Raw genomic sequence first — 59,607 nt, forward strand, 5'->3', positions numbered from 1 at the left:
CCATGCGCCACCCAACAACTCCTCCTCTCGTTGGAGCTGCAGTCTATCTGCTGTGATGAACCTCCCTCCTCCCAACACCCTTAATAAAAGAATAAAACAGCTACAACAGACCTGTATAAAAACGTAATCACACAGTTTGTACATTTACTCCATTTTACAATGATTAAAAAGTGAAACATTTTCATTTAAATTAAAAAATATAACAAAAGACAGTAAAGAGCTCATCAAGCTTTATTAGTAGAACATGCACAAATGAATGGTGTGCAATGTATTTGAATTTAAACAACATAATTTAGGAATGTGCATATTGAGTGAATAAAATATTCTGAGACATCAATCACAGAGCCAATAGGCAATCCTGCTCATTTCGAACACCAAACGAATTCACAACTAAATGAAAATAACCTTGACCAAAGATATCTAGCTTAGAAAAACCTCTGAGATATGAGGCACACACTCTTTTCATCTTTGGAGTCTTATATAACATTTTACAGATTTTTTTTTTTCAGTCCCTCAAAAAAAATCTGTCTTTTTGCATGTGCATGTTTTTCTACGATTGAAGTTGGGACCAGATTTCCAAAAAAGACCAAAAAGAAAAGATATAAGCAGTCAGAACAAACAGCAATGATCACATTTTAATCCTAACTTGCTCCTCCACCCTTCTCCAGCACATCTGTCAGGCCATTTTTCTCTCCCTTTAGGCCTGTAAAATCTGACTTGTTTGCTGGGTTCAGACTATGCCTGTGCCCTGTGTGCAGGTTGAGGTGTTCTTGCAGCCAACCCTTTTGGATGAACGTTTCATGGCACAGTGGACACCTGAAGGGCTTGACATCAGGATGAACATGTATGTGCCGGGTCAGTTTGCTCTTCTGGGAAAAGCCCTCCCCACAGACCAAACAGGAATACTGTCTGTGTTCCTTCAGGTGGCCCATGTAGTTCTCAAGGTGCTGGAAGATTTTGTCACACTTTCTGCACAGGTAGGGTCTCTCAACTAGGACGCTGTGTGAAGCCCCTATTAGTACATCTTCACCAGTCTTTGTCGACTGTGCCTCGGAGAGGTTAGATATTTTGGAATCTATCAGGTCTCCACCATGTTCCAGTTGGCCTTTGTGTGCATACATTTTTTTATCTTGGTTTTCTTCATGTCCTACTTGCTCGTGTTGTTTTTGGGAGATGTCCACCAGGTTTACGTGATCTGCAGCACTTCTAATCTCTAAACCTGGGAACGAAATGTGGTCTTGAAAAACTTCATCCTTGAGAGCTGCTGTGGGGTTTTTCACACCTTGCTCTGACTTCAAAGTGTCAAGCTCAAATTTTTGATCCTCTGATGACTCCAATTTAGGTTTCACAAACTTCATGTCTTCTATAGTCACATATGTATTTTCATTATCCACCTTAGATTCTTGGCTGACCCCATCCATTGCCGGACCAAGAACCACTCCTTCCTCCTTTGTCTTATCTTCCTGGATGCTGGTGCTGGGCTGGGCCACATCCTTTTCCCTCCGATTTTCAAAACTGGAACATAGCCAGCTTCTCTCTGGCTGCTGGTTTTCAGTTTCCTTGGAGCAACTTGGAGGTTTATTGGAAAACATAATGGGTTTAAGGAACTGCAACACAGCTTGACTGCATTTCTCTACCACCTCGCTCATCTGGAGGATGCTGGCTGTGCTCAGGTAACTGACCAGTTCTGCCAAAGGTACCTAAATAGGAAAAAAAAGAAGGAAAAACAAACATTAATTGCATACCATTATCAATTCTGGTGAGATTACCTGCCTCTGATAAAGAAAAGCCTTTAACAGCAAAAGGAAGCCTCTATGTTTCACCAAGCAGAGGATAAGGTCAATAAACAATAATAGGAGCTCATCAAGTATGACTGCTTTCCTTGTTCCTGTTGAAAGAAAGCCTTGGGGACTGTGTGTTGAAGACACTTAAAACACTGTTATAAGGTGTGGAGGGAGTATTGTTTGGGCTGGAGGACTTTTTTGCTGTGCAACTTGCAGAAACTGAATCAAACACACTGTTCAATGAAATCCAAATGGACAAACAAGCAGTGACACGATGTTATTTGAAAGGGAGTTTGCCAAAGTTCTTCTACCTCAAAACCGCAGACTGATAAAGTCATGCCTATAGAAGCTATTACTTCTAAAGGCGCTTCTACAAATGAGACAAACTTTTTTTCCATGACTGCATCTCTGCTTACTGAGTACTGCACCTCAAGAAGTCCAGTGTAGCAGGACAGCAGCAGCGTCTTCGCCACTCTCACACTGGAAACTGCAGCCACACTCATCTCTGCCTGGTCTTCATAGAGCAGGAACTGATCACGGAAGAAATCAGAGGATGCTGCAAGCACCACCCTGTGTCCGTGGAAGTGGACACACTGTTCCGCAGAGGAGTTTTGGCTTCTGAAGATGAGCGTGATGTCACAGAACCGACGGTCTTCTCTTAGAGCATTCATCTTGTGCAGGACAGAGCTCCCATGGGCAGGCAGACTGAAGTACAGAGTGTCACAGGAGCTTGACATGATGATCTTCCTTTATCTAGAGCGAATAGTTAGATCACAATTTTATTTTCCAATGATGGCATCACCATTATTTTACAATAGTGATGGTGTATTCAGAGGTATTTGCAGGGTAGATTTTAGTCATATAGTGTTTTGGATGTAATCCTAAAAAAATTAATGTTAGTTTCATCTGACCAGAGACATATTTGCGACTTTCTCGTGCCTTGGAACTTTCCCTTCATGTTCCAAAGTGTGAGGATTACTGCAGTTCCCCCAGAGTTACTAAAAGGCCTCTGGGTTGCTTTTTTGATTAAAGTTCTGCTTTACCGGACTTTCAGTTTAGGTCTATTGCCATTAAGATGTTGGTTGAATCAATATTGATTCATAACATTGATTCAAAATAAAATAAACAAATATGTGCATGTAGATCCAAATTTAGATGATGGTTGAGTCAAAATTGATAAAGTATCAGTTACGGTTGAAAAGCTAACATTGATTCAACATGTAAGTCACCAATCACTTTTTGTATTATATCAAAGCTTTAAAATGGATTTAATATTTCAGCCATACCATATTTTAATGTAGATTCACTCATATTTTACTGTCTGGGTGGTTATGTCTTGGTAGGTTTGCAATCGCTTGCTTAGTGTAATACAAGTTCATAAAGCAATTATAAGAATTGCATTTTTAAAAAGAATTAAAAACCATGTATTATGCTCTTTCTTCCCCACAACTATGCAACACATTGTTTTGGATTATTGCACAAAAGATATTTTTTACAAAAGTAGTAGTTAAAAGCTATTTTAAGTGTGTGTAATTGAATTTCAGTTATACAGTAGTTATGGTTCATATGATTAAAGAAAAAGGCAAATACAATTATCAGGCACAAGGATTTAAAGAAGCAGCCCCACCTTGTTCTGCAGGGTAATCCAGATATAGTAAACAAAATGACTCTTCTTCAACTTTATTGGTAGAAAAAGGAACTAAATTACTTTTTTCAGATTTTATGCACTTAAGAAAATAATAACTGGAAATTGTTGCTAATAGTCGCTGCATGCATGAGGAAAAGAATAATCTCCCATCTCTGAGAAGTCTGCCTGACTCTGCGATCCTTCTGCTCTGTACTGCAGACTCAGAGATTCTGAGCGACTCTGAAATCCTTAACTCTTTCAGTGCTTTGAGTAGGCCACAGCCGACCAGCAAGAGAAGGCGTGCAATACCCAAAATTAACCGTATGGTGGTGGTATTGCTCAGCAATATACTTATCACATCCACTCATTCCCTTCAGACTGCTACTCAAAACGTTGAGTTGAAACTTTAGCCACACTCCTCTCTATTATGGTCTTCATGGAGCAGAAACTGGTCCCAGAGGATTTTAGTTTTACCCTGTGGTTGTGGACAGACAGAGCTGCTTGGGTTCCAAAGGATGAGTGAGATGTCATGGAACCAATGTTCTCCACTCGGTGAGTTCATTTTGTGCAGGACAGACTCCCTACAACCAGGCAGAGTGAAGTCAGAGGCCAAATTTTTGAAGTCACTGATAAAAACAGTTGGCTTTAAAGAAAAGTTTCAGATCTGCATATGCTTTGGTTTTGGATGTTCTCATCAGAAACAGGTAACAAAACTTTTTTTTCCCCTTTTGATAACTGCTACTCCTCCCTGGTCATCTTTACTTTCTGTCTTATCTGGTTGGAGATGTCCACTTGTTTATTTGCGGTGGCTTTAGTATTAGTTATACCTTAGTCACACAACAGGTCTAAGTTTCCGTTTCTCTCAATTAGTTTTCAGCAAGGCTTCCTTTTTATGTTTTTGCAAGTTCACTGAATCTTTGTAATGGTCCCAGCTTGTCAGTTGTCGGTTAATTTGACCTTTGGTGAATTCTGAAAAAATCTCCTTTACAAAATTTTAGGTTTTGCCCCATCAACTTAGTTAATAAATTAATTCTCTGTTCCTTCTTCTTGCAGTCAAGTCCCTTTTTGGCCTGTTAGAAACGAGATCAGCACAGCATTCTTTTATGAACACCTGAACAAACCTGATCTTTTGTCAATTTTTTTTAATTCATGTGAATTCTTTAGCAAAGTCGATGCAAAGTATCTGTGGTAAATGTCAAAATGTACTTCAGCTTCCTGTCAAGATATGGTTGAAATTAGTTAGAGGATGTGGGTCTACATGTGTCATATAAACAGAAGCAGAGGATTCAGCCACCAAATGTTGTACATCTGGACCATTTGTGACCTTCATTTTTGGGTCAAGGTCACAAATACAAACTTGACTGAGTAGACTTGGGATAATTTTTGGACACACCTGAACTGCATTAACGTTTTGATTTATTATCTAAATGTTTTTGTAAGTTGCCACTGATGAATCCTTTCAGACACAGTAAGAAGCAGAGTTAACCCTCAGACATGAAAATGTCTTGATCATTTAAAAGATTGAGAATATTCTTACAAAAGGTCCTGTTATGGACTCATTAGATATTCAAACATCAAGCATAAGGTATGAGTGCTTTATTTCAGAAAAAAAAACGCAAACAAGTAAAAGAAGCAAAACTGATGGTGGACAATGTTCAAACATTGAATCTGAGAGAAAATGTTCTCCCAAAACGTAGAAATCATTAGTGAACTGCTCTCTGCTCAAGATAAGAGAACTTTATATTCACCCTGAAATTTTGACTCAGCTTGTGAGTTTCAAATACATAAAGATATATGTGATAACAGCAATAGGATGGAGCTGCAGAGGCAATGTGGGAGTAACCTGTAGAGATTATTGTGGAAACGAGATCAGCACAGCATTCTTTTACGAACACCTGAACATGTCTGTATTCATTCAGACATACAGAAATTACTTTTAATTATTCATCACAAATGCATGATTGTCAAGCATATGGTGATGATCATGTCTAAAGTTACCACCTTTACAGGTACTGAAATTTTATTTGGTTCATTTTGTGGAAATTGAGGAACATGTTGAAGCTTTCAAATGAATTTGAGAGAACTATGAATGATTTTTTATTCTGAAAGTTTCTCAAGCGTCACATAACCGAAAAGAATGGTTATCAAAATGTATTAATATGCGTCAGAATTTTATGACTTTTATGAGATCTACACTCAGTGGCCACTTTATTTGGTATGCCTTGTCAGTACTGGTTGGACACCCTGCTGCCTGCAGAGCTGCCTTGATTCTTAGTGGCATAAATAATAAAATATATCAAAAACACAAAGATTTTGGTCTATATTAGCTTCTTGGCATTATATAGCTGCTGTAGATTTGCCAGCTCACACATCCATTGTCTTAAGGTCACTCATGTCCCAATTTTCAACATTGCGGATTTAAGTATTGCAGATGGTCGCTAAGACTGGGTTGTGCTTCCTGTCTGCTGTTATCACATGCTTTCTGAAAATGAGAAATCTTTTTTTGATGCAAAAAAGGTCAAAGGTAATTTTATTTATATAGCACAATTTCATCAACAAGGCAATACAAAGGGCTTTAAAGGAATTAATAGGAAATACAAACAAAATAACAAACCAAAGGAAAGAGCAAAAGAGGAAAAAGCTAATAATGTTGATCCAAGGTAAATAAACTAGATACTCCTATTCAGGGTTAGAAGATAAGTATAAGTAAGTATCCGCTGGTCTAATTCCTTTTCTGGTTTGGAAGAATAGGAGTCTAAAAAGTAGTTGCTAAGATAGTTTTTCTGGGTTCCAAGTTCTAATCCCTGTTCTGGGTTGCTAAATAAGTGTAAGTAAGTATCCTCTGGACGTCTGGGGTACTAGACAAGTATAAGTATTCTCTGGGCTTTCTAAGTGTGCTCTACATTAGTAAAAGTAATGAGTACTCCACAGTTTCTAAGTAATAATAAAAAACTAAATGTTCCTGTTCTGGAAGATTTTTTTTCTGGATTCTAAGTTCGTTCTAATTCCTTTTCTGGGTTAAAAGTGAGTACTCCACAGTTTCTAACAAAATAAAATAAAAAAGAGGAAAGGACACATAAGGCAACATTCAGACAAAACAAAGACGAGAGAAGGCGGTGACATCACAGAGCCAGGAAACCACGTTGCTCAGCCTCCCGGCAGAAGTCCGATAAAGATGTTGTTATCAAGGCATGATGTCCTTGGGAGCGCTCAGCTCCACAGCTGTATGGATAACAGGAGGGGGTGAAGTGGGAAGGAGCGTTATGTTTACATATCTTCAAGGAGATTGGAAATATGCAGCCCTTCCAAAGCAACACTGGGAAAGCCAATTCAGATACAGAATGTCTTAGGTCGGGTAGATTATAAATTTCAATCTTCCCTAAAGTCTCTCCAATACATCCCAATTATCCAGATTAGTTTGGTCATTCCACTGAGTCGAAACTAGCAACTTCTCCAAGATCGATTCCATCCCATAAGTGAGTTTTGGAGTCCTCAGCTGGACTGAGAGTCTCAGCAAGACTCACATCCAACTTGCGTCTCTGTCCACACCAACAGTCTGAGTGTTCGCTCGTTCGGCCAAGTCTGGCCAAGTCCGTCACAAATTTCTCGATAAGCCAGGAATTCGCAAGCTCCAAACAGCAGAAATCCTGTTATCATGAATAAATCCAGGGTGTACCCGTCGGGGTGTGTCCCCGTAGGACAAGAGGGCTCTCCTGTGCCCAGTCTTCTCGTTGAGAAAATGTGATCAATTGCATTGAGAGACTGGCTGACCAGATCCATAATTTGTAGATTGGGAGGATGAGCAAAGAAAGGCTCCAAAAATATAGAAAAAGACAGGACAGGAAGTGTTGTGCAGGGAAAACTCACACAGTATATCACCCTAAGAACATCTTCCCTATAACAGAATCTTGTTGTCAACATCACACAGTGATCAAGGTGATCAAAGTTGATGGGAAGATGGATGGAAATAAATGATGCAGGGCAACTGTGGAAGAAAACCTGCTGGAAGCTGCAAAGCACCTGAGACTGGGGTGGAGGTTCACAACTAGAGATCTGCACAACATATGGTATCATAATCAACAATGATCATCAAAAATATATTAACTGATATGAGACTGATGTGCTTTGAGGTGTCCTACACTCCTACCCTGGAAACTAAATGGTTACCAACATTTTAAATGGCTATGGGACAGCAGAGGTTGCATCCAAGAATGTCATCATAAATTCATATCTTCCTAAAATTGTGCGTTCCTCATCTTGGACACATTTGAATTCCAGACCAAAATAAAACACTTCTCTTAAAAATGTTAAATCTGACAGAGCTTCAGGGATTCTGCAATAAAAAAAATATAAAAAATCAGTCTCAAGATGGGAGGAAAAGGGATTCTAAAAAGTGCTGACTCAAGAGCTGGAGAAAACACACACCACACTTTTCAGATTTGTGTTGGTGCAAGCTTGTGAAAACTATGTGTCATTTTCCTTTCATTTTGTGATAATTTTGTTTGTGTAATACTTTCTTAAGTAACGCTACATAATAGCTACTCCACCCATATCCAGTTACTTAACTGAACATTTTAATTTAGCATAAACCACACACCCACAGAGTACCATGGAGATTTCCTGTAAACCCACAAAGTTGTTAATGTTATTTCTTATCTGCCTGAGTGGCATTTGGAGCACTAGAAGAACACATAAAATTTATCTTGACATCGGTGTTTGTTCAAACACAGTTATATCATCAAACTGAATTCAAAGGTTTTAATGCTGGAAAAAAGTGAGCTTTGAACATGCATGCTTGTGTTATTATTTTCGGAGGTGGTAAGAAATTATTTACATTTCCTTGAGTAATATTTTTGACTGCATTGTAATGTTAGAAGTAGCCTTAATACTTTCCATTTTTACTATATTGTCATGAATATAACCAAAAATGCACCACAAGCAGACATGTTTACAAGCAAGAGGGACTTCTTGCTGTGAATGTTATTGAATGTTATTTTCTATCTGCTGCGCCATTTGGAGGTCAGGTGAACATAAAGTAAACAGTATGTATTATACTTATAAAAGAAAGTTACTCAAGTACATGTAACCGAGTAAATGTATTCCACCTCTTTTTTTTTTTTTTTCTTACACGAGTACAGTTATCGGCAACCCCGTCCATCTGAGGATTAAAAAAAAGCGCTTTTTGTGATCAAATAAAAAGTTGGTTTGTTGTCCGAGGATAAATTTGAATGTGAGGGATTTAGTTGACTGTGGATTAAACGTACCCAGAAGCAACTTACTTGACCTGTCGTCCTGCTCCGCCCAAACCATCCTCGTCACAGCGCAGTCTGCTTCCCCGCTGACGGACGGAGTCAAAGCAGTAGACGGGAGTAACTATCAGAGGTTGTACGCTTGGGTTCATGTTATTTTGTTGTTGTTTCTTACTTCGAAGAACGCAGCAAGTCGTAATAAAAAAAAAAAAACCACCTTCCGCCGAGTGAACAAGGTGGAGGAAGAGATACGGGGAGCGACAGAATGGCAGCCGGGGACAAATTAACGGAGCGGCTGTCGACGACTGGGGATTGTAGCATAGCTAGCTAATGGGGAGTCGAGAGCTGGACTTTACGCCGACCAGAGTTCATTTGAGGAAACTCAGAGCAGCAACACAGTGCAGCAAGCTGGGTAAGAGTTTGGTCGTTATAATGCATGTGTTACGCTATAACCATCCTTCTTCACTGTTTGCTTATTGGCTTCTCAGTTGAGGTGTAAAAACGCTGTTTTGTTGTTGTTTCTGTAACTTGATTGTCCGTTTTGCGGGTGAAAATGTTGGCAAACCAATTAGATAAGCCTCATCAACTGAAGAGAGAATTGCAAAACACTTAATTTTCTGTATTGTTCAAGGGCTGTGTTGTTCAAGGTCATACGGTCGTCGTATGATCATCCGTCAGGGTAAAAACTGATCCAAAAATACTTACTCAGATATAACTGAATTCATGAGGTTGTGTTATAATTTGCACAAGTAGTCGGTACAAATGCAAAATGTCTAAACTAGCATGTCAAAACAAACGATTGACTCTGATCGATCTAGACAGCGGCAGCGTTTTAAAAACCGAACCTCGCTAATAATTAATTATGTCCCTGAATTTACATTGAAAGCTGAGAAATGTTTTAACCCCCTAAATTACCAAAAAAAAAAAAATGCTGATGCATTTATTTGAGATATTGTCATAAAACGTCTAGCAAATTTGTTAAATGTTTATCTTTTTTTAGTGGTTGGAACAGTCAAGTAATACAAAGTTCATGCTTTTTACTGTTAAATATTGTACTTTTAAGTTGAAAAACTGTGACAGAGCAATATGCACGCATTGACATCAGTTGTGTAGACATGTACTACACACTAACACTTTTGCTTTACTACTAAACAACATTTAGTATAATGTTTAATGCATACAACTGCTTGGTCAAAAACTGTTGTGGTAATATGCTCTGACATCATAAGTCTGAAAGTAAGGAAATTAGTCTTTCTTTAGCAGCTTAAAAACTCTGCAGCGAACAGCTCAGTTGTTTTGTATTGCTATATTTGTTCATTTCCAAATTTAAATGAAGTTTAATGTGCATTCATCACTTATACATCTCATTTTATGCCCTTTATACGTTGTTGGAAATTCCCAAATGAGATGTGCTAAATTGGTAGAAGAATACTAAATCAGAAAAATGCACTTATTTTAAGTTTTGAGGCGGAATTAGATCATACGTATTTTCATATGAGATCGTCTCCACAATGCATTGGTCATACACATTTTATAACCTTTAGAATCACCTGTCCATGTCATTTCACTTACTTTTTGAATTTCAGTGGTTGACTTCATAACCTCTTCCTCCTGTGTAATGTCTCATTGGTTCTTATCTTGGTTTTGTTATATGTATTATAAATTGTTAGGTTTATATATCTGGACACTGACAGGCTTGCCAGATTTCTGTTTACCTTAACATTTCACTCATACTTATATAATGGGCCTGGGTTTAATGCTCAGACTCTCCTGGTATCCACATTCAAAATTGGATGAAAGTTTTAGGAGTTTCAGCTCCTTAACATGTGCCATCTTCTTTTTAAAGCTCAAAATGTAATTAAACAATTGACTCAAAGGCTTTTTCATGAGTAGGTGTGGGCAGTTCCTTTGTCGTGCCATTATCAATTAAGCTGATTAAAGGCCTGGAGTTGATTTGAGGTGTAGTGTTCGCATTTGGAAGATTTTGCTGACAACATGCTGATAAAGGAGCTCTACATGCAGGTGAAACAAACTATGTTTGCTAAGCTGCAAAAACAACAACAAAAACATATTTGAGAGATTGCTGCAACATTAGAAGTGGAAAAATTCAACGCCTGGTACATCCTGATAAAGTAAGAAAGCACTGAATGACTTGGATGTCCATGGAGGACAACATGGATGATTGCAGAATAATTTCCAGAAACCTCCGTCACAACAGTCAACCAGATGAGCAACACTCTTTAGGAGGTAGGCATACCAACATACCAAGTCTACTATAAAAAGAAGACTGCATGAAAGCAAACAGAGGGTTCAGATCACGGTGCAAGCCACTCATCAGCCTCAAGAATAAAATAAGCTAGATTGGATTTTGCCAAAAACATCTAAAGAAGTTAGCACAGCTCTGGAAGAACATTCTTTGGACAGACAAAACCAAGATCAACCTCTACCAAAATGATGGCAAGAAAAAAAGTATGAAGAAGGCAGAGAGCATCTCCTGATAAAAAGCATACCACATTATTTGTAAAATATGGCTTGGGGTTTTATTGCTGTCAGTGGCGCTGAGACACTAATGTTTAGTGGTAATGATTATAGTACAGAAACAGTCGATTGAGTTCTGAGGTGTTCAAATGCAGTTAAATGTAGTCAAACAGATTGATATGTTTATGGCGTTTCATAATGCAAATGGACAATTACCTAAAACATTCAGCCAAAGCAACCAAAAAGTAATCCAAATTGTTAAAAAAAAAAAAGTGAAATGGCCCCTTGGCAGGTGTGAGTTGATTCATAGTCAGTACAAAACATCCTGAGGAAATCAGTTGTCTGTACCAACGATGCAATGGGATGAAATTCCACAAAATGATCAAAACTGCAAAATGAAAAAAAATTATGAATGAATTAAAGTGGCTGATTTAGTAATAATAGAGTTGTTTGGGTGCCAATGAAAGATTATTGTGCTAAATGATTAACAAAGTCAGTAAATTGGGGGAATGTGATGATGTTCAGGTGGTGTATTAGGAAGGAGATGATCTCTGGAGTTTTGTTATTGTCTGTTTATTTTCTTTTTAGCTATTAAAAGCCTTATAAAATTAGTTGCAACCTATTTAATCTCCATTTAACAGAAAACGTCTCCATTTCATCATCTTTCCTATTCGCGTCTTCCGTCGGCTGACTCTTTAATAATTTGCCTTGTGGTACATACTTTGAGTTTGTCCTAAATGTCCTACTTGTAGTCATGCTGAAAGTCATTGAAATATTAATCATTATAATACATCAGCTTCTTCAGTTCTCTGTGGACAAAAAAATATCCTACATAACAGCTTTTTTTCATCTTTGATCATCTCAGCATGTTATTTGTCAGTTTTATGCTGCTCTGTTTGCATTCTCAGCATTTCTGTGGTCATTCTAGTTGAGCCTTTGCTACTACTTACCCCAGATCTGGAGATATTCTCATTCAATCTCTATAATGGCTTGGGAGACCTTCAAGAGAACATTGCAAGCATATCAAAATGAGGGAAATGTGTCCCAGAAGGATCACAGAGAGTTCACATGTTTTCATCTGGGTAGGAATTATCCATTTGCAGATGAAGACCTTATAGAAATGCTCTCTTCCTTTTCTATGTGAACTAAAACTGTGCAAAAGACATGCATTTTATGATTTAATATTTTATTTTCAAAGAATCTTGCTTTTTTGTAAAGTCTTTAAGCGGTTTTGACAAACGTTTTTGCTTTTCTTATAAAATAATTGGCAGTTTCAGACATTTGAAGCGAAAACCTGAGTCATATTGCTAAACAATGCTCTTATTTGATTGGAGTGATGTTCTATATAGATGATTAATTTCAGAAGTTGGCTCGTCTATTTCTCTTCAGAACAAACTGTTTCCAGTTCAGATGTCCTGAGAATGTCTCTTTATTCTGGTTATGTGTGTTAAAGCTTTAAAGTTTGCAACATTTGAATCAGTTTTGACAAATAACACTAATATGAACTCTTATTCTGACTCTATAATCTGTTAGAGGGACCTCTTGGAGGATACAGTAAGTATACATTCATCACATCAATCTGTGCTGGAGTTATTGTTTCTCCAGCACATATGTGCTTTTCTTCTTCTGATGTAGTGTTTCACTTGTATGTAGGCAGGGTTGATTCATTTGACAAAGAGACTTCAGTTTTCATTTTGGGTTTTACTGGAAGAAAACAATTGGTGACAGTCATGATTGAGGGGAAAGTACATTCTTGGTGCATCTAAAATCATGTCTTACAGTTTTATTCAGGTCAGAACAGCGAACTGCTCTGTCAGCTGGTGCAATTACAAAAAAGGGGGTTGACAGGTTTAAAATGGAACAAGAAGACACGGCAAAGTTTTGCCTGGAAGATGTTCAGTTATTGTCATGTAAGCCTGGGTGATTAAAACTCCTGTTTGGTAATGTTGAACAGTTTGTCCGACACTGCCAGGAGTGAGTTAAAAATCTATATCAAATAATTTCAGAATGAACTTAATTGGTTTTTGATCAAGGTATTTCAAAAAGCTGATTTTCCATAATGTTTTGTTTTAACTATTAACAGAGCAATGCTTTCACTTTGATTTAAAACCATAGTAAGCAATGTGTGAAAACAAGTATGAACACGTGCAGGAAAAGGAAACTCCTGCACACCCGTCTTACTTTCATGGCTTTATTCTGTGGTTTGTTCTGTATGTTTTTCATTGATGATGTAATGTGAAAAGTTTTGCCAAAGTTATTCAGGTATGACGATTTTTTTGTTTGCCAAATGGCAAATATCCCCAGCACCTTTGTTGAAGATGTGTATGTGCTGAAAAAAAATTTATACACTACGGAAAAAGGCAAGAAATTAAAACAAATAAGAAAAGAAATAATTATTTTATTTTAAAATTTGTTTATAATAAAATCAGCATCTCTACAATTCTTGTCATTCTTAACACTTCTCGTAGAACAAGCTTTTAGTTGTTTATAAGGACTCCCAATAGCTGCAGTACAATTTTTATCCTCACACCTGAATACTTTTTGTGCAGTTCTGTTTTGATTGTATTGTAATAAAGTGTAACTAAAGCATTTTAAAGTTATATTGCACTTTTTGGCCAATCAGAGTGTTTAATGTGGACATAGTTAATAAATAAGACTGTTGTGGGGGCTTTTGTATAAGATGAGGGCAAAAAAAACAGTCTTAGAATGAAAATGTTTGGTGTGTCACAAAGTGTTTGTCTTTTATTACTTACGTCCTTTGCCTTCATTTTAGTTTCAAAGCACATAGCACCACAAATGTCCTGTGACTTTTACGCAAGCATATTTTTCGAAGAAAAAAGTAACCCATATCCTGTTTTCGCCTTTGAAAGGAGACAAAATGTTTCTACACTAAGAAAATAGAAAAAAATTACAAAAAAAGTCAATTGTGTGAGAATGTAATAATTTATGTATGCTCTGGTCTTCTGAAATATGACAGGATTAGGCCAACAGTTTCCTGTTGCCAAATGGACATTTGAGGCGTAAGAAAAACCTGAATTGTAGAGAGGGTGGATATTCAGTTGTCAAATCAGTGACAAATCAATATAACATTTCAGTTATGAAAAATAAGAACATCTAGGATAAATTCAGATTTAGTTACAGCTGCAGCTCATGCTTGTGTCAGTTGATCAGATTCAGTATAAGTGTTATAAAGACTGTTAGTGTTAGTTACAACCAGGCACGATTGAATGTTTGACAAATCACCGCATCTTCTATATACTTCTTTTATATTATGAGCACAGTTTTAATGAGTGAGTTTTTCTTTTTTTTTTACTCGATGAACCCATAGGCATTTGGGATAAATAAGTCCATGATGTATTAATAACTACGTTTATATGCACAACAATTTTCTGTCTACTGACCTTTGCAAACATTTGACTCTACCTCAATTTATGTTGCATAAAATTTTCCGCTAAGCGCTGACTGCTTAATTGCTTTTAGTCACAGTGTGTGTCATTTGTGTTCACCCATAGCCTCAATTACAACCAAAGCACTTAAAATATGTGCGGTTGGTGCTATATTGAAATGGCTATTTGTTGATTTTACCAAGGTAGGCTTGATCTAATTTATGCACAGTTCGGTCTTAATTTTCTCTTTACATTGATTTAACTTTCTTTGGAGCATTTATTTTGTTAAACTTTGATTTTACATTTAGCTTTTTCCTGTACTAAACTTATAAAATGCTTTTATGATTTTTTTTTTGTTGTCTCTACAGACTGGAAAAAAAAGATTTTTTGATATTTTATCTGCTGTTGTCAAACAGGTTGGATCAAAAGAAATGCTGAATGAATGATTGATGCATCTTTTAAAGAAATCAAAATCACTCTTGCTTAAAAAAATATGTGCAGGCTAACTACATACTAGAAATGCTTGGGAACTTGTAAACTTTCTAAAACAAATACACTGTTGCATAAGCAAAGAAGGCGAGCCTTGCCAGTAACAGGCAATATGAACTTTAGACAACATTCCTGAAAGTGACCAAAACAGTTACTTCTGTTTACTTTAGCTTAAATGATCTATCCTGTCATTTGGTGGTATAAAAGTGATGCAGTACAGAGATTCAACTGATAGCACACTGCGATGGGTGTGTTTATGTTATGTGTCTGTGGTTAGTGACAGAATCTAAGCTATGAAATAGACAATAACATGACTTGGGAAATGGGAAGTTTTATTTAGTATTTTAAGGGTAAGACATCCAGATTGATCTTATATGCCAATAGCTACGTTTTGCTATATTTTCTGAGATTTTTATGGAAACCAGAAACATTTCCTCACCACATAGTGAGACAAGTTTCCCTTTTAGATTGAATATTTCATCCTAAAAAAGCGATCTGCTCTATACTAATCAAAGTTGTGTATTTGGTTTTAAGGTGGGCTACATTTGGTATGATTTGACATCTTAAATTTTGTACTCGTTGATCTTCTACAACAAATAAGACTTCTGGCTACGATGGTGCAGATAGCACAGCTGGTTTGAGGTGAGGCCTGTGAACAGTTTTGAGACGGGTTGTTTTGCACAGCTTCTCTGTAGCATACAGATGGTGTGTAAAGTACCGTCACACTCCCCTACTGTTGACTCCTCCTTCTGTTTTTATATCAGTCTTTGAAGGGGATTTCCCTTTTGAAGCGACATAGGCTGAGTTCAAAGGTGTTGATGCTTTTAAGTGATTGGAGGTTTAATGAGAAGATGGAAAAGCATTATTTGAATCGCTATCATTATTTTACATAGTTTGCCTGGGTTGCTACTGTTGACAACTGTTGCTGTTGGAGTTTTCTATGTCACTTGAGAAATATTTTGGCCTTTTCAGCTATGAGTCAGTGTGAACTGTCTTTGCCAGCTTTTCCCTTATGGACACCAGAACCTTGCAAGTTTTTCTCAGAAAAGCACAAAGGTACTTTCCTTTCAGGACCATGCCTCATTTTTCTGAGGTGTTGCTGTTTTCTACTTTGCCAAACCTCTATCATGTGTTTGTTTATGCAGTCTTTGCAAATTACATCATAGAATTAAATAATTTTATCAGCATAAATCAATGAAATCAACTGATTCATTGCTGGCATTTTGCCCTATGGGTTTTCACAAATTTTAAAGTAAAAAAAGAAATCCATTGAAGTCTTTAGAGTGTTCAGCAGTTGCTGTAGGATCTTATCTGAGGTCCTAATGGCGGGCTCTCTACCTGACAACTTCAGTATTTTATATATTGTTTGGATTTGATTTTTGGCATACTAAAGGTATAGCTAGCTTGAGAAGATACAGGGTACAACTGCAAAGTATCGGAAAAACAAGCAATTTTGTTATAATTGTTAAATATTTAAATAACTTCTGCGTTTTACCTCACATTTTCACCACTTGTCTCATATTTTTTCCACCATTACAACACTCTTCTGAGCTTGTGGGTCGTCAAGACCACAAAAATCTCAATTAGAAATGGCCAAAAATATTCTTGTCATGCAGAGCAGAAATAAATCAAGGCACTTAAATATAGTAACTTGTCAAATACTGAATCCAAGATGTCCAAGCTGCAGTCTTTGATATATTTTGCAGCTCTACTGGGGCACATATCCTTGGACATACGAACTGGACCAGAAGTTTGGGTCGGATCAACCACTTAGATTCCTTTGTGGTGAAGTGAAATAGTGATAATATTGTCAGTATACCTGATGTATACTGTATACAAAAGTAGAAATTTTGAGTTTCTTATTTTTTTTTGAAATGTTGAGCCAATAATATGGATATTAATGATCTATGTTTTATTTGCTTTTTGTCTGATAATATACGTTTTAGCTCCTATGCACACAGAAACCAGATAGCTGTCCATTTAAGGCAAAAAAGGAGAAAAACAACAGCCACTAACTAAATGAGTTATCAGAAAATTACCATCCCTTGCTATGTTTTACAGGACTAAAGAAGAATTAGTAGGGGTTAAAAGAAAAATCTCCAGCTGGTCAACTGTATATAAAGGAGAGATTCCCATTAAAAAACCTGGAAATGTACCAAAAAGGCTTTTAAATGGGAAAAATGGCAACAGGAATGTAATGGCCGATGAAGCCTTCTGAGAAGATTCCATTCTTTGTTTACAGTTTGGTCAATGTTTTTTTTATGAAGATGGTTAAAAGAAGCTTTCATATTCGAAAGAGAATACAATTTACTATGCAGACCAGGGTACAGATGAATTAACGTGTGCACACAAACGTATAAATCTTTTTCTGCATATTAAATAATGTTTATTAGAGGGGTGTGAGCTGAAAAGATTTATACCTACAAAATCTGCTTGACTTAGTGTGCAGAGTATTTCAATTTCTACATCATGATGATGTTCCTGGTCGATCTTAACAATAAAACTTTAGATAAGTTAGACCTAGTTAGAAATTTATCTTTTTTCTGTTTATAGTGGTTATATTCTCAATTCTTTCACTTTCAATACCTGTTTTTGAAAAAAAAGTATTCAAATTTTATTTGAAATGAGCAACTTTGTCATGACGATTTCCTGCCTGACCCATTTTGGGGATTGTACATTAACCCAGAGCTGCTAAAGCTGGAGCTGTGTTCCTCTGTCAGTGGCTATATTGTGCCTTTGTTTTCTGTCTTGTTTTAACCTGACCCATTTTGAAACCGCTGTTGAGTCATTTGTTCAGAACATATTGTTAATTTTTTTTTTTTATTTCAAATGTTTTCCTGTTTGGTAGAATTTATTGCATTTGTACTTCTAACTATACTAACAATGGAATCCTGCATGTAAACATAATAAAATAGTCAAATAATGTTTCGTCATCTTTATCTAGCTTTTACTTAATCTAGCACTGATGCACTTAATTTGCATTGCAGTGCTCTATGAGAATTAAGGGATACAGACTGAAAGTTTGTCAAAGTTATTGTAGTTCTCCAAGGAACAGTGTTGTAACTTTAAAGGAAGCTCAACATGTTTTTGATTGAATTGCCCAGTTCATGTCAGTTGAATAGGAGGCACTTGTAGCTGCCAGTGGACCCGAGAGGTGATAAGCAGTAAAATGTGGCTGAACTGATATCCATAACTCAAACAAGCATGGCTGATAACACACATCTGACTCACTGTCTGCAGGCTTGGTGATAAACGTTTTGGGTGTGTAAACAGCAACAAAAATTAGTGAACTGTCCTTTTTTTTTCATTCTTCTCTATAGACTTGTTTTAAGCTTCCAACCATGCAAACTCAGCAATGTCAGTGTCACCTAAAACAGAGGATTTAAAAATACTTAGCACTACAGTGAACCCTCGCTATATCGCGGTTCACCTTTCACGGTCTCGCTGCTTCGCGGATTTGCATCGTGCGTTGTGCTCTGCATTCTGATTGGCTAAACAGTCTCCCCGCTTCTTCTCTACCTGTGTGTCAACAACGTTGCGGTTTAATATGTACACGTACGTAAAACAGCTTGCCAAATTTAACATAATCGATGGTGGCATGTCGGTTTATAAGAATCTTTTTGCCCAGAAGAAAAAAGAGCGACAACAGCTACCGATAAATATGTTCTTCTCTCGAAAAAACACACCTGCACTGCAGGCTTTAGAAGAAAAAAACCGCTACAGAGCGGAGTCAGGATGCAGCGGCTCAGTCAGAAGAGCAGTGAAATACACGTGAGTCACTATTTGTCCTACTGTACTTTGCTTTGTTTTTTTTCATAATCATTTTTTATTTTCTCCCGTTCTAATCCAATGACTCAGGTCGCGGTGGGGCGGCGCTGATCTCCGCAATTCGGGCACGGGAATCCGCCTTCAGTTCGTATTAAAATTATTATTTTACAGTACAGTAGTTATTTGTAAAAAATTAATTAAAAAAATGTCTATACAGTACTTTTTATTTGTTAAACAAATGTTTGGGCCTGTTAAAAGGTTTTGTTCTTTGGTTTCAATGTATTATGGAGTATTTCATTGTATAATAATTGTAAAAAAAATAAAGGTTATTACTTCGCGGATTTCGCCTATCACGGTTTCCTTTTTTAACGTAACCCCCGCGAAAAACGAGGGTTCACTGTACTGTCCCTTACAAAAGCTTGCAGACACTTTAACATTTTGTCATATTACAGCCATAAACTTGGACTTATTTCATAGGAATTTATCAGATAAACCAACTTAAGGTACAGTATAATTGAAGAAAAACGACACATGGTTTTCAAAACTGTTTTACATATTAAAAACATAAAAAGTGAGGCATATAATTGCATTAATGTCATTCAGATAATATCATAGAACCACCGATTGCTGTAGTTATAGCAGCAAATCTTTCTGGGTTTGTCTACCAGCTTTACACAGCAGATTTTCCCCCTTTTGTCCCTGGAAAATAGCTCAAGCTCAGTCACTTATGTTCAATATGTTCTTTGAATTATTTGCTATGATGTAAGATTTTTATTTTGGGAAATAAGGATAAAATCGAGATTGTGATTTTGCTGCAAAGGAGTTTTATGATATTTTTAACTTCATTGCCCAGCAGTGAGCCAGAAACTGACTCAACTGCATAAAATAATCTTCAGGAACTTCTGCGTTCACTCACTTATTTTTGACTTATTTCTCCTTTTGTTGCAGTTTTTCAGTAAGGAGCACATGGCCTTTATTCTGCTGACAGACATGGACCCTCTTTCTTCCAACCCTACAACACTTGACGGCTTATCCACTGACCCTGACCCCAAGCAGGAAGTAAAGGCAGTTACTTTAACTCTTCACCTTTACCACTTGGGAAAGACTGAAGAAAGGAGCAGCTGCTCAGAAGACACCCTCACATTTCCACCGGGAGAGTATGTAGCAGAAGAACTGTGCATCACCGCTGCCAAAGCTTGTGGTGAGTTCCCTTAGCATTTTACTTCTCAGATTTAACCTATACAACTGTCATATTTGTTTAGCTGATTTAGGTCTTTACTTAGCAAATCTTTTAATGGTTTTTGCACAAAAAAAACAAAAACTCCAATCCGTTTCACTCTCGAACAATCATCTTGGGTTTATAGGCAGTTACTTACTATGCTCCGTTTACATGTTTCTTGTTCTGCATTAGCAACTTTTTAAGTGTTTACGTACATCGTGTTCTCATTTTTAACATCACATCTTATTGTTCCTGTAAGATTGTTTGGTTCTGCTTTTGATGGTGTTTGTGTGCCTTGCTGAGGAACCACACCTGATCTAAATGCATCATAGCATTTAGATCGGATCAGAAGGTGTTGTTTTGTTTTAATCAATAAACAAATATGTGTAGTGAAAATTGTGGATAAAACAAGTATGGTCATTCCACCAGTATTTCTGATATTTAAAGCAAACAACAAATCAATAAATATCAGTATCAACAATTATCAAGATTGCAAATAGGAAACGCTTATATAATGATATGTTTTTCAGTCATATCGTCCAGCCCAAACACAAACTAGTATTGACAATATATTAAACACTGTTTGCTATAAACATAGATGGTACTGTACATTAGTCTTGTTTTGCTCTTTTGCCTTGCTTGAGCTAGTATGTTTTGTAATGATTAAATTAGTAAGTATCAATCATTCAGGCTTTTGTTCAAAGTGCTTCTTTGAACCTTGACTGCTCTTGGACATATTTTGCAACTAACAGCCAATAATTTCACATTTATGGGTGTTGTTATGTGGTGTAATTTACCCACATCTGAACTATGAATCTATTTTGTTTCTACACATAACAATTTGGGGAAATTGAAAATTTCACTTTATTTGGGCAACTGTGAAACATCCCAAACTTTGGGGCAGATCAAACTAGCAAACTCTGGTTCACCTGAGGGTCTGTTTTCTTGAAAGTTAACTCTGGTATGGTTTAGTTGGTGGGAATGCAAAGAAACTGTGCACTGTTATCCTTTGCTGTATTTTCTACAGTTAAATACCACAAAATGTCCAGTAAAACTACCATAAGACATCTTTACAAGTAGTTACTGTAATTTGCATTGCATTATGGGTATAGTACATAGTATTACAGTAACTTACTGTATGTTTTGAATTTGCAGTAATTTACTGTTTACACATTACAGTAGTGGTACTGTACTTATAATATACAGTAAGAATTATATTTGATTCCCAACGGTCATCATACACTGTTAGCCTTTGCTGTATTTATTACAGTTAAATACCACAAAATGCCCAGTAAAACTACCATAAATAGGGTGACCATATTTTCAGTTGGGAAAACCAGGACACGTTGTAGCGAGGGGGGTGGGGGGGTCTGAAAGCGGGGAAACTCTTTTGTAAATAGTAGGTAAACATACATTTGCGCTTTCGTATGTTGTTTTCGTACTGACAGCCACGCTATCTATCTTCTGATTAAGAACAGGGCTGCCCGCACTGACGCGGCTCAGGGATTACGTCACACGCAGGGCCGTGCGCAGTGCCCTAGTGCCTGTAAATATAATGGTCCAATGAAGGTAATTTAAAAAACAGGACATTTCCTCACTTTCTAAAAAAAACCCGGGACGCCCGGGACAGGACGTGAAATACGGACATGTCCCGGGAAATACGGACGTTTGGTCACCCTACCATAAGACATCTTTACAAGTAGTTACTGTAGTTTGCATTGCATTATGGGTATAGTACATAGTATTACAGTAATTTACTGTATGTTTTGAATTTGCAGTAATTTACTGTTTACACATTACAGTAGTGGTACTGTACTTATCATATACAGTAAGAATTATATTTGATTTCCAACGGTCATCATAGCTGCTTCATCGTGGTTCCCTGTTTCTGTATTTTTACTCCTTTAGTGGTTAACATATTTTTAAGGCAGAAAGAGAGCATGTACTTTTGTTTTTTTCACATCCTAGCTAACATTAATATGCAGTTTATCTAGCTACGTCATCAAGCGTGGCTTCGCTTCCAACTGTTTTCTGATGACGTTTGTTTTAAACTCCGAAGCTTTTTCTCTCCAAGTGCAAGTGCAGCTCTGTCTCCGTGCTGTGGGCTCACACTGCTTCAGCTCTTCAAGACAGGTAAAAAAACACTTCTTAGAAAACTGTTTGAAGCCAAAGCCTAGTCTGGAAATGTACATTTTAGATGGAGTTAACGTAGCTTATAGCACGTTAACTTATAGCTCGTTTGTGCTGGTTAGCCTGGTAAAATAACGTTACCTTTACTAACTCTGGTGTTTTATATAACTGGCATATTGCAACCTTATAAGTTACGTGTCTGTAAATGAGGTGAAAGATAGGAAAATATGATGGTGTTACTTTTTGAGCTGGTTCGGAATTAACGTTAGCAAAGGTGCTAATTTTACCGCTGAAGGTTTTAGCTTGACTTTTACCGCTTAATCTTCCTCGGGCGGCTTTGGGTTGAGATTAGCTCAGTGCTGAGTGTCTGTTAGCATTGTTGTTACATCCTTTGTCGAACAATATAACCTTAACTGATAATTGATCCCCCCCTTCTCTTTTTTTTTTTTTTTACATCTAATGACTGTTCATTTGTTTAAACCATGATCTTGCAGATGTTAAAAGTGCAGATTAGCTACGTAGGTCAGCAAGGATGAATTTCTAACTTTGTTCTTTTTTTTCTTTTCTTCAGATGACCTTTTTTTTTAACTCCCAAGCTTTTTCCCTCCAAGTGGCTGTGCAGTTCTGTCCTGCTGACTGCTAACATAGCTTCAACTCTTCAAAAGACAAGACAACAGGTAAAAAGACAGCTCTTCAAACATATTTGAAGCCACAAAATAGTCTGGAAATGTAGAGGAGCAGCTAACCTAATCTATAACTTTGAGCTTGCTACAGCTGGTTAGCCTGCTAAAGTACCATTACATCTCCAACATAGTGTATAAGAGTCTGTAAATGAGGACAAAGGTGAAAAACATTAAAGTAGTTTCTGTTATTTTTTGAGTTGGTTCAGCCACAGTGGCAGGTGGACAAAAAAGTTAATTTCCAACCCTGGTTACACATAAGGACTGTTCACATGTTTAAACCATGCTCCTGTAAATTTAAAGTTAAGTCAGTACTAACAGGTGCAACTATGTACAGGTGTAAATTCTGCAGCATTTGTACTTCAGAATTTACAGAATTTTGTAGTCATGTGAAGAAACATCAACACACAGCTAATTATCGGTTTGCATGTGGAATAGAGCAATGTCCTGCTTCCTTCAGAACATTTTCTGCATTCAGGTCCCACATGCACAGGAGTCACCGCCATTGCAGAAGTCAGACTGAACACTTGTGGAATGTAATGCTTTAAAAAATGCATTTAGCCCCACAAACTGTCATTCACATCCGCTGTTTCAGAGTGGTAGCAGGATGTAGGAGTAAAATCTAGTCTAGTCTCCGGGATGAGGTTCTCAAAAACCTGTTGTAATCTGAGTGAACTGGCCCTTTAAATATAAATTACTACCAGTAATTCATATTTAAGAGAGTTTTCCTTTTATGTTTTAAAGGTATCTTCCACCAAGATGTCTGTTGAAATGGAAATGACCTTACCCACTACACCAAGGGTAATCATGCTTGGTAAGAGGAATATTTTCTATCACTATAATTTTTTCGTAGCAATGTATGTAATTGTTATGGTAGTCTGTACTTTTACTCACTAGCGTTAGCCTGACAAGGGTTTGTCTATTTTAGGAAATAGCTTGATGTCTGCAACCCGGTGGATGGTCAGTATGGAGGAGAAGGTATTTTTCCAGCCTGAGCAACTACATGACTTTGCCAGCGTCCTTGCTGTCTTTTTTGGGTCATATTCTGTCTTCAATCTGGAGTATCAGGAGTCAGCATCCACCACGCTGGAGATGATACAATGGCAAGTACTCTACACCAAGCCATTTATGAATTAAATTTAATGACAGTTTGACTGATGATGAAGAACCATAGCTGATTGCTGTATTGTACGTCTTCATTAAAAATTACAATTAATATATTTTATTTCTGTTAAAAGATTCTTTGTGAGGATCAATCCAGATGTTGGTACCAAATGCACAGCCAAAGTCGGTACAAGCCGCAAGACGGGAAGTCTTGTCAAGAAGAAAGTAGTCAGTGTCAACTCCCAGATCACCACCTTCTTCCAACAACTTGCTGAATTTGAATGGAGGACTTCCAACTAGGTAAGTATTTTACCAAATGTAAATGTTTATTATTTTGTTGTCTTTTCCTCCTATCTTGCATGCTCTGACTTTACTTTAGCCTTTTTAATATGATTTTAATGATTATTTATAAATGCCATGTGATTCCTACACAATAGCCCTTTAGAGTAGCCTGCATCTTTTCTGTGTCCGTGGTAAAAAGTGGATGTCGCTGCATCTCTTAATAAATCACAGAAATGTATAAGTGTGTAGTCGTTTAAGTGTGGTGTATTTTTATACTATGCAGTTTTCAGTTTATTAGGCACACCTTTGCAGTAATCCGTCAGCACCAACAAAATGACTAAAAAGATTGTTGTACTTCATCGTCCCCTTGGGGACATTTGTAGTACGCAATCTTTTGAATTACTGAAGACTGACTGACTGACTGACTGACTGCTTTTGCCATAAACAATCCAAAAACCTGAAGTGAAGCCAGTCCTGCTCATTCTTTATGCAGCTTCTATTATCACTTCAGTCCAATTGATTTTTTTTTAAAACAAATTATCAACTTAATGCTGCTTTATGACAAAGATTTTATGCATGTGAACATTGTCACTTCAGCTTAATTTGTCAACTTCCTGTCGATTTGAAAATGTAGATAACTTCCTGACCATCTCATGACCTCCCACATTGTCTGTCTTATTCTTTACAGTTCAGCTTCCACAAGATGGATCCCACTGATTTTGTTTGACGAATGGAATAAAAGTTCTTCTGATGTAGGAAATGTGTTCTATGGTTTTGTTGTTTTACAGCACATTATATTGTATTGTGACATTGTTTTTTATGACATTGCGAATATGTAAATGGATTTTATTTCTACAAATCTGCTGAAAATAAATACCTGTTATTCACAGTACTTGGACTAAAATTTCTTTTATGAAATTTTTCGGTTTATGGTAAAATATTCTTATCTTAAAGAAATGTAAACTTTAATTTACAGTAAAACTCTGACATTATGTTGTGAAACAAGTTTACAGTAGACCAGCTTTACTATAAAATACAATTACTGTATTATACTAGAAACTACATTTACAGTAATGCAGTTATAACTGTAAAGCACACTCACAGTAAAAATTAACTGTGAAATATCATAACAGTAAAGGTACTGTAGAATGGTAATTACAGTAACTTACTGGCAACACTGTTGCCAGTAAGGGTACTGTTGCCTTACTGGCAAGAGTACTGTAGAATGGTAATTACAGTAACTTACTGGCAACAGTGTTGCCAGTAAGGGTACTGTTGCCTTACTGGCAAAAGTGTTGCCAGTAAGAGTACTGTAGAATGGTAATTACAGTAACTTACTGGCAACAGTGTTGCCAGTAAGAGTACTGTAGAATGGTAATTACAGTAACTTACTGGCAACACTGTTGCCAGTAAAGGTACTGTAGAATGGTAATTACAGTAACTTGCTGGCAACAGTGTTGCCAGTAAGTTACTGTAAAATTACAATAAAAGGTCTAACAGTGTGTTGCAAACCAAAGAGTGGTGAAACATGTTGGAAAGCTGGCTGCTTGCCTGCTCCTACTGCTGGGCAGCTTCTTGCGATGAAGCCATTAGGTATGAACTCCAAAGAGAAATTTAAATTCTGCATTAATTTTCTGTTGCTCCATTGCTTGTTTGTGTTGTGAACGAGCTGGCTAATAGAAATGAGTTTTCAGCTAGTGAGAAACAAACTCACTGAAGATGACGCCAAAAGAGCAGTAGGATGATGCATTCCTTAGGTTTTGTGCCAGCTCCTTGCTGGATTTCTTTATTCTTGCCTCTTCATCTGCTATTTATAGTTTTTACTTGTTACACTTGTCTTCCACTGATATTAACGGTCTCTTTGTAGTATGTGCAAGCAGAGGATCCTTAATTGGATAAGAAAAGCAAGTAGTCAAAATCCAAAAGAAAACTTTGGAAACATCCTGAAGCAGCCGAGCTTCTGCCTAACAGAGAACCTTTCCCTCGTGCCTTTCCATCTCTGCTCCTCCAGAATAGAAGCAGCAGCAATTAGCGAACACCTGGTGGAACTGTGCATCAGCTGAGCTTATCATATGACCTACTTCTCAGTTCAATGCGCCTAAGAAGTGTTGTAAATGGCATAATGAGAAACATTGTGATGAGATGCTGAAGGTGAAGTGTCAGAATTAGTATCTTCTTAAAGAGACAGAGGCCCAATTTCAAGGCATTAAATTATGAAGTCTTAATTTTTTTTAAGTTACCGTACATTTGATATCATAGTTGTAACAACTGAAGGTAATAGTTACTTGATATTGCTACAAGGGTGCACTAAAATGCCATAAATTTCATTTTAAAAAATCTGAATGACAACCTACATCTATTAACGTGGTCTTAAGGTCTCCATGTTTTATTTTAGTATGTACATCTCAGTCTCAGTTTGTAAAGTTCAGAAGCAGTTCAGTGTATCAGCCAGTCTACAAATATGACCGGTATTTTCACTTTTAGTGTTGGCTATAGGTGTCCTTTGACTATAGCCACTTTCACTACACGTAGTTACAAATGCCCCCTTAACTAAAGACTGTACATGAATAAAGAGTGACACACATGCGCTGCACCCTTGTGGTAATGGACAGATTCCACAGGCAGTCAGCAGGGCATACTAAGATACTGGATACTAAAGTATAATTTCTAGAGTAAAATTATGGTAAAAAGCCGAAACAGGTGGAGCTTTTGGTCTGATTTCAGGGTATTTCTGGTTCTTAAAAGAAAATGTATCAAGATGACAAGACTTTTTGTTTTACTACACTAAGAAAAAGTGATTTTTTTTGCAACTTTTCCTCATAATCATGTACAGACAAAGTTTGCCAGACAGTTAGAAACGGGAGGTATTACATGCAAATCTGTGGGAGTCAGGGTAGTGATGCTGCTGTAACAGTGGTTAGTCCGTTAAGGACACATCTGGAAAAAATAAAACTCTTTTGCTTTGCTTTAATGCTATTCTGTTTTACTCTTGGGTTGGTAGCGAGTAGAAGTTCTTAAAAATATTTCCCTGCAGCCAACTGCATCTTGTATTGCTGAAAAATCCTGATTGTGCTTTTAGCATTTAGACAATTTTCTCTTTGTAATTTAATGGAAAAAGCTTTTCTGTTTTTCATAGAAAACAAAAAATATTGTATCTATTATTTCCAGAAATTCACAACAAAGAAAATCAAATAAGTACTTTGATTTTGTTGCTCAATGGAGCAACAATGTCTTTGTTGCTCCATTGATTATAGTTATTATTCTTTATTGAACTCAGTCTGCTTTCACATCTTGTTTTAATTTTTTTTAAGATAACTCATATGTGGAAGTGTTCTGTTTTTGATCTGCTTCTTGCCTGTGTTTCTTCTTCCACAATCTCTTGCACCATTTTTTTGATATGTTAAACAAGTTATGCCTCTTGCTGTTCCTTGTGTTTATCCTCTAATATTGAATTCCTCTCCAGCTCAGTCTGTTTTTTATTTACACGTCTGTCTTTCCTGCTGTCTCTCTCTCTTTTTGTCTCTTTCTTGGTTGGACCACATTTGTATCACATGTGTGACATTGTTTTCAATGGTTGAGCACGATTACAGACAGACATCTTTGTTAAGTTTGCGTTCTGGTGGTCCTGAATAGGCCTGTAACAAAACAGTATCAACATGTAACAATACCATGGTAATGGCTTGTAGCATACAATGACACCATCATGTACTGTATGTTAATAATGCAAGAACACATTTGCAAAGATCATTAAACTTTAAATTCTAATGAACAGTAACTCTGGAACTGGAAGACATTTTAAATATCCAAATAAATAAACAAAACAAGTAATAAAATAAGTTAAAGGCTCTGTAAACAAAATTGTCCTTCAAAAAAGGGCTAGACTTTTGAAACTTTTGTCATTAAGTTTTTGGTAGAAAGAGAAGAGAAAAACAGTAAATCATGCAAATGGAAAATATTGAGCTTGTTTTACTTTATCATGCAATTAACTGATTTACATAACTGCATTCCTACGTAGTGATGTCTGCAAAATGTATGCTACATTGCAAAACATTTTATTTTCTATTTCATGTTATATAACTTCTAAAAATAGCACAATACATTCAATTTGACTGTGCATGTATAAACTTTGCCTCGCAAAAGAATTCATACCCTTTCAACTTTTGCACATTTTCTCACATTACAACCACAAAACCTCAATGCATTTTCTGGGATTACATGTGATAGACCAATAGAATATAGAGCTTTTTTGTGAAGGGGAAGGCTAAGGAGGTATGATTTATACATTTTTTTTACAAATAAAAAACTAAGCAGAGTGGTGGGCATTTGTGTTTAACCCCCCTACACAGAACCACCATATTAATGCAAATCTAAGCTTCTAGTCTTATGTCTCCACCAGATTTACATCTAGGAACTGAAATTTTTGCCGTGCTGCATCTGCAGTTGTGCAGATGCTTTTTCCATTTCCAGATCATTGAACAGTGTTCTGTGAGTTGTCTGAAGGTTGGGGCATCACTGCCTTAAACTGTATGCTAAGTTTGCTTGGACTTCTGGAGCAAAGTCATTACTCTGTATTTGATTTAGAGGTGTCAAAGTGAAGGACGTCAGATATAAATGTACTCTAAATCTTAAAGATATTTGTAAGTTTTTGCTAACTGTTTATACTTTTCCTTCATTTTATAGTAAACACACCCAGTTCACTTGTTTTTTGTATATGTAGGCATTTCATATCTTAATGAACATGGGACTTGACTTGTTCAAACTTTGACATTACTTCCCCTGTTGTGGTTCGGCTACTTCCTTTTAAGCAGGACTTCTCATCTCTTGCACTTGCCTCACATTTGACTGCTTCCTGTGGTACAATGACATTTTCTGTCTGCCAGTTCCAGTTGGTATGATTGGTAAAACTGCTTACTTTGTTCTGGTGCAGACTGAAAAACGGTGGGAGCATAAGACACAATAATGCAAAGACAATTGGACTTAATTCTTAGTAGTTTGTCACTTTTACGATTTAATCACAAGATGAAACACATACAGTTCACACTGATTGTTGTCGTTATTAGATCTGTCACCCTTTATTGCAAAACTAGAGATTTTTGCAACTGACAGAAAACAGAGGGATTTTTTATCAGACAATGTTAAAATATCAGCCTGTTAAAATATACTACAAATCTTTGGGTGAATAAAGAAATGCTCACTGCATCTCAGGTTTTTCTTATTATTGAAGAGATGCTGAGGTTACATTTGCGAGGTGGTTGGTGGTTCTCTGGGGAATTCTCACAATGTTCAGCGGTGTCTCTGTAGATTTGAGACGAAAAGGTTTGAATGTAGTAAGCCACAAATTCAACAAAGTAAAATTAAAAATCTGAAGTTTTAGCAAAATGTTTTTTCCTGTTAAGCACCTGAGCTATTGCATGTGAGTCTTCATAATAATTAAGATTTTTCTTTTTTTTGGTTGAGTGTACCAATACAGACAGCTGACAAAGGTGCCTTATTTTCTTATTAAGTATCAAAAAGGTGGGTTAATGTCATACTTTCCTATAAGTCCACGTTTTAGTTTTCATTATGGCATTTATATTGGAGCTAAACTAAAAATTTAAGGATATTTGTTCTCTCTTTCAGGAATTAGCCCGGTGTACTGCAGCTTATTTTGCCTGATGAGGGAAAATGACCGAATATATTTTCCTCCTAATCACATCTTCAAACTGCACAACTCAGCCAGTGAAAACCTGCACTTCAGAATCAGGTAGCATACTTTAGGGGTTTTTATTCTTCAATTTTAAAAAAAACAAAAGCAAAACTTGTTTCAGTGGTGAATATTTTTTTCTAGTTTTGCTGATTTTTCTTTTCTTTTTTGATATGCTTTTTGTCCAGATACTATTTTCCAGGCTGGTATAACAGCAGTAGCTCCTTCTACGCCCATCGTTATGGCTTGTCCAAAGAGATGGAAAGCCCAGTAATGGATGACTGTGTCATGGCCTACCTGTTTGCTCAGGTTTGTCTTAGTGCGTCAAGCATTACAGCAGAAAGTGTTGCTTAAGGACTAATCTTCTCTACTGAAGCTCCAACACTTCTCTTTTTGTTCTCATTTACCCTTTTTAAGATGACAAGAAGAGCTGCTGGGTGGAGATAGCTTCTTATTTCCTTCTCTTTGACTGACTGGCAGTCTGCATGTCCTCTGTGTCAGCCCTTTGTTTTGTTTAGCTATGAAAACAGGAAGTGAGGTAGTAAGAGTTTTCAAGAAGCGCAAATGAGGAACAAGACTCGTTTTAGGATTCCATGTGTTTGCATGAGTCTTTGCATACAGGCCTGTGGTTTTGTGTATATGCCTGAGTTTCAAAATAATTTCTGCTTTTTTTGTCCTCACATTTGTGCAAACCTCACATGCACACACACCACACCACTTTGGTTTGACTGTTTATCTCTAGGGTTACATTGTCATCATGAGCAGCTACAAAGTTTTTGCTGTATGTATATATGCACAGTAGTTGTTTAAAGGTTTAAGGTATCTTGTCTCCTGATACACAGTGAGCTGCTAACAACATGTTTGACCTGCTCCTTTCGCTGCTACATCTATTTTTAACATTTATACTTTTGAAATCCTTCACCTGTTGCAGTGGCGCAGTGACTTTTTAAATGGCTGGGTTCATATTCCGGTCAGCCATGAATCTCAGGAGGAGTGCCTGGGTATGGCTGTTCTCGACATGATGAGACTAGCTAAAGAGAGCAATCTGTCACCGGTGGATATCTACAATGATACCAGGTATTGGATGCTTCCTCATTTAATATGGTAAAAATGGCTTGTACCATCCAGAGGAACGCTTCACACTAAAGACAGTCATTGACCCATTCTGGCACATATTCATTTGCTGAGTGAATATGAGAAATGTTGATGAAACGTAGAGCTGCAGCTCCGACAAATTTGGAAACTCCTCTGTTGATTAATTTATTAATTTATTGGGTAATTGGATAGCCATGTTCGACATCATTAGGCTTCTTTTGGAAGCACCATACTAGTATTTGAAATTAAAATGTCATCTGTAGTTTTCTTGCATAAAAGTATTTCTGAACAGCAACTCGGTAACAAACATAGTGTGGCTTGTACTGCATTTTTTTATGTATAACTGGTAGGTGTTCTCCACGAATTGGCACTGAATAGTTCATATACATCCATTAAAGCTGCAGTGTGTAACCTTTATAAATATGTTTTATATATATATATATATATATATATATATATATGTTAAAACTGTCACTATGTTGTGACAGTATAGCATGAGATATATATACGGTAATCTGAAAAAATCAACCTTGTCTGCCTCCTCCCTGTGGTATAGCAGCCATTTTCAGAAATACATTGCTCAGTCAGAAACAACCAATCAGAGTCAAGAGGGTCTTAGCGGTGCTCAAACCCTCACCCTCATCCCCTGCTACTCTACAGCTACTTCTCTACAACGGAACCTGTTGTGAATGTTCAGGCTAGTTAACATGAAAATAGTTTTTCTACAACTGTAATTTGTTTCTCCGCCAGTAGCACATTGAGCAGAGCTTACACGAGGTTGATTTACGGTACCAAGACAAGCCTCCTAGCTCTGATTGGTTGTTTTTGACTGAAAGCAGTGTATTTCTGCCGATGGCAACAGTAGAACTTGGAGGAGGTGGAGGATCCTGATCTTTTCATAGATAGTCGGTCATGACATGGTGACAGTTTTAACAAAAACGTGCTGTTTTTTCAAAAGTAAAGTTTAAAATGGTATTTGTTTTTCCATTACTTTCTTTTCTTCTAAAGTGATCAGAATGGTTAGTGTTCACTTGCTCACTGAATGAAATATCTTAAATTTTTTTTCACCTTCATCTCCATCTAAAACCCGTCTGACCCCTTCCCTGCTTTAGCTACAAGTCCTTCCTCCCCAGATGCATGAGGAACCGCATCCAAGAGTACAACCTGCTGACCCGGAAGAGGATCCGCTACCGCTTCCGACGGTTCATCCAGCAGTTCAGTGAGTGCAAAGCCACTGTATGCAACCTGAAGCTCAAATACTTGATGAACCTGGAGATGCTGCTGCCCTCTGTGTACTCTGAGCGCTTCCAAGTGACTGACCTGTCCTCACGAGAGGTTACCATCGTGGTGATGGGCAACAAGGGCATCCTTTGGTCTAAAGGAAAAGGAGAGGAGGGAGCAGAGGAGGTAAAGGCTTTAATGAAAACCCGTAGGATGTTGATGTGTCGAGTCATAGGGGACAAGTAAAAAAAAAATTCCTGTGTTTACCTTTTATGTGACTAGGAGCTGGAGATATATTGTGATTTCCCAGAGGTGATCGACATCAGCATCAAACAAGGCAGCAAGGAAGGCTCAGCAGAAAGTCGCATCGTTTCCCTCACCAGACAGGACAGTCAGATCTTGGTACAGTGCTTTCCCCTTTCCACACAGCTGTTACTAATAACTGTAATACCTTTCAGATGCAATTATTGATGAAGAGTCTAGAGCTAATTTACTGCACATGCATGACATCCAGGAAACCTGTTTGTGACTTTGAATGCAAGTCGTGTCTTTTCTTTGACAACAGCAGAAATATTAAGGCTTTACTTAGAGCAATCTGTTCCCTAAGCAAAATATCTGCAAAATTATTGACAGATGTAATCAAAGTAGTTGAGAAGGAGCCTAAGATGAGATATTAGCTTCAAAATTTAATATTCTTTGCAACTCATGCCATGCTGTGCAAAATTACTCATATGGCATAAACGTTAAGTACTTCTAATAAGTAAGAAGGATAAACTTTTAAATTACATTTTCAAGGACGCAAAAACGTTTTACCAGTAAAGATTAAGTTTTGTAATTACCGTGCATTCACATTAATATATTAATTTATGTAGCCCAAAATTTACATTGATTTCAGTACATCTAGTGCAGAATAACAGTTCCATTGAATTATTTATTTTGCACCTCAAAGGAGCTGGAGTTCCAGTTGCTCTCCGAGGCCCTGTCTTTTGTTTCTTTGGTTGATGGATATTACCGACTGGTCGCCGACGCCCATCACTACCTGTGTAAAGAAGTTGCCCCACCAAGACTTTTCGAGTGCATTCAGAGTCACTGCCATGGCCCTGTATCGTGAGTTTCTCTGTTGTTTACTAGACCAGCACATGAAGCATGTCGTCATGCCCTCACAACCACAAACCTTTTAACGCAAAGGGCACATTTTGCTTCTTTGATCACAGGATGGAGTTTACAATTAGTAAGCTGCGCCGTTTGGGTAACTATCAAGGCCTCTACATCCTACGCTGCAGCCCCCGAGAGTATGACAAATTCTTCATGTCCTTTGTTGTTGGGGTAAGATGTTTTGAATTTGTTCCCCTGCGTCTCATTTGAACCAGTAGGTTCCAGGATTACGTAACAGCTATTATTCAAGGAGGACAACATTTTGTTTTTAGTTGCACTAAATGTTTGATTTAAGTATGTAATTCCATGCAGGATTACTGCAGAAATTGGAAACATACCTGGAAAATCTTCCAGATCCAATGTTTTTCTTTCATTTATTTCAAGTGTCTTTTCCTCCACGCTTTTATTCTTGTCTTTGCTCACTTTCCTTGTCCTTCATTGTGTCATTCTTCCTGGTGTCCATCCTTCTCTGTGCTGTTATTTTCTTGAGACTTTCCCTTTCAGCTTTCCTTGTGTTGTCTCCCGTTATTTTCTTCATTCTGTTTTTTTCTGCCTCTCTTCTTCCCTTCACTATTTCCTTGTTGTTGCACTTTCTTTTTTGTGTTCTTCCTTTATTTGTGTCTTCCATTCTTCCTCTCTTCCTTACCTCTTTTCTTGCTGTTTGTAATTCAGTTTCTGGTATTCCTGGTATAAATCAGGTTAAAGAAAATGCAGGCTTTTACACATGTTAAACCACTAGAGGGAGCAATTGGGCTATTTTGTATACCTTTGCAATCGTTTACTCTTTCATTTTCATTTGTACCTTCAGTACCACTGCTTTTAGTAATTGTAAAATTTAATTTACTAAGAATAATAATTAAACATGTAGGGAAACTTGTTTTTGTTTTTCAGTATGAAACCATGGTGGATTATAAGCACTGTCAGATTGTGAAGACGGAGTCGGGAGAGTTCATCCTGAGCGGTGCCAAAAGAAGCTTTGGTTCTCTGAAAGAACTCATGCATTGCTACCAAAAGGAGGCGCTCCGCACTGATGGGTACACTTTCCAGCTCATCAGGTGCTGTCCACCCATCCAGAAAGGTCAGAATTCAAATTAACATAATAACATAACAATGCCGAAAGTAGGGAAGCGTTAGGAATTGTTGTTTTCTTTTTTATATGTAATCTCTGTACTTTAGTCTTAACAGTTTACTCGATTGTACTTTTGGTATCTTGGTTTCCCCACACATAAAAGAACATGAAACCATTATACAAGAAGAAATACTGAAAACAGTACAGCCCAAGACAGTCAGCAATAAATTGCAGTCATATTCATATACATTAATTGTAACATTACTGAAAAGTCAATTTATTTAAGTAACTCAATTCACCAAGTGAAAGAGAATATGTAAATTAAATATAGACTGATGTTTTTAAGCCTTTATTTCTCTCAATTACATTTATTTTTTCATTCACAGCTAGTGGAAACACTTGAATAATTTAAAGTTGGAATATTGCGGACCAATTTTGTATTGTGGACCAATACTACTTTAGATGCTTAGACATTTCCCAAAATATTGTTATACTTACAACTACTTTCAGTCTTTGAAATAATTTCTGCACATAATTTCCATCCTTTTTTTTATTATGAAAAAAAGGATGGCATGTCCTCTAAGGGTTGTGGTCTTGCTGAAATTATGTGCATGAAATTTCAAAGTCAACGTTTTTTTCCCCAAGCATAAGCATAAGCTTTATCTTTATGCTTCCACAGACAAATCCAACCTGCTGGTGTGCAGAAATAACCAAAGTACAGACGTCCCTCCATCTCCATCACTTCACAAACACATCAGCCAGATGGTTTTCCACAAAATCCGCAAAGAAGACCTTGTCTTTGTAAGTCGATGTTTAATGTCACCATTATCACTAACGGCCATATCTACACCTCTGTTCTTGTGATGTATAATTACTGGGAAATCAACTTTTTGTTGAATGACTATTGAAAAGGCTTAATTTTCCAGACTATATTTCTTATTTAAAAATAACATAAAATTCAGAAACTTTTTTATTTCCTTTTTTTCCAATTTATTAACTTTCCATTGTTTGAGCTACTTACTGATTATTAACATCTTTTTGCATCAAAACTCCTTTCACTTGGGTTCAGTTTAAATAGAAAGGTTGAGCTATTTTTTTAAACAGTTGTAAAATGAGGTTATACTGATCATAAGCTGTTATTTAAAGATAAACATTTACAGGAAGTACTGTGCAGTATCAGGAATATTTTGTACACATGCCTATTATCTGATAAACTAATGTAAAAATCTAGAAAATTATTTTAGGAAGTGTATGACATTTTAATTAAACATTTTCAGAAACTCTGTAGGAAATGGTAAACGAGAATAACTACTCTCCTAAAAGTGTCCATATGTACATAAAGAGTAATAATTAAAAAATAAAGGCTGGATGAGAACCCAAATTTATCTAGCCAGTACACATAGTGAGTGTGGGATCTTGGGTCATAAAATTTCCATAGAAACAATCTATTTTAAAGATTTTTACACATCTTTTCCAGTTACGGAAATTATTGGAAAAGGCCCTCTGCATTCTGGGTTTGACTCTTTGTTACAACTTCTTCTTTTTGACACTTTCAGTATGTCATTGAAATATCTCAGTGTAAATCTGGACGTGAACTGTACACTTATAATAACAATATAATAATGCTAAATGTAGAAACAAAATAAACAGAAAGAATGCAGACCTAAGTATGCAATAACTTTTGATTATAAACAGTATTTGCTGCATCAGCTGCAGTCCTGCAGGACATGTTGGAGTTTCTCTTCCTGTGACCTTTAGCTTACTGTATTTTTCAATTTCTCTATGAAGTTTTTTTTTTTTTGTTGCCAAAACACAGTACTCTGACATAGATCAGAAACAAAAAAAAAGTACAATTTTCCTTTCCTCAAACATATTGAAATTTTTTTTTTTTTAATAATTAGGAGCTTGTTTGAGGCTTCTTCATTTTGAGACAGTTATTTGGTTTTTGGTGGGGTTTTGTCTGAGTGAAATAAGGAATGTCATACTTTTTGAGAGTGGCTTAAAGGCAATTAAACTGTTTCAGAATGAAAGTCTGGGCCAAGGAACATTTACAAAGCTCTTTCGTGGTGTGAGGAAGGAACTGGGTGATTATGGGGAGGTTCACCAGATGGATGTGGCGGTCAAGATTCTGGACAAGGCTCATCGTAGTTTTTCAGAGGTTGGTCATGTTGAATGAGTTAAGTAATGATCATTTCAAGGGTTTAGATTGGAATAATTATGTTCTTGTTTTCTTCCTCAGTCCTTCTTTGAGGCTGCCAGCATGATGAGCCAGCTGTCCCACAAGCACTTACTCCTCATTTATGGTGTGTGTGTTTGTGGTGACGAAAGTAAGTAACGTACACCAAAACTAAAAAGCATCCTTTCACACAATTATGGCAGATTAGTGAGTTTAGCAGAAATCTGTTTCTGTTTTTTTTTTAAATATTCACAATGAGTTGGTCTGTTTTATATTCTGGAACTAAGTAATTATTCTCTAACCCTCTGCCATTGTTTTGGACCCACAATTCTCAACAACAACTCTTCATATTCATTGATGTTTATGGTCCAAAGGCAGCTTTTCCATCAGACTGAGGTCTGAACATTTCCTTATTCAGCCGTTCTGCTCTGACTTGGCTGCTCTGTTTGGAATCGTCGTCCTGTTAAATGACTGAATTTGGGTCAAGATGTGGTTGTTAAACAGATGGCCTCCATTTATGTGGAAGAGTTCATTGGCATGGGGTTAACACACACACCTGAATGCTCCATACCCGCAAACCACAGGAAATGCATTTTATTAGTTCCTGATGCATAAAATCTAAAACTAAAAGAAATGTGGTTCCATTTGATTCTTCCTCCAGCCTATGTAAAGTTTTGATACAGTCTAGTTTTTACAGGTCTGGAGACAATATTTCCAGCCTTTCTGCTCTATTTTTTGTCTTTTACACACACCGTCACCTGTGAAAGTTGCAAAAGATGACAGAAGCTGAATGCATCACATAGCAAGAGTTGCTTATTGAATTTTGGTGTAATTTTGTTTTTGAAGAATTGAGCCTAAATTGCTGGAATCTTTTTGAAAGATGTCAGAAACTTAGACACAGTATTAAAGAAATTAAAGATAAAACTGTCAAATTATTGGTGGAGCTGCTCTACTTTACCGAAATTGTAGGGACCAGAGTAATATATTTTCTCGCTCTTTGTCTTTATTTCAGACATGATGGTGCAGGAATATGGAAAGTTTGGCTCTCTGGATATTTATTTGAAAAAGAAGAAAAACTGTGTCAACATCACCTGGAAGCTAGAAGTGGCCAAACAATTAGCCTGGGCTATGCATTACCTGGTAAGACTTTACAAGAAATCCAGTCTGTCTTGTTCTGAATTAACTGTTTGTCATTTTAATTTTTGAGGCCTTCAACAATTCTAGTGCACGGTAAAAAAAAAAGTCTGTTTTCAATTTATTTTCTACAGGAGGATAAAAGCGTAGTTCATGGGAATGTTTGTGCCAAAAACATTCTGCTGATCAGAGAGGAGGACCGGAAGACGGGCAGCCTGCCTTTCATCAAGCTCAGTGATCCTGGTATCAGCATCACCGTTCTGCCTAGAGAAGGTGAGAAACTTCACGTAACGCATGAAGGCGCAAACGTCATTCCTGTGTGAGGCCATGTGAAAATAAAAGGCACCAGAACTGTTTGGTGTGATCTTCTGCTACCTGTACAGACACTGATCACCGCCACTTTCTGTAACTCCTGTTTTTTTCTCTCTTTTTTTCTTATTTCTTTTTCTTACACATCTGCTTCCTAGTTCTGGTGGAGCGTATCCCGTGGGTGCCCCCTGAGTGCATCGAAACCCCCCAGAATCTGAGCTTAGCAACAGACAAGTGGGGCTTCGGGACGACGCTTTGGGAGATCTGCAGCGGGGGAGAAAAACCACTCAGCACCCTGGACTCCTCAAAGGTCCCACAGCTACAAATATATGCTTGATAAATATTGACTTTGTTTTACTATTAAGAATGAATTCAGTGATGGTTAAATTTGATTTTAATTAATTTCTCTTGCATTTTGAACAAAAATGCAAACCCAGGAGAAGTGATGAAACACATACCCAATGAATTCTGCAAACTTCACGTCTGCGTTACCTACGTTTGATCATTTTTCCATGTAAAACTTCTGAACCTTACTGTATGCATCTGCAGAAGAACCTGTTCTATGAGGACAGACACCAGCTGCCGGCTCCAAAGTGGACTGAGTTGGCCAACCTGATAAACAGCTGCATGGACTATGAGCCTTTACACCGACCCTCCTTCAGGACAATCATCAGAGACCTCAACAGTCTTTTCACTCCAGGTGGGAAAACAAGTAGAAGTAGAAAACATGTTTGAGTCTATAATCAGTGTTTATCTTGTGTGAACTACCAGTGAGCATGAAGTGTATGGATGTAGCAGCAAACTGCAATATCCAACATGTTTGTCCACTGACTACAGTTAAACATTTAGCTTTTATGCACCACCTCACCACGTCTTTTGCTTCCGATAATGACAAGGACATTTTTGAAACATGATTTTGCAGATTATGAATTGCTGGTGGAGAGCGACATGGTTCCCAACAGGACCCGAGGGTTTGGCTTCCCGTGGGCCTCAGTGAGCCAGGAGCCAGCGCAGTTTGAGGAGAGACACTTGATCTTCCTCAAGCAGCTGGGCAAAGTAAGCCAAACTCTCTGTGAATGCACAGAAACAGCTGTCATGACTACAAGGACTTGTAGTCCGTTTGCTATCTGTTTGTATAAAGTGTCCATCTTTATACAATTTTAGAGAAACAATGTTTTAATTTAAGCCACTAGCACAGATCTATTAAACAGTTTCCTTTGGAGAAATATTTTGGAATGAGGCATTGTCCAACTCTGTTACACAGTACCATACTTGTTACTTTATGTAGCTTTTGTTTACATTAATCTATGGTTGTTTGTCACCGGTGTTTCAATGTGTTCTCATTCTGCCTGAACGCCGCAGGGCAACTTTGGCAGCGTTGAGATGTGCCGGTACGACCCGCTGCAGGACAGCACCGGGGAGGTGGTGGCTGTGAAGAAGCTGCAGCACAGTACAGCTGAGCACCTTCGGGACTTTGAGCGGGAAATTGAAATCCTCAAATCGCTTCACCATGAGAACATTGTTAAATACAAAGGCGTGTGCTACAGTGCAGGTGTGGAAAAATGCCTCGGCATCTACCTGAAAATGTTTTTATTTTCCCTCTCAAACTTACTGCTTTCCCTCTACAGTGCTTTTATTTTGTTTCTTGTGTAACAGCAAGTTTTTACCAATGACATGTTCACACTACCTTTGTTTTCAATTAATTTTCTACCATGAAAACAAAGAAATCCCATTCATATTTAACCATCTTCTTCGTGCAGGTAGAAGAAACCTTCGTCTCATCATGGAGTACCTCCCCTTCGGCAGCTTGAGAGATTATCTCATCAAACACAAGGACCACATTGACTCCATAAAACTGCTGCACTACGCATCGCAGATATGCAAGGTAACACAATTAAAAAGCTTGCAGACAAACTGAAGTACATGCTGATGAGCCTGATGCTGATTAAATCATGAACTTCTTCCAGGGCATGGACTACCTCGGTGGTAAACGGTACATTCACAGAGACCTGGCCACCAGGAACATTCTGGTGGAGAGCGAGATGAGGGTGAAGATCGGCGATTTTGGCCTAACTAAAGTCCTGCCGCAGGACAAGGAGTACTACACTGTCAGGGAGCCTGGGGAGAGCCCCATCTTCTGGTGAGGACTGTCGGGGAGCAACTGCTGTTTTTGTTTAGGCATATGTTTTTGTCAAAAGAAGATGGAGAAACAGCGACTGGCTGTCAAGAAGATGTACAAAGATTAAAGAATCTTTTTAAACAGTGAGGCAGATCAAAAATAGATTTGTCCAGAGTGCTGTTTGTCACACATGCATCAAATAATATAATTTTAATAGAAAGACACTCCATTCTGTATGAAGAGTGGAAGTTTTCTGAGATTTGGATGATGATTCTGGAACACTAAAATGCAATACAACCCCTATCTGTGACATGGGAAGATGGGATCTTTTTTCTGGTGTGATAATTTCATCTTTTGTGTTCATGCCACATCCATCCACAGGACTACTTTATGTGGTTTCTAAATGCTCAAGGATTTAATCTTCTGCCTGGAAACTGATGTGAATAATTAAATCCCCTTATTTTTAAACGGTAAAGAGCAAAATGGATTATTTTTTTATTTGCATTTCTTAATGGATACATTAAAAAAATCTGCTGAATTTTGTTTATCCGATTATTGGATTATTATAATAATTGTTAGTCGCAGCCGTAATAATGTCTTGCTGTTTGTTGCAGGTATGCCCCCGAGTCGCTGACAGAGAGCAAGTTCTCCGTAGCGTCTGACGTTTGGAGCTTCGGCGTCGTTCTGTATGAGCTCTTTACCTACAGTGACAAGAACTGCAGCCCCCCAGCGGTACGGCGCCTCTTTGTTCTTAGTTTAACTACCCACCTCACACTTAAATTAAACATCTTCATTCAAATTGAGTTTGAAAACAACCATCAGTTTTATTGCCTCACATATGTGATCAGGACTCTTTTTTTTTTTTAACAATTATTGAGAGCAAACTCTTCTGTGTTGTAGGTTTTCATGGAGAAAATTGGAAATGAAAAGCAGGGCCAGATGATCGTCTACCATTTGATCGACCTGCTGAAACAAGGATATAGACTCCCTGCTCCTGAAAACTGCCTAAAGGAGGTCTGCAGCAATTACAAGTTTAGTGTTTATTGTCACCATAATGTGGCTTTAACTTCTTCCTTTTGCTCCTTCAGATTCACAAGATCATGATGGAGTGCTGGAGCAGTGACCCGAAACTGCGGCCCACATTCAAGGCCCTAATCCAGCGGGTGGAGACTGTGCGAGAGAGCAAGGACGGATGAGATGGACGCAGCGAATTCCTGAACTGTTGACCTGCTGGTGTTGACGTGCGCAAGTCAGTCGTCACACAACAATCAGAGTTACCAATGGAGTTTAGGTGGTGGCTGTCTTCGCACTTGTGGCAGCTCGACCGCTTCATGAAGAAAAGACTGAAATAACGAGAACACTACAGCTAACTCAAAGATTTTCTCTGATGTTTTCAAGTACAATTCTACGTTTTTTTTTTTTTTTGGTGTTTACGATCCAAACTGCATTCCGAACAGACTTTCAGCCATGTGGCTGCACTTGAAATCACAAGGAAACCAAGAGGTTCCAGTTCTTCACCGGGGTTGGTGCTAGGGTCAGTCTTTAAGTGGTTCTGCCTTGCTTTTCCACCACTGTCATTACATCATTATAAATAGCTCATCTAATTATTGTTTGGTCCCCCCCATCTTCTGAGAATGGAGGCAATTCAACCAAAGAAATAGGATTTATCCAAGTATTACTGCAAGCAGATGCCCCAATATAACCAACGTGGTTTATTAACACTTCTAAAAAACTGAGCTTTTGGATGCCTGATCTAACACAGCTTTTAGAGAAAGATTTATTAACACACCTGTGTTGAAGAACGGAGTCAGAAAGGAGAATAATCAGCTCTGACCAACCATAAACCGGCTTACTTAAACTCTGAGATAGATAATTTCAGAATAAGCTGTGAAAAGAGACAGTCATCTTCTGTTATTCTTATGCTAATCTGACAAATTACTATTGTTGAAGCACAGTTTTTACAGTTTTAATAAAGCCCAAAACTAAATTCTGGAGTTTTAAACGTGGCGTTTATTAAAAGGAGTTCTTTCCTTTGGTCCGATTGCGACCTGGATTAGCACGGGATTCCGAGCCCGGCTTAGATTTTGTCTTGGTGAAGCTCTGGGAACAGTTTGGTGGAAAAGGCTCTAATGAGACCCAGAGATTTGTTTGGACCTTCTCTGTTACTGTGGAATCAAATGTGCATAGATAAAGCGACTTGCAAAAGTATTTACACCCTGAGAAGTTTAACAAACATGTGAAGGCTTCACCAACAACTGCATTAATACAGTTTAAATTATACACAGACGAACTGGATTAGTAATGAAGGGAGGTCTAAAGGGAATTACCGAACCGAACATTAACCGGTTAGTGGCGACTTGCCAGTGGAAAAACGCCTATAGTGAATCTGGGGAGGCAGCTAAAGATTAGGGAAATTGCAGATAGGCCTTCCAACCTCAAAGACTTGGAGCTCATCACAAAACCTAAAACATTAAAGACCAGTGGAAAGATGAAAAATGTGCCCAGTAATTACAGGAAGAGCTGGACTGCTGTTATGCCAAGCAAGATTTTTCCATTGATTGTTGAGGAAGGTATAGTTTTCAACTAAATACATGGAAGTTGTGAAGTGACAAAATTTAAAAAGACTTTAGGGGTAGGGATAATTTTACATGGCACCCTAAGTCATACACTTTGCAAGGTGAAAAAAGATTTTAATATCAAAGATATTGAAATGTTTGCATCTTTTTATTAAAAATTTTGTTTAACAACCATGAATGCTCAACAATTAAACGCTTTGTGGAGCCTGCATTGTGTGAGCGATCATCAAGTTACACTGTAAAGCCTCTGAAAGGTTTTTATTTTAATTTACATATACTTTTTTAATGCATCACACATTCTGAATGATATAAGGCTTCGTTATCAGCCTATGGAAAGCTTTAAAATAAGTGGATGCCTATATTTTGTGCAAGCTATTAGTTTATTTAAAGAGTTTTGTGATTTCTGGTCAGTTAGAGATGCTGTCTTTTGATGTGAATATTTGCATTACATTACCAACCATAAATGAGTGGTAAGAAGGGCTGCTTTGTTTTTTTTTAAATTCATGTCACTATTTTGGGAATATTTCAAGGGGACCTATTATGCAAAGTTCACTTTTTGCATGTTTTTGTACTTCAATTTGGCTCTCAGTTGCTTGTAAAAACAGTTCATGTGATTTAAAACAAAAACACCCAGAAAAGACTATTTTTTGGAAGTAAGTTCATATGAACCTGCGCTGCCCTGTTACCTAGCAACCGTTGCGGAGCTCCAGCATGTTTTTTTCAGCTGTTTTTACCGCATGTTTGTATAGCCATAGACGTATCCTAACTTGTTCAAGAAAACATAATAGGTCCCCTTTAAGACTAAGTATGATGGATATTGATGAGTGAAGGCTTTAAAGAAAATATGCATTTTGAAATATTTTTTAATGATCAACTTTTTCTGCCATAAATGACAGATCCTTATTCATATTGTTCTTATTTAATTCAGTGCCTTTACTTTGTTAAAAATATTATAACTGCAAAAATTCATAAAACATGTTGAAAAATTGGAACTTAAAAGAGCAAGTTCAATATTTTGTGGTCAGTTATGCTTACTTTGTATAAAGCTGTGAAAAAAGGCATCTTTGTTTCAGTTGTACAACTTTTACTAATGATGAATTTGTGTTGTTTATGGTCAAATATGTTAATTTGTAAAGTGTGAGTTTATTTCATGACCAAAGATTTTTATACAAAGAAACATTTATACTGCTCGGCTCTTTTCCACATTCATTTCCAGCCAGTTGGATTGAGCTTTTACTGTGAATGTAAATGATCACAAATCTTTGGTGTAAAAAAACCGTGTTTACTCATTTAATTCACAAAAGATTTATTAATTTGGATCATAAAGTTAAGAGATTGTATTTTTTTTTTCTAAAGTCTGGATGTTTGTTTTTGATGGCAAATAAAATTCAGATCTTTGCCTTTTTGTTATCAAAGATATAAATAAAAATGATATTTCAATCTTCCAAAAAAAAAAGTCACTGTCATTTAAGCATAATGACACTGTGTTAATGAGTCGTCCTGCAGTACTTAAAATTTATTCACGTTCCAAGGAAGGCAACAGTCAACATACAGAACATGAATTTTATTAAAATAAGTTCAAAGACAAACAGTTAATGGCTGCTATTAAACAAATATGAACCAAATGTTTCCCTTCTTGTTTGCTCAAAACAAATTATTGTACAGTGCCTAATCTTTATTATCACACCAGCCTTTTCTCCTTTCTGCCTCAGCACAACCGTCCGATATCGTTCTTGGTGCAGCCTTGGTTACAGCACATCCCCGCCACGCCCAGAGAAAAGTTTCTCTTCTTCTTGGTCACTACAAGCCGGTCGGCTGCGTCTTTATTCTGCTCCTGCTCACCTAAAGCTATGGACTCCCTCGGCAGGCCTGGGGAGCCTGAAGACGATTGTTGTCTCTCGTTTGTGACTGTGAAGAGGGTCAAGAGGTCAGCTAGCGAGTTGGAGGCAGCAAAGGGGAGAGGAGAGTTATCGTCTCTGAGATCTGTGTCATACTGCCAGGTCCTCCGCTCGGCTTCGGGTGCAACATCACCGAGGGAAGTCCAGTGGAACGGCTCTGGAGGAAGAAAAAAAATCATCCTAAATTTATTAAATGTTCTTCTCCCGAGATGATTTTAGAAGAAATGACTTTCAAAACTATTTCAGTTGATCATAATAACCTTTCTTCCAACTTTTTTCAACATTTTTTTCAATTTTATTTAAATCTCGACTGTTCCACAGAGAAATGCAGATTTTAATTTTCCCACCACATTAATAAAATCTCACTGTGAGATTGAGATCTCAATAACAGAGTAAATAGTTTGACTCACCGCCTTCCCCCTCTGTGGACCGTTTCCACCGAGAGCCCCCGCAGGTGAAAATGACAGCTCTGATAAACTCTCTCCCGCACAGTTTCACCCCATAGTCCCTGGGCACGATCAGTCTGCTCATCACATCGGCTCCCACGCTGTTGCATGCGCCTCCGATGCACATCACGGCCAAGGCAACGGTCACCCTCCACAGCATCTTCACTAAAGGCTGAAACTGTAACCTAACTGGGAAGCTGAAATGTTTTTTTGTCAGAGTTGAGGATCCTGCTCCTGACTTTTTCACCTGCAGAGTTCAATTAAAGCCCATTGAAACAGCAACAAATGCTCCAGTTTTTCCTGCGTCTTGCTCCTCTGGTTCTCTCTGAGCCAGTGGCCGCAACCTTATATACTGTAGTCGCTAGTTCAATCATGGACTTGTGTGTTTCTGCTGCCCGCCCGCCCTCCCTCCTCGCAACACACACGCACGTCACTTGGATTGATGGCACTGACGTACTTTTGAGTTATTTCTTTGTTGCAGTAATATAATTGCGGACACCGTCTATGCACGTAGATAAAAAAAAAATACAGACGATGAAACAAAGATGAATAAAATGTTTTTGATTTTATTTTTTTCCAGAAAGCGACAGATTATTACAAAATAATATCTGAGACAATGTTATTGCAAGATTTTTAAAAAAAATTGGCTTAACAAATACTTTCAATATGTCAGATGCAAATTATGTAAGTAAATATAAATGTACAAATAAAAAGCTTTGGTTTGATGACCCCAATTATTGAGTAGTGAAGCAGAAACTGACTAATGAGATGCTGCACCAATAAATAAGTAATGATGGACATTCTGCCCCCTAGTGGTCGGAAATCATCACCTACGGTAATTTGTCAGGAGCAAATAATGAGTCATTGACAGTGTCTGTTTATTACTATCATTTGTATTTTATACCACAACGGCACAGTAAATGTATACATTTAACTCATCTAAAATCAGTAAACTTCATCAGCCAATCAGCTTTCAATAATGAGATTGCTATACAAAATCAAAACAGCTACAGATTTATTTAAAGGTTCATGATGTAGACTTGGTGCAAACCGCAGACTCCAACACGTTCAAGGAACCCAAATTGGACCTGACAGCTGTTCTCTATGATAAAACAGAAATAGCACAGGTGAACGCACCGGTCGGACGGTTTGGATCTTGATTCGTGTCACAACTGATGAATCACTTCTCCAAAAAAGAGATGAGGCCGGTTTTGGCCCGGCGGGCCTTCTCTATGCTCTCGTACGTTGGCGTCCCCAGAGGCAGGTCCAAACGATCGTGCTCAGACGCCATGATATTCTCAGCCTCGCCTAAAGGTCCAACGAAACCAAACGTAAATGGAATGCGGCATATGGATGTCGTCTTCTACCCAAACATAAGACAGTCATTTTTCTTCTTTAATCCAGAAACATTTTGTGAATCAGTAGTTCTGCCTCTGAAAGTCACTATGTTTGAGCTGTACTACAATCAATTCTTCCTGTAAGACATTTAAGTAAATTCATATGCATGAATGATCAGTTTGGACCTTTTAATTATGCTTCTAATTATCTATTTATTTTATTTTACTAACACTGGCTTACGTTTCTGAATGTCCTAACTAATTTTTAAGGTTCTTAAACAACATGTGTAAACTTTTGATGCTGTGTCTGTTAGATCTACACAATACGTTTAAAACTGTTCACCTAGTTTGTTTTTAAAGTGGCGGTTTCATGCATTTTCCAGGCACAGTGACATTTTATAGCATAATCAAGTAACTATGTTACTTTTAGTTGTTAAAAAAAAGGTGTAAATATCAAACATGACTTAAAAGAAATTTTACTTTGCAATTTGATGCCTTGAAAATTTGCTTCTGTCTGTGTCAGAAGCTTCTACTCTTTCTGACACTCCGCCCTCACTGCGTCATCACAATGTTTCTCCATTATGCAGTTTATAACCGTTCTTAAGAGAGCTGGACTGAAAAGTAGTTGGTATGTTGAGCTCAGCAGATTCAGGACAGACAGGAACTTTGTGAAAGCAAGCGTTTAGGCACCCCGAATGGTTGACTGGAGGATTTATCAAACATCCATGAAAGAATCAACGCAACACTCTAGCGTTTCAATCAAATAACATTATAATATGATATAAACCTAAAAAAGTCCCATTTATACAGTACCCTCTCTAAAAAAAACATTTAAAGTTGTCGTGCCATCCTTCCACCATTGACAAATAAAGAGCCTGAATGATTTTAAAACTCAAAATCAAAATGACATTTATGTTCATGATGCATGTTTATTCATATCTCAACAGAAAAAAACCCAAAGAACATGTTTCTACATCTACATCCAAATAGCCTCACCTCTCATCCGATAAATGAGTGTCCCATAGGCGCTGTCCATCTGATAGGCAAATACGAAACCGAGAGGAATAATCGGAGCCAGCATGCCGGGACTTTTTCTTTTAATGGCTCTGAGGATGACCAGACAAAAAGAAGCAAGGTGTTCACATTTTTGGCAACACATTTTATATTGGTCATCACCCAATATCTTCCTCTCAGACTGTAAACAGTGTGGCTGTTCCACCTCTCACCCTGCTGTTAGTCCCAATGTGGCCACTGTAAAGAAGGAGCCAAAGTATTTGAGAAACTCTCTGGACCAGGCAATCTGCATGGCCATCTGTCTCTCTCTCATCTGGTTCTGCATCAGGATCTGACGCTCCATCTATGCAGAAACACACAAGCATAAACAGATGCACATCAGGAAAGAGGACGTCATTAGACACTTAAATACAAAATAAAATGTGTTTAAAGAACTTAGTTAACGTGAAAATAATAAAATAACATTTAAATTTTAAATAATTTGGGTTTGGTCCTTTCAGAATTTATCCCCACAGGAGCCTAGATGGAGCTAATCTGTTAAAATTGAACTTAATGCCAAAAGGCAAAAAGCTTTAAAAAAAAAAAAAAAAAGTACTTTTTGTTAAAAACCTTTGCTGTTTAAGGTCAGATAATGTTACTGTAATTACAATTTGGCAAAAACAAGCATGATGGGAAGTTATATTCCAACTACAGATTCAAAAGTCTAGATGACTCAAGTTTATCAGTATCCAGGACTAGGCAATATGGCTTAAAAAAAAATCTCAGATTTTTTTTAAAGCCAATTTCTGATTTTAATGGATATGTTTCATCACACTTTTTTGTTAAAAAGGAATAAGCAATGACAGAAAATTACTTAAAAAATAGGCTTTCAATCATTCCCTCTGTGAGTTGACCAGAATTCAAACTTGAAATAAACAGAAGCTGTGAAACACGCCTATCAATCAAGATGCTCTCTTGATGCTTTCCTGGCCAACATCTACGCAACTACACAAACCCAAAGAGTGCATTAGTATAAAAAAAATTTAAAAATCCAGATTTTCCAAAAATTAAATCTTCAAAAACAAAACAAAAAAAAAAGATTACTTGATAAAATTAGTTCATTGCCCAATCCAGAAGTATCAAGTAAAAGGTTTATAGGACAAGTTTCTTTATATTTTTGCATATTTCCCACATTCTAAACTTGAAACTACAGAAGGAGGCAGCGAGTCTGCCATGTCAGACACTGCCGGGGTTAAATCAAGGTGGAGCCAGTCAGTCAGTCCAGGGTCAGGGATGCTGCATCCATGCTGATTAACCTCAGGAAGGTGAAAGCTTTGTTTTTAGTTTCCTGTTCGACACGCACACAATGGCCTGCGTCCATTTAGACAAATACATGCATCCTGCAGAGCCCTACTGAGTGACATTCTCAGTTAAAAAGCCTTTTATCTTTTAAAAGTGAAAGTGTCAAAGATGAGTTTTTGTTTTCAGCCACCAGGGAAGTGACTCTGACCTGATGATGATTCAAAGCTAGCATTCAGCTGAGCTAACAATGTATGTGAAAATAGTAAATTGGACCGTTTTCCCACAAGCTGTTGATTTGACAAATTTACACTGACAGATGCATTGTGTCAATGTTAGGCGCAAGAAACAAAATTGCACAATTAACACAAAAAGATTTTCAAGCCATAAGAAACGACATCTAATTTTTGGTGAAGAAAATGAGGAGGGTGCAGGGGGGAAAGATGGAACAAATGAAATAAATTGAATTCTTAGGAAACTGAGCAAAACAGGGGCGTTTGTTTGAATGAGTCAGAAGCAATTTAATAAGACTTTATGAGGGAGTTGGCTACACTTCGATTCACTCCCAGCATGAAATGTCTTTAACTTGTCAAACGCCAGGCAAGGCCACTCAGTGCCTTCCTCAGGATGACAGTAGGCATGATAAGTAGCCTGGCAACCCATTATCAGCCACATCGGTCATTTCGCTCAAACTGAGGTCCTTAGCAAGTTGAACACATTCAGAATCTCACAAAAACATTCATAAACTTTGAATTTCTTCTTTTGTGGTGTCCATTAATATTTCACCCCCTTTAACTCTAATTCCTTACAATAAAATCTACAGCAAACAAGTGTCTTTATAAGCAGTAAAAAAAAAAAGCACTTAATTCTAATTTACTTATTAATCCTTGTTAACATCAGAGGTCGTTAGAGAAAATCAGGGAACAAAGTTAAAAAAATATAGCCTTTATGAAAAACAAGGAAGAACCTTCAGCAGATGATTGGTGGAAATTTTTGTCAAACCACCTCAAATGCTAGGTGGTGAATGCATAATACTTACTGGTGCATTTTTAGCACAGATCAAAGATCTTATTGTGAGATAATACATTAACTGAATGTTTGAAGTTCTGTCTAAATATTCCTAATTTAGCTAATTTACCTTCAAAAGACTTTAATACGTGGATTTTGTGCTACATTCAAATTAACCATCTACAGTCCAATATTCTAATTTTAATGTTGATTAAAATGCACACAACACTCATCGGATCTTCCATTTGTACAGACTATGAAAACTACGACTTTCCTTCCATTTAACAATAACGCAGCACTTTGTATTGGTCTATTGCATACAGGGACGTTTGTTGGTTCTCACATAAAATGTGAAAAATTTTCAAAGGCTATCAAACCAAACATACAAATGCTTTGAATAATGTGGCCTTATATCTGTTGGTTTATTATGGAGCTAAAAATTCACAAATGCACAGGACAAGATTCTTGTGCACTTGTGAATCTCGTTCTGTGCATTTGTGAATCTTTTGCATTTGTGGATCTTGTCCTGTGAATTTGTGGATCTTGGTCTGTGCATTTGTGAATTATGAGACAGTTTTAGCTCCACAAAGTACTTAGGTGGGTCATACCGTCAGGCCCAATTTGTCGATCCACCTTAGGCAACAGCCTCTTCTTCAACATTAACCAGATTTTGTCAGGTGATCTAACTCCTTTTGTGCGTTTCCAGCTCTACCTGAACTACAATATTTTTCATATGAGAAAACAAAAAAATCCCTGCTGGTAAAAACATGACGCATTTCTTGAAGGAGACCAGGTGGGCTAATTACAGACATAAGTCAACTAATGCTAGTTAGTTTTGGCAAACAGAGAAACTACTCAGCAAAGTTAACCTGTAATCATGAGGCCAAAGCGTCACTTGAGGGTAAAATTACAGTCTAAGCTACTTACACTCACAAAGCGCAATCAACTCTTAAACTGAATTAATTGTATTTTCCTTAAATATACAGTTGGACTGAATGCTAAGAGTGTGATCAGCCGCTGTGAGATTTATATTACTTTAACCAACAACGGTCAAATGTGGCAAAACAAAAGTCCTACGCAAGGAGTTTCAGGAAGTCTTGAGAGTTTGCAAAGGCAATAAACATACAGATGCATCACCAGGGCTGAGTGTGAGTGGTTCAGCCTTTTCATTGCACTCTGCAGGAAGAAAGACAACATTTGTTTAGGCATTCTTTTTCAAAAGTAATGCTTCAATACATACAAACGCTCTCAATGTTGCAGAGCAACAGAAACGTCATGGAGTCAGTCTAAAATTATGCAAAGACTTCAGAGTTATAAAATATATAAATGAAGTCTCCAAGGGAAAACAAGAAGTCATGTAGGGAAAAGATATGTTGATGCTTATTTTTTTCTGATGCTTTCTATTTCTATATAAAAGTCAGAAATGTTTTGTCTTAATTCACTTCTTGCATCACTTCCAAATATTTGACAAACTAGAGAAACGTTTTTCACATTCCCACCGCACACCGAGAATACGCTTTTATGTAAATCAAATAGAAATATGTTTATAGTTAGGTCAGAGACTTTAACACCTTTTCAGTTAAATGTCATTTTTAATCCTCTTTGATAATCTGGAGAGCTTCAGTTGGATCAATATTCCCAATGATGGATAGAGGAGGTGCAACAAATGTTCTTTGTAGAATATTTAAACAGATCTTAAATCAATTTCATGTCAGCCATCTCACAGTATGAGAAACAGTCTACATGCGGAAAGCATTACAAACAGCTATAAAGGATAAAACAGAAATATTTATAGTACAAATATTTACAGCCTTAACAAAAAATGGAGGAAATAGCCAAAACAGCTTGAATTAGTCCAACTCAGGTAGTGTTTAATATATGCAAAACAAATAACTTTAAGTGCTTAGCTTTTACAGATAGTTTCAGTACTGATTTTAGGCCTGCACCAACAGCTTGGTTAGTTCACAACTTGTTTTTTTTTTTTTATGAATGTTAACTGGAAATATCTGTTCTAGAAACTTTAAAGATTACAAGATGCAGTTCCTTCAAAGTATCCATATAAGAATGACACTTTACAAGTTTCCATGAATTTATGGCAGACATTACTACAGTGGGAAGTGTTCAAATATGGAGTTTGGAGTAAATAGATAATGGATAGAAGGAAGGAAGCAAAGAAAAAAAGTTAGGATACAAAGAAGGGAGGCAGAATACAAGGTGATAAAAGGAACGACAACACAGAGGGAAGGAGGAAGAACACAAGCAAAGACAAGAAATAAAATTATGAATAAATGAAGAAAGGTAAGAGGGAAGAAAACAAGGATAGAAAGAATGAAGGACACACAGAAGGAAAGAAGGACACAAAGGAGAAGGTAAACAGTGAAGGAAGTGAAGAGAGGTAATTTGACAGGAAGGACGACACAATGAAAAAAGCCAAAGGGAGGACAGCAGGTAACACGAAAAAGACAGAAAAGAAGTAATGACACAGGAGAGTAAAGACAGCAGGACACAAAAGAGGAAAGAAGGAAGTTACCGTAAGGAAGCACATGAGGACGAAACTGAGGAAGGAAGAAACAAAGAACAGAAGAAATAAAGGAAAGCTAACAAGAACATTTACAAGGATGACAGGAAAGACACAAAGGAGGACGAATCTTAGGAAACATTAAGTCTGTGGGAAATGAACAAAATCTGGAAATATAAATAGTTTTACACACCCATATTTCCATTGTCCATACTTCTCCAGACTGAAGTTACAAAAAGTATACTTTAGCAATGTTTCAAACGTAAAATGAACTAAATAGCTTACATCGAATAAAGGCATTAGTCGCAGTTACACTTACTGCAAGAGAGCCCTAGAGGGAAACATGGCCATTCAGAGTGAACGGCTGACTACCATGACTGTGATCTGGAAATGACTGGAGGTTTTAACCATGTTTTTTTGAGGAGTTTCAGTAGAAAGTTTCACACCTGCATTAAATATGAAACCAACCCTTGGAATCCACTGATAGGACCTGCGACACGTGCTTACCGCACCGATGACTCATTCCAGGAAGTGGGAACTTACAGCAGCGTTAGACCCAAGAGCTTCGGTAATGAGAGTTTCTCTCATCACCGAAGCTGAGTAATGTTTCGAAGCAGAAACCCGCTGAGGCAGAAACTAATACAACTCGATGGTTCTAGAAAGTGATGATGTTGCACATTAATGAGAACAGAAACCATGAAATGACCCAGGTATATACATTACACTTAACCATAGAGAGAAAAGTCAAGTAGAATTCTTACTGATTTTTCATTGAATCTGAAACAGACTACAAAGACTAATTTAGGTAAACAAATTCAGTCACTGCTCAAATAACTGCTTGGTAAAAGTCAATAAGGAGCCCATTTGGGATGAGGTCCAGCTAGCATCCTTTTGATCAAGATGCCCCAACTTTGACTTTGTGTATATTAATGTCTAACTCCAGTTAAAGTCAAGTTTATCTGTACAGCACATTTCAGCAGCAAAACAGTTCAAAGTGATTTACATAAAATAAAAAGCTGTGCAGAAAAAAAACTACTTCCACTTCGACTATGTGGAATAGCGTCCAAAGCACATATGGAGGAGGAACTGTGATGCTGGGGGCCTGTTCCCATCCAAATAGACTTGGAACATTGTTAAAGTCCGTGGCTTAATAACCGTTTATATATATTAGAGCATTTTGAATAGCTGGTTGCTTCACACAAGGAAACCCAAAATTAGCTCATTATTAGATCTCTAATGCTTCTTTAGACACAAAGTTTAAAGCATTCTACCATGACCTAAGTTCAGTAAGAAACCTGAGGGGTGAGCTGAAGAGAGCAAACATAAAAGAAGTGTCAGGACTGATCTGAAGAGGCTTGTTCACAGCAGGAGTACAGCCAAACCATTGTCTTATAACACTCGAAGGATTTTCTCAAGATAAACGTTGGAGTTTCCGAAATCTTTCAATGAATGATGATGATGCAATAAAAGTTGGGTTTCCTTCTGAACTCTTCACCGACAGTGCCAGTAAATATGGAACGGTGTTACTTGATGACAACTTAGTTGTGCTGAAAACTTTGATGAGAATTTAAAGCGGTACGTGTTCTTGGAAACGGTTCAAATGTTCTGCACGCTGGCGACATCACGGAGTATGACAAAGTGGTTTTGAGAAAGGCCGGACAAGCCGAGACAGTGACTGGAAACAGCAGTGAAGAAAAAAAAATGAAAAGAAGAAATGAGACATGAATCCAGTCTGAAGGTGACAAAGTGAGAAGAAAATGACGCTAAATCCAAGCCAGGAGCTCACTGACATTTATAAGGGCTTCAGCCTGAATCAAATTCGGGCAAAAGCTTGAGAAAAAAAAATGTGCAGAAATCATCACAAATCAGCCTAGATATTCACACTTCACTGTAGCAGCTATTGGGAGGGGAAGCAGAAGTATATAAGTCAAACAACACAGAGGGAAGCACACACTCAAAACAAGTAGCACCTACATACGATCGATTGCTTTTTATGCCACACTGATAAACTCAAGATATATAGTAACCTGGAATAACTAAGTTTCAACACAAAGTTTTTATCAGTATATCTCATAGATCTCTGATTGGTTTCTTTTAAGGCTTTTTCTCTCCAAATAATACAAAATAGAAGAAAGATTTACAGAAATACATGAGCTCCTGAGGAGATGACACATTTCCCAATAATTAATATTTCATAATCATATTCATAGTGTATTGCAAGAACATGTGGTTATGGGACAATGAATATAGTCAGTATCAGGAGGTTGCTCAGTAATTTTGGCTTGATCAAGTTTTGATCACCTGTGAACTTTAACAGGAGTTGAATGACTTGGAAACTAATAATAAAACATTGTAAAATGAGTACCTTTTATTTACCATTTATTTAATTTTTATCTGAAAATAACAGGTCTAAAATTAAATTTTCCATTGACAATCAATGGAAGAATCTTTTATTTGCTTTATAGCAACTAAGGGCACAGAAAGACCTCCTTGCCATCACCCTAATCATTAGCTTCCTCCACAGATTTACTTTAGGACTCTGACTGAACCACTTTAAAATATTAATATTGCTTCCAGTTAGAAAGAGCATGCTGGTGAAATTAAAATACTAGTTTAATCCTAATTCTGCACGTGGTATGAATAATTAAGGGTTAAACTGAATGCGTAAGGAAACATGTTGAGAGAATTTATTTGGATATATGGCAACAGAATATACCAACACATATTGGAGTTATTCTGGTTTGAATACATTCTTCAAGGAGATTCAGACTACTTGTTTGGGGGAACTAACACTCATATTAGGACATTTAAAGTTAGTCAGGCAAACTGTACCAGACATTATCTTGATTTAACCAAACCCGTCAACTGCAAATGCACAATACAAGAATTGTAGAAGTGGATACGATAATCCAATACCTTATCATGAAAATCACACCCAAAAACACTTTTAATTTTGAACGGCAAACACAAAGAAAATCCACAAAACCCCACGGGGTTCATGCCAACTTCACCCGCAAGGAGATTCCAACCAACAACCTTTTACATGTGACCACTGCACCATCATGCTGCCCCCTGTCACAATCTAGCATGTGCTCAAAGAATACAGAACCAACTCAATGAAATTCCTGGAGAGACTACAGTTCAGGGAGGTTTCTCAGTAAGATGTGAGCAGAACTTCACTCTCTGCAATTGTGCAACTCAGTTTCCAAATGTTCTCTGTGTAACTTCTCTACTGGAATTAAGTTGACATTTACATGCTGTCACAACCCAATGCAGAGGCGTTCTTCCTCTTTGGCAAAATTATTAAGAATAATACAAACCAGTTTTACCATCATGACCCGGCAAAGACTGAATATAATAATATATATATAATATAATGAATGGAAATCCATCTAAAAGTCTAAATATCATCGACAAACTAAAAAGTTGCAAGGCTGATGTTCTGCACCTCTTTAAAAAGATGCATCATTTTGAAATGAAAAAAAAAAGTACATCAGGGGAGCAAAACATGGGCAGCTTTTCAAAAGGAATCAAGCTGGGATCTAATATCCAGTGTTCTTTAAGCCGCTTTAAGGTTGTTGGTTTTTTTCCATTTTCAAATTAGTTAATGTAGAGTGCAAGGCAAGACCTTGGATCACCTCCATGCTCACATTAACACAAAATATGGTAGAGAAGAACTAGCAGCCAAATATTTTTCAGAAAAAAGACAATGTCTACGTCATTTCATTGCTTGCTTTAGCTTTAAAGGCATGCGTCAGAAAAATCAGACCAATAGCCAGTAAATGTTATGGTGGATCTCTGGAGGCCATTATTCAAACACAATGACTGCGTAGCTTTGACTTAAGGCAACAGCACGACAGGGATCAATTAACCATGACCGATGGGACGTAAAAAACAGACAGAAAGACATTTTTGACATCTTAATGCAGGGGGAGGCAACAACGTAGCTTTGTGTAGACATTTTAAAACGACAAGGGTCACTCTGACTTATTCAATTAGGCAAATTAAATTTCAAATGCAAAAAAATAAAGTAGTTAAATTATTTCATATAATTGACCAGTAAGAGCTCTCACCCTCAGTGACCCAGGACATTTTTACTGAATGTTTCATCTACGCCACATTTTAATTTAATTTTTCACGTTGCTTAAAGTATTCAATTAAACTGTATACAAGGTGATTCTGAGTGTGCACTATAAAAACTGAAAGCAGCTAAAGACAGTTGGGGCTATGAAACAATGCAGAGCCACTTCAGTAATGCATAAATATGCATCTAATATCCCTCAATGACTCATCTTCAGGACTCAGATGAGGGTGCTGTGAAATTCAATTGCCAAACCTTTGGCATCACTGTATTGTGTTGTATTAGTCATCATCTTCCACGTTTAAAGCTGAAAAAACTGAGAGGATTTCAGGTGCAGACCACAGAGAGACCCTTTTGGGTCTAAATTTTATAATTTCGTTGACATTATGACACTCACGAATCCCACCTGCTGCTCGACGGCTTGCAGGCATGAATGAATCAAACAAAATTATCTCTAATGGACAACATGGGTGGGGAGGGGAATAATATTTTGTTTGAATTAAAAAAACATGGAACAACAAAAAATAATAATGAGAGCAATAAAATCCTGTTTTCTCCAGATGGAAATACGAGGACAGCTTTGAAACGGTGGATTTGTGACTCATAACAAAACAAAAACGCCTGACGGACATGAGAGGTTAGTGTTTCATTCTGATGTATGGATGTAACATCTACCTAAGTATCCATGCTGTCATATTTTGAGTACATTATTTAATGACTCCAGGAATCCATCCTATCCTGGAAGGCATTTGCATTAATCTCCCTTTACTCTGCTATACCTAAAAAAAAAACCTAGAGCAACAAATAAGCTCCTTCATTTATGTTTCTTATTTTAGAAACAATAGTGCAATAACAGAATGATTAAAACCAAAGAACACAGACAAGTAAGGAATACATTTTCATCGGCAATTATAAATGGTCTAGGTCAGGGGTGTCAAACTCCAGTCCTCAAGGGCCACTATCCTGCAGTTTTTAGATGTGCCAGTTTTTAGAGGCACAAAACACTGGACTGAAATGGCTTAATTTCCTCCTTCTTGTGTAGAGGCCTGCTAATGACGTAATTATTCTATTCAGGTGTGGTGCAGCAGAGGCGCATCTAAAAGTTGCAGGGCAGTGGCCCTCCAGGACTGGAGTTTGACCCCTGTGGTCTAGGTTACAAAATGTTCACCTCTGTATCACGTCCGACAGCTCTGTGGAAAGAGCAGATGTCTTACAATCTGAAAGTTATGGGTTTAATTTAAGTTTCCTCCTGTCACATGTTGATGTGTCCCTGTGCAAGGGACCTAAACCAAAGTCAATCTGTATATTGGTATGAATGTGCGACTGGTAAATGTGGCTCTAAAGTGTTTTATAAATTCAGCCCATTTACACCTGTTTGATCAGTAACAGAGGCTTTTCACATCAAGAGTGGGTGTCTTGGTATTAAAAATATTTATTAGGCAGTATAGAAACCTTATATTGCAGGTTTATAGAAGGTTTGGTGAAATATAAATCAAAGGTTTAAAATAACATCGTGTTGCGGACCTGCCCATTCTTATTCAGTTACTTTCAGACATAATGTCTTGTCTCATCCTTGAAAAGATACATCCAGAATAGCAGTGACAGACATGATGAAACCAAGGTTCTTCTACTAACACATTTTCCAAATATTCAACTTGGTGGTGATGCATTTTCAGCATTATGATTAAATCTTCAGTGCATGAGCATGGTGATGCATCCTGCTCAGCAACAACTAAGACCAGAAGAACCTAAGCAAATATCTTAACTTTCCTGGATATATATTTGAAAGGTATACATGTTATATATGTATAAGTTTGTTAAAAAACAAAAAGTATTTTAATGTATATTCACCACACCTTCAGTGTATATATATTTGTTTTTGTTGCTGTTGTTCATCTCTTCTTCTGGGGTGGTTGGGTTAGGATGTTTTTTTTTTTTTTTAACACACAAAAATTGTAGCCTATGGGAAATATGAGCTCTAAAAATGAAAACCTTAAAAACAAAAAAGTTAATTCTCCTGTGACACAAGAAGCACAATTAAAGAGAACATGGGCCTGCTCATGAAAATGGCACCGTTGAAAAATAGGATCAAATCTGCCATTCAAGTCAACTTAAGATGCACTTTTCTGTGAACCTTTCAGTAGCAATTTTGCTAGAACTCAGGCTTCTCATCTGTCTTTTTAGTCAAACACTGCACAGGTGGCTCATTTATAAGACTAATTTTTTTGTTTCTCAATATTGAAAAAACACTTACTCTATTAAAAATAGAAGATGCAATGGAGCTAATCAGCTAATCAGTTTAACTCATGACCTGAAGCAGTCCACAATGATTTTAGTTAATGAACTGATGCATCTGTTAAAAATGTAACAGCCAAACTTCTTTAAAGTACAGTACGAGCTTTTTATGGTGTTGGAGTCACCTTGACTTACCTGCAACCGTGAATTGTTAAGCATGAACTCCTGCTGCTTTTGTAAGTTTGCATCCATGGATTTAGACATGAGAAAGCCCATGTTTGAAACTGAGAAGCAAAACATAGAGAAAGACAAAAAGTTATTCTGCAATTGAAACAAAAGCAACGACACTTTTTTCATATTATAGTGACCTTGCAAGGCTACAGAGAAAATACGTCCTTGTTTAGCATGGGGTTAACTAGCAAATATAAGCACATTCGCTTTTTATTTCTATTACATAAAACCGAATAATCTGCATCGTGCATTGCTAAAAAGCTTGAGATAGTTTCATACATGTTTGTCTCAGTTAACTCGGGAAACAAGTGAGAGGAGCTAATATGGCTAACCTAATTAAATAGCTTATTCTGTTCCTCCTTAAAGGATTTCGTTTTAACCCATTAATTTTAAGTTTTGGCTAACTATAAATAAAAGTTTTACATACCTATAATACTTTGAAATGTAAAAGTAAGAGGAACTATATTACAAAAAGAGAAACATTCAAGGATGTTTACAAAAGCAAAGACAACGTGAGCTGCAGTCCTAGAAACGGAAGTTTATTAATGCCTTACTTCCGGGAAGATCTTCAAAATAAGTTGTTTTTATTCGTTAGTTCTTAACTTAGAGATGTCGGTTTTATAAATAACAAAAGCTATTTCTTAGTTTCTGCACAAATTAGAGTTAAAAATGGATTAAATCTGTTTGCCAGCTGCTGTTATTATTTTGTGTCCAGCAGTGTCTTCACACTGCTGCAGAGAAGACAAAGAAATGGCTCCCTCTGTTGAAAAAACAAGGTTTTAAAGATTATAGAAATAAAACAAAAGTTTTAATTCTAATAATTATTTT

The 59,607-nt window shown here is 37.2% G+C and overlaps 4 protein-coding genes across 5 annotated transcripts; 1 reads left to right on the forward strand and 3 right to left on the reverse strand.

Annotated features, from left to right (window-relative positions):
* Positions 1–208: 208 nt before the first annotated feature.
* LOC116724108 (zinc finger and BTB domain-containing protein 6-like) lies at positions 209–9,072 on the reverse strand. Of its 2 annotated transcripts, none has more exons than XM_032569476.1 (3): positions 8,691–9,072; positions 2,213–2,537; positions 209–1,700 (listed from the first exon to the last, which is right to left on the reverse strand). In XM_032569476.1, exons 2-3 carry the CDS (start codon positions 2,519–2,521, stop codon positions 642–644), a joined length of 1,368 nt encoding a protein of 455 aa, XP_032425367.1. In that variant the 5' UTR covers positions 2,522–2,537; positions 8,691–9,072; the 3' UTR covers positions 209–641. The 2 variants fall into 2 exon arrangements, with proteins under 2 accessions (XP_032425367.1, XP_032425368.1); XM_032569477.1 differs by lacking the exon at positions 8,691–9,072 and adding an exon at positions 3,412–3,805.
* LOC116724107 (tyrosine-protein kinase JAK2-like) lies at positions 3,912–43,783 on the forward strand. The gene is made up of 24 exons (XM_032569475.1): positions 3,912–4,115; positions 19,730–19,982; positions 29,816–29,939; positions 30,068–30,188; positions 30,811–30,956; positions 32,087–32,381; positions 32,478–32,597; positions 33,145–33,302; positions 33,410–33,521; positions 34,242–34,428; positions 35,099–35,220; positions 36,443–36,577; positions 36,659–36,746; positions 37,608–37,735; positions 37,864–38,002; positions 38,197–38,348; positions 38,588–38,738; positions 38,961–39,094; positions 39,401–39,590; positions 39,799–39,923; positions 40,006–40,178; positions 40,772–40,889; positions 41,058–41,171; positions 41,246–43,783. The coding sequence occupies exons 1-24, from the start codon at positions 3,927–3,929 to the stop codon at positions 41,351–41,353; spliced, it is 3,582 nt and encodes a 1,193-aa protein (XP_032425366.1). The 5' UTR covers positions 3,912–3,926; the 3' UTR covers positions 41,354–43,783.
* Positions 43,784–44,234: 451 nt separating this feature from the next.
* On the reverse strand, positions 44,235–45,623 carry rln1 (relaxin 1). Its single transcript, XM_032569478.1, has 2 exons — positions 45,042–45,623; positions 44,235–44,788 (listed from the first exon to the last, which is right to left on the reverse strand). The coding sequence occupies exons 1-2, from the start codon at positions 45,235–45,237 to the stop codon at positions 44,442–44,444; spliced, it is 543 nt and encodes a 180-aa protein (XP_032425369.1). The 5' UTR covers positions 45,238–45,623; the 3' UTR covers positions 44,235–44,441.
* Positions 45,624–45,719: 96 nt separating this feature from the next.
* Positions 45,720–59,341, reverse strand: plgrkt (plasminogen receptor, C-terminal lysine transmembrane protein). Its single transcript, XM_032569479.1, has 5 exons — positions 59,207–59,341; positions 58,744–58,832; positions 47,641–47,771; positions 47,411–47,520; positions 45,720–46,385 (listed from the first exon to the last, which is right to left on the reverse strand). The coding sequence occupies exons 2-5, from the start codon at positions 58,822–58,824 to the stop codon at positions 46,258–46,260; spliced, it is 450 nt and encodes a 149-aa protein (XP_032425370.1). The 5' UTR covers positions 58,825–58,832; positions 59,207–59,341; the 3' UTR covers positions 45,720–46,257.
* Between the last annotated feature and the right edge of the window lie 266 nt (positions 59,342–59,607).

Source organism: Xiphophorus hellerii, chromosome 8 (assembly GCF_003331165.1).
Source record: "Xiphophorus hellerii strain 12219 chromosome 8, Xiphophorus_hellerii-4.1, whole genome shotgun sequence".
Classification (NCBI taxonomy): Eukaryota; Metazoa; Chordata; class Actinopteri; order Cyprinodontiformes; family Poeciliidae; genus Xiphophorus; species Xiphophorus hellerii.

What these genes read in the sequence shown, in the direction of transcription:
- plgrkt (XM_032569479.1), bottom strand. Translation starts at nt 58,824, where the DNA reads ATGGGCTTTCTCATGTCTAAATCCATGGATGCAAACTTACAAAAGCAG. An exon ending in TTAACAATTCACGGTTGCAG is followed by an intron (nt 47,772 to 58,743) that starts GTAAGTCAAGGT and finishes GTTTCTGCATAG; the next exon opens with ATGGAGCGTCAGATCCTGAT. An exon ending in ACTCATTTATCGGATGAGAG is followed by an intron (nt 46,386 to 47,410) that starts GTGAGGCTATTT and finishes TTGGACCTTTAG; the next exon opens with GCGAGGCTGAGAATATCATG.
- LOC116724108 (XM_032569476.1), bottom strand. Translation starts at nt 2,521, where the DNA reads ATGTCAAGCTCCTGTGACACTCTGTACTTCAGTCTGCCTGCCCATGGG. An exon ending in GCTACACTGGACTTCTTGAG is followed by an intron (nt 1,701 to 2,212) that starts GTGCAGTACTCA and finishes TTTCCTATTTAG; the next exon opens with GTACCTTTGGCAGAACTGGT.
- LOC116724107 (XM_032569475.1), top strand. Translation starts at nt 3,927, where the DNA reads ATGAGTGAGATGTCATGGAACCAATGTTCTCCACTCGGTGAGTTCATT. An exon ending in TCATGTCCTTTGTTGTTGGG is followed by an intron (nt 33,522 to 34,241) that starts GTAAGATGTTTT and finishes TTTGTTTTTCAG; the next exon opens with TATGAAACCATGGTGGATTA. An exon ending in GCAAAGAAGACCTTGTCTTT is followed by an intron (nt 35,221 to 36,442) that starts GTAAGTCGATGT and finishes AAACTGTTTCAG; the next exon opens with AATGAAAGTCTGGGCCAAGG.
- rln1 (XM_032569478.1), bottom strand. Translation starts at nt 45,237, where the DNA reads ATGCTGTGGAGGGTGACCGTTGCCTTGGCCGTGATGTGCATCGGAGGC. An exon ending in GTCCACAGAGGGGGAAGGCG is followed by an intron (nt 44,789 to 45,041) that starts GTGAGTCAAACT and finishes TTCTTCCTCCAG; the next exon opens with AGCCGTTCCACTGGACTTCC.